Source organism: Salvelinus alpinus, chromosome 26 (assembly GCF_045679555.1).
Source record: "Salvelinus alpinus chromosome 26, SLU_Salpinus.1, whole genome shotgun sequence".
In the NCBI taxonomy this organism is placed as follows: Eukaryota; Metazoa; Chordata; class Actinopteri; order Salmoniformes; family Salmonidae; genus Salvelinus; species Salvelinus alpinus.
In genome coordinates, this window is record NC_092111.1 from 33698321 (window position 1) to 33770409 (window position 72089).

Below are 72089 nucleotides of genomic sequence, written 5' to 3' on the forward strand. Positions count from 1 at the left end.
CTCATTGGGCTGAAGCGGAAGCATAGGTCAGCCAACTCTCATTGGGCTGAAGCGGAAGCATAGGTCAGCCAACTCGCATTGGGCTGAAGAGGAAGCATAGGTCAGCCAACTCTCATTGGGCTGAAGCGGAAGCATAGGTCAGCCAACTCTCATTGGGCTGAAGCGGAAGCATAGGTCAGCCAACTCTCATTGGGCTGAAGCGGAAGCATAGGTCAGCCAACTCTCATTGGGCTGAAGCGGAAGCATAGGTCAGCCAACTCTCAGTGGGCTGAAGAGGAAGCATAGGTCAGCCAACTCTCATTGGGCTGAAGAGGAAGCATAGGTCAGCCAACTCTCATTGGGCTGAAGCACAGTGGTGGAAAAAGTACTCAACACTACTTGAGTAAAAGTTTTAAAGTATTTATTTTTAAATATACTTAAGTATCAAAAGTAAAAGTATAAATCAGTTGAACTTCCTTATATTAAGCAAACCAGATGGCACAATTTTTTTTTTGCCAGAGGCACACTCCAACACTCAGACATAATTTACAAACAAAGCATTTGTGTTTAGTGAGTCTGCCAGATCAGAGGCAGTAGGGATGACCAGGGATGTTCTCTTGATAAGTGTGTGAATTGGACCATTTTCCTGTCAAAATGTAACAAGTACTTTTGGGTGTCAGGGAAAATGTATGGAGTAAAAATTACATTATTTTCTTTAGGAATGTAGTGAAGTAAAAGTAAAAGTTGGCAAAAATAGAAATAGTACAGCACAGATACTTCAAAAAACATCTTAAGTAATACTTTAAAGTATTTTTACTTAAGTACTTTACACCACTGCTGAAGCATAGGTCAGTCAACTCTCATTGGGCTGAAGCATAGCACATCCTATACTTAAGGCAAGGTGGTAGTCAACATGGTTGTTATTACTAGGGCCATGTGTGCAATCATGTGACATACCTGGATTTTAACATTGATTTAAAGCTTTTTCATTTAACAGTCCCCTTTTCTTTTTCTGTCGGACGGACAATTGCTTACATAGTCACCCGAATCTCTTCACCACATGCAGTTTGATAACGCAGCTACAAACACATGCAAAACAAGCCGCCTTGCCTCAGGTGCAGTTTTTGATTGACATTTTTATGATGCACAGCTTCACACTGAATTTCACTATTGTGTTAAAACTAAAATTAGTAGCAGATGCATGATGAATGGTTTATCACCGGGACACTAGGTGAAATGTGTTCAGTCCTGGTGTTATCCTCTGGTAGTGGATAGTGACAATGTTTACTGGGCCGGAGAAGAGGACAAGGTGTGTGTGCTCTGAGGGGTAATGTCAGTGTCTGTCTGTGTGCTCTGAGGGGTAATGTCAGTATCTATCTGTGTGCTCTGAGGGGTAATGTACTATGAGGGGTAAGGTTGATGTGGGAAAAAACACCTCTCAGATCACCTCAGAGCATCGCTCTCGTCAGTTTACCTGGCTTTACACATGTCCACAATACACCAATGCATTGCTTTGGTTTAGTACAAAGAGGTTTTTCCATAGTATGTAGACCAGCAGTCAGCTACACTTGGTCAGGAGTGAGAACTCCCTGTGTTGGAGAGTGTGAGCTGTCTGTGCTAAAGTGACTGTGGATCTGAGACATAACCACCTTTCACATAAATCCGTTTCCTTAACACATTTTCCACACCAAAGGCAATGTAGAAAACTTCAATAGGCCTATGTCATTTAATAGCAAAGGCCGTTAATTCCAGACATTTAAAAATACATCATTGTCTTCCTGAACTGAACATCTGTGAACCAGACGAGTATTCAACCACACACGTTTCATTTAATTCCTATAGGCTAGATTCTTAACTTTGAGGGGAAATTCAACTCACCTTGGTGGTCATATGAAAACATCATAAACTACTTCTGCCTTCTTTAGAGAATGTAGGACTATCCCTCCCTAGTCATACAGCTACACGTAATAATTCCTGTTTGTTTACCAATGCTATTGAACAATCTACAGCTCAGTGGCATAGCTGGGATGCACATTGCTCAGTTCATGGCCAGTTCGTCGGGGGGGGGGCTTGTCCAACTTAAAGTGTCATAAAAAAAATACACTCCCCTCTCCAACGTTAAAAATATTTTCACATGACCCTCCCCTTTTACTGAAAAGAACATTGTACACCCTCCCCCGCATACAATCAACTCACAATATTGTTCCATGAACAGGTTTCTGTGCCAATGCACCACAACCAGTAAGCAAAGCATACCGATTTCGTGCACTTCAACATTATGGTATGCGTCAACATTATTTTAGGAAGACTTGAAGAAGAATGATGATCCGCAACAGATAGCGCATCTCAGTATCAGAACTTAAAATACAGACAGACTGGCCAGCTACTGGGCCTTTCTAGACATTATAAACTGTCCAGAGTAGACCCACAACTGGTCCAAATGGAATGAATGGAATTAAATATTCACATCACAGGGCTTTTGGGTCGTTATTCAAATGAGATTTTCACTGCAGTTTACAACCTAGAGTAGAATTTTGTACTCACTTGAAAACAATTATGCAATTTTTCATTTCATTGTGGTGTTGTAGGCTAGTCTAGGTAGGATAATAATATGGTCCCTAAACAAGCTCAATAAGGGAGTTTTTTGAACTGTGTGTCTCATGTCTTCACTGTTCTTTCATGAGCAATGACATACCTGGCCTCTCCGCATTTATTGAAAATTAGTGCAGCTTTGAATGAATTTATGTGTGGTATGATTACTAGTTAGCATTTTGTAGATCTGGACAAACGATCCACCTACCACTATTGTCACTATGAATGGTGGATAGAGGGCAGTTAGACTGGTAGACTATATTGACTTGTGGTATAGTTAGCAAAAGGAAAAGCATAGTGCATAAGGGAAGTATCAAGACACCTTGACATAGGGGAGGCGCAAGCAGACGAAATGTGTCTTGGACGGAATAAATGATATAGTAAAACCTGCAAAAGGGCGAACGTAAAACCTAACCCTCTCCAAAGCAAAAAAAAAGTTTGACAATCCTCCCCTATTTTGGAAAAACACCACCCTTCCCCTAATAAATGTTGAACTGTCCCTTATTGACAAGCCACCTCAACTTCATGAAAGGCTTTCGTGCCTGAGGAGCAGCGGGTGAGAGTGGAGGAGAGGGAAAAGACAGAGCGCTATGCTAGAAAAATGCGGGGCTCGTCCTAAAACCTGACGTCAGCAGCACGAGCTTTAATAACATCTCCAGTCCCAGTCCGAGACAGTGGTCCTCGCGGAGGAGATGACAACTAGAAGAAGCAGAATGCCTGAGACTTGTGCAGTGCAAAATATTTTGTTTTTAGAAAAGGAGTAATTCTGGGTTCAATGAATTTAAAATTCCTAACCAGTGATGAGCTGGCTCCTGGTGTGGATTCTTATAGCAGCTGGGATTCAAAAGGTGAGAAAGTGTCATAATAATTTTTATTAACACATGGTTGAAACTTTATTTTGCAAATATATTTCTTTCTGAAGTACCAGACCCGACTCTTATGATTTATTTAGATTATTAGGCCTAAATCATTTGTGTAAATTTCCAGTGGTGGAAAAAGTACCCAATTGTCATATTTGAGTAAAAGTAAAGATACCTTAATAGAAAATGTCTCAAGTAAAAGTGAAAGTCACCCAGTAAAATACAACTTGAGTAAAAGTCTAAAAGAATTAGGTTTTAAATATACTTCAGTATCAAAAGTAAATGTAATTGCTCAAATATACTTATGTATTAAAAGTAAAAGTATAAATCATGTCAAATTCCTTATATTAAGCAAACCAGACACCACTTTTTTTGACTTATAGCCAGGGGCACACTCCAACACTCAGACATCATTTACAAACGAAAATTGTGTTTAGTGAGTCCACCAGATCAGAGGCAGTAGGGATGACCAGGGATGTTCTCTTGATAATTGTGTGAGTTGGACTATTTTCATGTCCTGCTAAGCATTCAAAATGTAACAACTACTTTTTTGTGTCAGGGAAAATGTATGGAGTTCTTTGGGAATGTAGTGGAGTAAAAATACAAGTAATCAGAAATATAAATATTAAAGTCCAGATATGCAAAAAAAAAAAAAACTACTTAGGTAGCACTTTAAAGTATTTTTCACTTAAGTACTTTCCACCACTGCTAATTTCCAATTAAGATATAAACATAGTCGCTAACGATGAAAAAGCTATATTGAATATTGAATGGCCTACCAATATGTGATTCCTTAGTCACCTTTAGGCTTCAGAATCAGAGAAGATAATTATGCAAAATTGACTCCTCTGGCATTGGATCTACTGTGACATTTCGAGTAAAATCACCCGGCATTCCTTTTACACATCCCATTCTTAGTCATACTTTACTGCCACCTTGTGGTTGTGTGGAGTCAGGTTTTGTATTTTACTCCAGATTCCACAAGTTATTGGAAAATACTATTATTTGCATGGCCTCAACAAACAGCAAAGTTTCAGTTTTTTTCTAGTTTAATTGTCCTCATGTAAGATTTTAAAGAACCTCAATAGATTTCAAAAGTTAAAACTGCTCACATCGTCTCTGATTTGCTGGGCTCAAACTTATGTTGTATCACACACCCTCCATCAAGATAATTGACAATTGATTGATCACTTTTTCAGTCTCAGCACTTTACAGCGTTTGATGATATATGTCTGTTTAAGGTCACAAGGTCACACAAAGGGTCAAAAGGTTATAACCTTGAACACATCATGGTATTCGGGTTCATCTCAACTCCAATTTCAGCTGTCTAGATATGATGGGGGTTAGGAATGATGCAACTATGCAACAATGTACCTAAACCAACATGCACAAAGCTTGTCATCTCATTAGAAAGCCCAATTCAACTTCCTGTTATGCCATATGTATATGGATATTATGACATTATTGACTACACCTCTCTACTTTCTCTTCCTTTTTAGGTTAAAGAAGGGAAGCTACATGAAGACAACAAACTGTTAATGTCATGATCAGTTGTTGTTGTGGTCCGTGTGGGTTTCATTACCTTGAGAAACACCCATAAAACGCAATGTGAGGCATAAAGTGACATTTTGTGTATGTGTCCCAAATGGCACCCTATTCCCTATATAGTGAACTACTTTTAACCATGGCCCATATTTCTCTGCTCAAAAGTAGTGCACTATATAGGGAACATAGTACCATTTGGGACATATCCGTGTTCTCTAATGTTGTTGTGTAATTGACAGCCTGATGACAGCTGACTGGGCTTCAGCAGCAGAACCCCCTGGTTACTGGCTCTGTGCTACACCCGTGATTAAGCCTCATTGATCTGTATTAAGCCTCCTATGCACGTCATGAATTTACTATTTATTAACAGAAATCTATTAGAAAAACGTAAAGGAAGCTTAAGAGAAACAATATGAGAAACTTATAAGATGATTAAGGGGTCTTTTTTACAATTAATTAATTGGAGATGAATTGTGTGTGTATAATTTACCTGGATTAGAAGCTCTTTGGTTTCTATGATATTTAACATGTTGAGGCTGAAATGTAAGAGGTTAGAGAGGTTTAATTAAGCAATAAGGCACCGGGGGTATGGCCAATATACCATGGTTAAAGGTTGTTCTTAAAAAAATAAAGGAGAGCTCAGATGAAGAAATATTTATGTCCAACATTTCAACAGACATCAGGGTATAATGACAAACACTGCAGGGTGACTCATTTATATAGTGTCAAAAGACACACACAGGTGTCTGTAATCATGGCCGGGTGTGGCCTGATATCATTGGTTAATTCGCATATATTTAAACAGCATACAAAAAACTAATGGATGGCGTACGATCATAGATACAATTTACAATACAACATAAGCCTACAAACATTTACAATAGCAAAATCACAATAATCACAAGAATGGCTTCAGATCAAAGTCTATGTTGAGACCGAAGGGAGCAAGGGTCTTTAAATTAAAGATCCAGGCAGCCTCTCGTTTTAACAATAAATTGTCGAGGTCACCCCCTCTCCTAGGGAGGGTGACATGCTCGATGCCAATATAACATAGAGATGAAATCGAGTGGTTTTCTTCCAAAAAGTGGGCCGCAACTGGGTACGTCGAGTTTTTGCACCTAATGGTGCTTAATTCGCGCTTTGTTTTACCCACATCATTTTTACCACAAGGACAAGTTATAAAATAAATAACTGCCGTAGTGAAGCACAGATTGGGATCTGTTTCCCTGTTTGGAGGTGTTTGAAGGATCTACATTTATAAGTGCCATTGCATTGAGCGCAGCCATTACACTTCTAGTTTCCATCCAGTAGGGGCGCAAATATACGTTGTGCAGGGATATCTTGGGGTGGTAAATCAGAGTTTACCAATTGATCTCTGAGTTTTCTGCCCCGCGAGAATACGACCAAGGGAAGGTCCGAAAACACATTACCGATACCATCATCGGATCTTAGAATGTGCCATTGTTTGTGAACGATTCCCTTAATTTGTTCAGAGCACTTTGACTAGAGGGTAGTTAGAACACAAGAATGCCTAGGGTTGTTCTTAAACATGACGCAACACGGACTTCCTGGATACAGCCCTTAGCCTTGGTATATTGGCCAGATACTACAAAACCCCCAAAGTGCCGTATTGCTATTCTAAACTGGTTACCAACGTAATTAGAGAAGTAAAAATACATGTTTTGTCATACCTGTGGTATACGGTCTGATATCCCACGGCTGTCAACCAATCAACATTCAGGGCTAAAACCACCCAGTTTATAATAGAAAATTCTACCCTGCAGTAACCTGTATGGGAATCTCCAAGACAAGTTCGTTAAGCAGTGTTGGTCGGCCCATACTGGAGGCAGTGGTTGCTGTTATGACAGTAACAACAAGAGTTAATATTGTTTTCAATGGGCCGGTTTCCCGGACACAGATTAAGCCTGGTCCTGGACTAAAAAGTGATTTCGATAGAGAATCTCTATTGAGACAGGCCTAGGCTGGAAACCGGTCTGGGAAACCCGCCGAATATGTTCTGATTCTGAAGAAAGTTCCCCAAAAAGTGTCTGCTGTTGAATGTTCAGACATCAGAAATAAGAGTAGTCACAGCATTTTGGCCCGCAGATGGCATGCAAGGCACAGCCAAAATAGAGTGTATGACATTTTAAATTAGACCATTAGGCGATCTGGCTACTTGATCTGTAATAATGTGTTGTAGAACACTCTGTGTCCTGACTCATACAAGGAAGTCATGCTCTCTTCACACTCAGACAGTCTGGATCCTAGACTAAGAATCATGTTTGTAGCCAGTCTGAGCCAGCGGACGGGCCAGTTTCCTCAGAAGAGACCCATACACTCTGGATCCTAGACTAAAAATCATCTTTATAGCCAGTCTGAACCAGTGGACGGGCCAGTTCCCTATGAAGGGACTCATACAGTCTGGATCCAAGACCAACCGCCAATTGTTTGGTTGTAAAACTCTCCCTGGTGGCTTGTTCAGACAGCATCTGTTTATGAGTGCTTTAAAAAATGTTCTGTTACTGATTTTGGCATGAATATATAGTTTGTACAGGCAATATTCATGAGGTAAAATGTTGGACACCTTTTATTGAACTTGTTTTGTCAGCTATGAACATACTTTATATTTTCAAAGAAACAATATGAGAAATAGGCAGAATAATATACAGCCAGAATATTATGTAGACAGGAATCAAGTATTACCTAGACTAACCAGTATCATATTGATGAAATCATTTTTTCAAATGTAGCCTTGGCCATGGGACAGGACTACTAACTCAAGACCTGTGGAACAGCAGGTAGCCTAGCGGTTAAGAGTGTTGGGCCAGAAACTGAGAGATTGAATCCCCAAGCTAACTAGGTGTGCTTTTGGGCAAGCAACTTAACTCTAATTGCTCCTGTATGTCGCTCTGGGTAAGCACGTCGCCTAAAGGACTAAAATGTAATTGTCTCTCCGTTACCCTGTAATTCAACATTGCTATAAAGAAGGACTGCAAACCAGACCTTTAAGCCCATTCGGGAGGTGCAACATTTATCCAGCCCAATAAGGGGATTTGGGTCTATTACGTCGTTGGCCGAACGAGAGGGAGTTAGTTAGGACAGGTTGGAAATGAAAAGATTAAGTAGATGAAGTTAATTATGACTTTATTCCTTGGGGTGAATTAATACTGCTTATGTAACAGACTATTATTCTCCTGTACTGTTGCTACTTCAACCGAGTGCTGAGAAGTGTTTTAAATTGTCCCAGATATGGTAGCCTACTCAGAAAAAATACATATGTGATGCCTTAGGGATGTCTGTTCTCTACTTACATGGTTTATTGTGTTACAAGGTCATAGCGTTTGACCATACCAAACTAAAATATGTATTATGCATATCGAGAGCGCATAACCCTAACTCCTCCTTGTCCCTCTCATCTAGGCCTACTCCCAGACCCAGAATTCCACTGCCATGCTGCCCCTAACAGAACCCACAGACCTGGAGCCATACAACCGGATCCAGTACTGCCACTGGCCCTGTGAGTGCCCCCCGGTCCTCCCCCCCTGCCCCGCAGGAGTGAGCCTGCTCATGGACGGCTGTGACTGCTGCAAGGTCTGCGCCAGGCAGGTGGGGGAGGAGTGCAACGAGGCAGACACCTGTGACTACCATAAGGGACTGTACTGCGACTACAGCGCGGACAAGCCGAGGTACGAAAAAGGAGTGTGTGCATGTAAGTGTCATTCTAACCTACTAAAGACCGTTGTCTTACGTCAAATCGCGTCACTTCTACACCACGCTCGTCCCTCAACCGAGTGTAGGTGGAATCAACTCGCTATCTGACGTAAGACAACGACTAAAGACACCAATCATAAGTCACAGTAACACTGCTATCATCATGTCCCAACACACTGCATTGCACATCTAGTAACATAATCCTTGAAGAAAATGAGAAATGTAATGACAAATTAACAATTAAAAAGTGAACATGTTTCATAATCATATTACCCGATGTCATGACATGTTTGTTTTTGTTCAGATACCACTAAAAACAAAAGCTGCTACATTACCTTGTCATCATTACCACTGTGTGTCTCTCTGTGATGTAAGACTTCTGTCCTGACCTTCTTTGCCAGATATGGTTGGCACGGGCTGCGAGCATGACGGTGTGATCTACCGGAACGGGCAGAGCTTCAAGCCCAGCTGTAAATACCAGTGTCTGTGTGTGAACGGGGCCATCGGGTGCGTGACCCTGTGTACGGACTCCCAGCCTCCCCGGGTGTGGTGCCAGAACCCGAGGAGGGTCAAGATCCCCGGACGCTGCTGTGAACAGTGGATCTGTGACGAGCCCAAGAAGGGGAGGAAGACTGCTCCAAGACATGCAGTGGAGGGTAGGACACAGATCCAACAATCAATCAATCAATTAAGGTTAAGGTCATGTTTTATTATGCCATTTGTAAGTATCAGAATACATACATTGGGATGTCTTTTGTAAGAGCTCTCAACAATCATTAATTTAATCAGTCAATCAATGGTGGCTGGTGTCACTTAAAATGTGAGGACATGCTCATACTAATAGCTGGAATGGAATGAATGGAACAGTATGATACCATTCCAGTCATTGCTATAAGCTGTCCTCCCGTCACCAGCCTCCACTGCAGTATGTTACAGTTGATATGTATCTATTGAGAATCTTAAAACACTAATAACACAGGTGCATATTGGGTATTCCTTTGTGAATTGTGAAGCAAAATAGTTTGAGGACAGTGCTTCAGTGTAGCTCACAGGTTGTGCTGCTGTTGCAGCAATATGTTGTGTGGGTTCTTGGAACAGTACCTGTGGTGGACTAGGGTGTGGGCGTAGGTTGTTACTCCAGGGAGGAGCAGAGGTGCAGCTGTGTAAGAGAAGACCAGACGCTTTTCCTGTACACTCTCACTCTCTCTGTGTCTCAGTGTTATTTTTGGGTAGTTCAAGTGCTCAGCGATCCTGGCCAGTAGTGTGCAAAGCCAAAAGAGAACTTGGATTTACTAGAGAATGTTTGTTTTGGTTAAAAATACAAAATAGCAACGAGAACTGTCACCCTTGCACAACTATCAATCTTGAAGGTAAAAGCACTTCTCATGGCAACAAGCTATTAGGTCCAGTTTTGATGAATAATTATATCACTGCCCGTATTCAATTGTTATTATTCTCTGTCTCTCGCTCTTTATCTATGTCTCTCTCTCTGTATGTCTCTTTCTCTATGTATCTCTCTCTCTCGCTCTCTTTGTATGTCTCTTTCTCTATGTATCTCTCTCTCTCGCTCTCTTTGTATCTCTCTTTCTCTATCTATCTCTCTCTCTCGCTCTCTTTGTATCTCTCTTTCTCTATCTATCTCTCTCTCTCGCTCTCTTTGTATCTCTCTTTCTCTATGTATCTCTCTCTCTCTCTCTCTTTGTATCTCTCTTTCTCTATGTATATCTCTCTCTCTCTCTCGCTCTCTTTGTATCTCTCTTTATCTATGTATCTCTCTCTCTCGCTCTCTTTGTATCTCTCTTTCTCTATGTATCTCTCTCTCTCTCTTTGTATCTCTCTTTATCTATGTATCTCTCTCTCTCTCTCTCTCTCTCTCTCTCTCTCTCTGTATGTCTCTTTCTCTATGTATCTCTCTCTCGCTCTCTTTGTATATCTCTTTCTCTATGTATCTCTCTCTCTCGCTCTCTTTGTATCTCTCTTTCTCTATGTATCTCTCTCTCTCTCGCTCACTTTGTATCTCTCTTTCTCTATGTATCTCTCTCTCTCGCTCTCTTTGTATCTCTCTTTCTCTATGTATCTTTCTCTCTCTCTCTCTCTGTATCTCTCTTTCTCTATGTATCTTTCTCTCTCTCTCTCTGTATGTCTCTTTCTCTATGTATCTCTCTCTCTCGCTCTCTTTGTATGTCTCTTTCTCTATGTATCTCTCTCTCTCTCTCTCTCTCTCTCTCTCTGTATGTCTCTTTCTCTATGTATCTCTCTCTCTCTGTATGTCTCTTTCTCTATGTATCTCTCTCTCTCGCTCTCTTTGTATCTCTCTTTGTATCTCTCTTTCTCCATTTATCTTTCTCCATTTATCTCTCTCTATCTATGTATCTCTCTCTCACTATCATGTGTATCTCTCTCTATCTATGCATCTCTCTCTCTCTCTCGCTCTATGTATCTCTCTCTCTATGTATCTCTCTCTCTCCATGTATCTCTCTCTATTGCTCTCTCTATCTAGCTACGTATCTCTCTCTCAATTCAATTCAATTTGCTTTATTGGCATGACATAAGCTTACTTTTGAGATTTCCAATATTAACATAATTAAATAATACTAACCAATATTGTCAACAATAATCAAGGGTAAAAATGACCATACATTGAACAATAACAATGGCATAGGGGACATGTGCAGGTTGGTTGGTCTGTCAGACACTGTCCCTCCTCTCTCTCAATTCAATTTCAATTTAAGGCCTTTATTGGCATTGGAAACATATGGTAACATTGACAAAACAAGTGAAGTAGATAATAAACAAAAGTGAAATAAACAATACAAATTTACAGTAAACATTACACTCACAAAAGTGTCTGTCTGTCTGTCTGTCTGTCTGTCTGTCTGTCTGTGTGCCTGTCTGTGTGTGTTGACATAGCTCTTCCTGCTGAGGCTCAGGGCTGGAGCAGGAACTGTGTGATCCAGACCACCTCCTGGAGTATCTGTTCTAAGACGTGTGGTCGAGGTCTGTCACTGCGCGTCTCCAACGCCAACGAGAGGTGTGAGATGGTGAAAGAGTCCCGCCTCTGCAACATACGGCCCTGTGGGGTGGACATCACCAAGCACATCAAGGTACATGTACTGACGTGCACAGACACACTTCCACGCTCAAATATGCACGCACACGTGGACACAGACACACATGTGCATGCATGCATAGACGCACATGCATTGCATAGAGGTCAAATGTTTGTTCATGATATCTATATTGAAGAGTTCACCTAAAAAAATACAACATTCCCAATATTATAGGAACATTACAAAGCATTGATTCAATCATTCGACTTGTCCTCTTTCTCTTTCGCTCTCTCATCGCTCTCAGCCAGGGAAGAAGTGTCTGAACATCTACAGAGAAGAACAGCCAAAAAACTTCACAATCTCGGGCTGTGTGAGTAAGCAGCCTTACTGGCCTAAATACTGTGGGGTGTGTGTGGCCACGGACCATCGCTGCTGCATTCCCTACAAGTCCAAGACCATCGACGTGGAGTTTATGTGTCCCAACGGGGCCGTGTTCACATGGCAGGTCATGTGGATCAACGCCTGCTTCTGTAACCTCAGCTGCAGGAACCCCAACGACATCTTCGCCGAGCTGGAGAATTACTATGGTTACCCTGAGATCGTGAACTGAGACATTTCAATAATTAGCCGTAAGCTTATTAAGGGCTCTATTCAGTCTGGATCGCTGAAGCGTTACAGATTGCACAATATAAATTTAAAGGTAATTTCTGATTGACCCAACATATGCAGTGTTTACCGTGAATGCAGCCGTCGCTAACACGAGAACATTGCCTTTAAATTTTAATCACGCTGTAACACTAAACTTTGGTGATACGGAGTAGAGCCCTAAACTTCCATCTACCTACATTTTGATCTTCTTTTCCCTTCCTCAAACGTTTTTTGTCAGAACTTCCTTAAAAAAAATGATTTGATGTTTGTATACATAAAGGCAGGTATTCAATCCGAGGCGCGTTATAGTGCACAGCACCATGCAACAGACAGTCCGCCGTTTGAAGGCATTTTCCCGGTGTCTGCGGAGATGGCATTCATGGTAAATGCTCTGATTGTCAGCTCAAGCCTAAATTACCTTTACAAGTCTGTTATAGTGTGCTGCTCTATATCTTGCATTGGATTGAATCAATTAGATTGAATCCCACCCAAAGTATTTTTCTTATAAGGGGATATTTAAACTTGAGGATTTTTTTCAGCATATCTTTATGCTCTGTATAGGGTTGCTTTGGGAATGAGTGTGAAATATTTTAGTTTTAATTTATTCAATACTAAATGATTGAATTTTTTTTGCCATACAGGTATTTTTTGAAAGTCACAGAAACAAGTTTCACGAAATCTCGTCCACACTCATGTAAAGATTGGTTTGATCACGTGGCTCTGAATTGAATAATGAGTAAGAGACGGCGTGAGATGCTACTATAGAATGCATGTACTATATATGGGTAAATATCCATCTGTGGAAGTGTGGTGTCATTCTTACAACGTCACATTCTTCTTATGATCATTGAAGTAATCACAACACCAGGACAAAAAGTTATAGGTTTTTATTTATTAAATAAATACAAAACTGTTATGCCATATTTAATGCTTCTCATCTACAGCATTAGGCAGTTGTGCATCTTTACAAAGCGATGTAGGCCTGTGTTGCTGTAGTGCAAGTAAGAGTGGGAGGGTTTTTGATACGTTCTATGGATAACTATCCTCACATTACATTATGTGGATCTATCGGCTTGACTCTCTCAAATCCATCACAACAAAATAACTTTAATAAATCAGAGAAGGTTTCCATGGCACATCTTTGTTCTGCCGTGCTTGATTGCATAGAAAACATTTACATACACACACAAAAAAATATCCAAAATAAAAACTTTTGTCTGAAGCCATGATCTGTTAATAAAGCAATAGGATGCTTTAGCTGGTCGATTTAGTGTTTTGTGTTTGATTAATGAAAAGAATAGCGTATTTTGGAATGTTCTAGAATAGAACAGTTACAATTGTTTGATTCCACAGAGTTGACAGATACAGAACATCCAGGACTTAACTCAAAATGAATGGACAACATCATAAAACAGAGGAATGGTTACAGGAATGTGTTGTATGCACATGATACATTTCCGATTCCCTTCTTCCCACGGTTTCAAAGACGAATATCAATTTGAGCAAAGAAACTATCCACTTGCCTCCCTATTCTTTCTCCACATCTAGGCCTAACACTGTCTATCCTATATCACACAGAACATGAATTATAACACTGAAAAGTTAATGAACAATAACAATGAGAACAGAAAGAAGCACTCATTTACAGTCAGGTACGTATTTAAGAAAACTGTGTCAGATGTGATAAAACACTACAAACAAACAAAAAAATCCTAATGAGAGATTTAAAAGAAAAATGTACAAACTGGTGTACTAGGTACTCGCTCTGCAGCAACAGCTTTCTCCCACATTCTCCGTTGCGGTGTCACTATTCAGCCACAGCTATCTCCCACATTCTCTGTTGCAGTGTCGCTCAGCTGCGTTGCCCCTAACACCTAGATATTCCACCGGACTCTGCAGATGGGAAGGGATCAGTTTATTTCAGTTTATTTTTTTTCCCTCTACAGAATTTCCTTTATTATGCAGTAGTATATACTTGCATATCTTTACAAAAACAACTCTTTGCATAGAGAAAACATTCTCCAATTGGGGGCATCCCAATTGCATTGAATGGAATCCTGTGTGTGTGTGTGTGTGTGTGTGTGTGTGTGTGTGTGTGTGTGTGTGTGTGTGTGTGTGTGTGTGTGTGTGTGTGTGTGTGTGTGTGTGTGTGTGTGTGTGTGTGTGAGAGAGAGAGTGGTTAGTGGCAGAGCAGCAGGAACCAGGGGGCTGGAGGTTAAAGGTCGAGGGTAAGGGTCGTCTAGCAGGACACTTCGGTGGACTTGAGAGCGGCGCTGCGGTTTGCTGTGCCTTCCATACTGTCTGTGTGGGAGCGGCCACGCTTCTCGTTGGTGTGTGACCGGCTTCGGTTTCCCTCATTGGTGTGAGACCGGCTCCTGTTGCCTTCCATGGAGTGGATGCTGGATCCGGACGCCGTGCGAGAGCGGACCAGTCTGGTCATGCTGGCAGCAGGCACTGAGGGAAGGAGGAAGAGGAGAGAAGGGGGAGGAAAAGGAGGCAGGTGGAACAGGAGGAGGTTAATGATCCATTCACACTCCTGTGTCCATGGTCAGCTGAATTCCTATTGAAGGCATTATGTAATATATTATATTTAATCATTACAGAACAGGTAACAGACTTCCTGTTGTCTAAATGTGTAATCTGAAGGTAAGTTACTCATCTCATCTCCTAGTTCTAGACAATGTCATTCTTACAGGTTGTCGTGAAGATCCATATTATTAGTTGGCAGCAACACTAATAGGGTAACAGGCTTTTATATTTCTACATACCTAATGTTAATATAATTACTGGTCAGCGTTGGTTACACAGAGAGAGTGTGTACTTACTGTAGCCCATTCCCTGAATGAAGTACTTGAAGGCCTCTGTCAGCTTTGCAGGCTGTCGAGAGAGCAAATGATAAAGTTAGGCACTTTTTCCCCCTGTTATTATCCACATAATGACATATCAACTGACAGATTCATGGCGTATCCTACAGACTCTGTGATAATGAGAGGCATATGTATGACAGCTGTTGTAGCAGATGGTGCTGAGCTGGGTATAAACTCTCCAGCCTGACGTCCGTGCCTCATTGCTACTGTCACTAATGCTCTTAAGTGAAGCTGCCCTGTATTAGCCCCTTAACTGTTATCCCTTGGCCACCCCAATCCGCCCGGCCTCCGTGAACGTGTTACCAAGCTAGAAACACACCTGGTCAACCATGGGCAGGCCTCCACAATCAGCCATCTGGATGGAGGAGGGGAGAAAAGAAAGAGGCTATGAGTGGAGTCAGTTAACACCTCACGGGGTGCGTCATTTAAGAGAGCAGAGTTAAGGTAGCACGTCATCAGCGGGACAACATTAGTCACCCGCCATAACTCTTCATTACACAAAACAACCTCCCATTTAATATTTAACACTGTCTCAGCAAACAACAAGGTCCATTAACATCACGTGTCCATTAACATTAACATCACGTGTCCATTAACATCACGTGTCCATTAACATCACGTGTCCATTAACATTAACAACACGTGTCCATTAACATTAACATCACGTGTCCATTAACATTAACATTAACATCACGTGTCCATTAACAACACGTGTCCATTAACATTAACAACACGTGTCCATTAACATTAACATCACGTGTCCATTAACATTAACATTAACATCACGTGTCCATTAACAACACGTGTCCATTAACATTAACAACACGTGTCCATTAACATCACGTGTCCATTAACATTAACAACACGTGTCCATTAACATTAACATCACGTGTCCATTAACATTAACATCACGTGTCCATTAACATCACGTGTCCATTAACATCACGTGTCCATTAACATTAACAACACGTGTCCATTAACAACACGTGTCCATTTCCCTTAGCCTCTGGACAGTTAACAGTTAACGTTGGTAAAACGTGCCCATTTGGTCACAGCCGGGGGCATGCATTTCATAGGTAAGCCTAAGTAGTAGGTCAAACAGGAAGAATTGTGATATGGGTCATGTTCATCAGGAATCGAACAGAGGTAAACAAACTCAAACAGGGAGGCCTCTAGCTGGACTTCGTGCAATAAATAATGCAAGTTTTTGTTTTCCGTTGCGAAACGTTTTATATTACATGCCTAATGAACAGGACCCTGGAGGCTGGGTACAGCAGCAGTAGCCTCGGCCTGTGGCAAGGCTAGCAAATCAATCACCAGGTCATTACTGAGCTACTGGAAGCTTATCAGTGATCGTCTTTCCATGATCAGATCTGTTATGAGCAGCAGGAGGGAGATTGTTGGAGGCCACTCACCTTCAGCAGTGTGGTCTTTGTCGGGTCCAGCTTAGTATTGCACTCCACCTGTGGACGCAAAGTACAGAGTCTAATTTAGCGACTAAATATCATTCATTTACCATAGTAGAGAAATAAATAGGTAGTCAAATTAAAGGAATTGGGGGAGTAATATTTAATTGCTAGAATTGTTTTAGTTGTGTTTGACTTCTTTCCCTATTTTGTCCCATGTTTGAATCATAAACTACATTTTTAACCTTCCATTGTTAATCTTTAAAAATCTCCTGTTAACTTAGGTGAATGTTCAACGCATCAACACATGTTCCTAGGGACCGGGAATGAGGACAAGAGGCATTATCGTTAATGATTTGTTTATGACATTTAGGATTACAGAGTGTGTACTTAAACTTACCACAGCGTCAACGGCCGGAGAGCTGTCTCCTACCACCAACAGAGAAGGACACCTGAGAGCAATAACAGGAATTGGAACAAATTTCAACCTGTTGGGTTAGAGGATTACAGGGCCAAGTGTTTCCTCGACTATGTGACCTATTGACCAGGCTATAACTAGGGCCCAGAGTTTCCAGGTCAGGGAAAACTCAGGGCTCTAGCAATATGCCATGTGAGGTGATTGAGGTATGGTGAAAGTCAGAAGGTTTGGAACTCACGTCAGGGTTCTGACGGTGACTTTTCCACCAGGAATGGGCCTCTCAATCTCCAGATCCCGCCGGCTGGGATGGGAAAAGGTGGGATATCAGTGAGGCACAAAATTAACATACATATATTACAAATATAATAAATATACTATTAAACACATGAGACATTGAATATATTAGAAATACATAGGTCATATATATGTTCATAGGCAGTGTTCAGTGTACTCTGGAAGACTTTGAAGACTTGAGTATGTATATAAAATATACACTGAACAAAAATATAAAAGGCAACATGTAAAGTGTTGATCCCATGTTTAATGAGCTGTCACACAACACAATGCCACAGATGTCTCAAGTTGAGGGAGTGTGCAATTGGCATGCTGACTGCAGGAATGTCCACCAGAGCTGTTGCCAGAGAATTTTTATGTTAATTTCTCTAACATAAAACATTGTTTTAGAGAATTTGGCAGTACGTCCAATCTTCCTCACAAACGCAGACCACGTGTAACCACACTAGCCCAGGACCTCCACATCCAGCTTCTTCACCTGCAGGATAGTCTGAAACCAGCCACCCATACAGCTGATCAAACGTTGCACAACTGAAGAATTTCTGCACAAACTGTCAGAAACCTTCAAGGAAGCGCATCTGCTTGCTTGTTGTCCTCACCAGGGTCTTGACCTGAATGCAGTTCGGCGTCATAACCGACTTCAGAGGGCAAATGCTCACCTTTGATGGCCACTGGTACACTGGAGAAGTGCACTCTTCACGGATAAATCCCAGTTTCAACTATACTGGGCAGATGGCAGACATGGTGTATGGCGGCATGTGGGTGAGTGCATGTGGGTGAGTGGTTTGATGATGTCAACGTTGTGAACAGAGTGCCCCATGGTGGTGGTGGGGTTATGGTATGGGCAGGCATAAGCTACGAACAACAAACACAATTGCATTTTATTGATGGCCATTTGAATGGACATAGTCACCGTGACGAGATCCTGAGGCCCATTGTCATGCCATTCATTGGCCGCCATATCCTCATGTTTCAGCATGATAATGCACGGCCCCATGTCGCAAGAATTTGTACATAATTCTTGGAGCTGAAAATGTCCCAGTTCTTCCATGGCCTGCATACTCACCAGACATGTCACCCATTGAGCATGTTTGGGATGCCCTGGTTCGAAGTGTACGACACTGTGTTCCACTTCCCGTCAACATCCAGCAACATCCCACAGCCATTTAAGAGAAGTGGGACATCATTCCACAATCAACAGCCCAATCAACTAACTCTATGTGAAGGAGATGTGTCACACTGCATGAGGCAAATGGTGGTCACACCAGATACTGACTGGTTTTCTGATCCACACCCCTACTTTTTCTTTAAGTTATCTGTGACCAACATATCTGTATTCCCAGTCATGTGAAATCAATTGATTAGGCCTAAAACATTTATTTCAATTGACTGACTTCCTTATATGAACTGTAACTCAGTAAAATCTTTGTAATTGGTGCCTTTTGCTTTTCTATTATGTTGATGAGTAGTCAACGTATGCCCATGGTATTCCTAAGCAATAAGGCTTGAGGAGGTGTGGTATATGGCCAATATACCACGGCTAAGGCCTGTTCATCGCACGACGCAACGCTGAGTGCCTGGACACAGCCCTTAGCCGTGGTATATTGGCAATATACCACAGACCCCAGAGGTGCATTATTGTTATTATAAACTGGTTTACAAAATAATTAGAGCAGTAAAAATAAATGTTTTGTAATTTATTTACCTGTTGTAAGCTTTAACAAAGTGTTGAAGGTTGTACTGGTTCATGTCATTCATGATGTGATGGCGGTAGGTGGCGATAAGGTCATGGTTGTTGGAGATTTCCTCCTACAGAGACAAGAATAAACACCTCCTCAGACTCTGTGATCTAGTGACACAGTACTGAACATTCTAAGCCAGCTGTGAACTGTCTTATATCTATGTAGCCGACAATTAGAATAGATTCAGTGGGATTATGTTGAAGTGATTTGCAGTTTCAATCACTGTCTCTATCTGGGGGCTCACTGCTTACCTTTCCAAAGAGATGGCCGATGAGCATGTCAGGCAAAGGAGTGACCTGAAAAGAGATTCAAAAGCAGATTTATATCACAGCAATGATCAATCATATGCTGTATACACATACATAGTTATGTGATGCTTTGTTGAAATGGGTAGAGAATGCCCCAAGCTGATTGGGCGGGTGGGACTTTTGTGATTTTGTGAAAACTGTTGACAATGTAAAAACGGCTTTATAAAATCAAAGTTGATTGATTGTTGTGGATCTGTGGACTTTAGGAGATGTATAATACCTTGTTTGCAGCCCAGTCCATCCACCCTTCAGCACAGGGGTTGATATTAATCAGAACCAGGCCTTCCACCAACGTGGGGTAGTCCAGCTAAAAACAGAAACAAACATTCGGTCACTGACTTCTTAATGGTGAAAATATTGTTAAAAGTACTCGTTGAAACTTCAAAGGGGTCGATTTTATTCACTATACTCATTGAAACCTCAACGTTTCATTACAGAGAGAGGTCAGATGTGGGTCAGTTAGGAGTTAAAACGTTCTTTGTGTTCCTCCATTGCTGGGTATCAGCACAGTGAGACCCCACAGAGCCGGGTGTTTTGGTGCAGAGCCAGTCTAGAACATTCCACAGACTCTCAGCAAGCAGCAGGCTAAAGCAATAAGCAGGAGTGAACTGCCAAAATCAGCACAGCATCACTGGAAACATTGATCTCGGTTCTAATCCCGGTTTGATTAAAACTCTTCATAATGAAGCAAACTTAAGCATGATTGAGAGGGGAAATAAGGAAGGAGGGAGAAGGACATCAAACTCACAGCGAATCTTGCAAGGATGTAGGCTCCAGCTCCGACGGCCATTCCAATGACGCTCTTCAGACTGTGGTTAACAACAAACAAAGAGAATATCATCAGAATCTCTTTTTTGATCCAAAATGGATGCAGGTCTAATACACCATGGTCTGTATTCATAAAGCATCTCAGAGTAGGAGTGCAGATCTAGGATCAGTCTTAGTCATCATGATCTACAGGGCAAAACAGCAGCTCTAATCTGAGACGCTTTTTTATGTATATGAATCCTGAACGGTCAGCAGTGTAAACCCTATGGACTGGGTTCAAATGTATGAGGAGAAATATCAATTTCAAAATCGTATAAAGTCCTTCTTTGGACTTACCCAAAATGCTTGAGGACCAGGGGGAGAGACTCAGACAGCAGATCCATGGAGGGGTACTCGTACCTGGAGAGAAAACAACAACCGTCAGGGGTAAAGTACTTCAATTATCAACACTTTACAATGTATCTTATCACAGCCCTCCATCTCTCTATTCCATCAATGGCCTTATACTGGATTCTGATATCTGTTTTTCACTTTGAATATCTCTCCTATTCAAGTGAAGTGTCAAAGCATTCAGGTAAAAACAAGCAGTGTAAACCAAGTTAATGATTTATCAAGAGAGTGTAAATGTGTCACAAAAATAATCTAGATCAACAATAAAGAACTTTGATGGGGGCCACAAATAATCTGAACTCATCATACGGGGCTGCAGTTGCTCGCAGGTCTGTGTCATTTTTTAAAACATTTTAGAGTTAATGTTGTGCAATTCACATTTTTCCATGGTGCGTAGAGAAAATGTTGCTGTTTTAAAGCAACTTGCTGCTATTCTACACATTTTAGCATGGGGCGGAGACAAGATTTTGCAATATTATAACTAATTTCATGCAATTCTAAAAATGAGAGAAATGTTTGCAGTTGTTGATATATCTGACTGAAACTGTATAAGAAAATCAAATGTGTACTCTACTATTCTAACTCACAACAGTAAGACCCCGACTGAGTAAAAAAATACATATAGTAATAATTGATCTGGGGATCTTCAAAAGGAAGCATGGAGCCACCAGTTGCCCTTCCCTGATCTAGATTCTCTGGCAAACAGACGGACAAGCTGGCACAGACAGGCAGGCTGACCTACATTTGGTGCTAAGGCGAGGTGTGGCGTGGCCTAGGGTGGTTTAACGGTGGGTTCGATTCCGGTCCATTCTCTCCTCTATATTTCCCCTCAGATTTATTTGTTGATTGGATAGTACTGTGAGATGATACTAGGCGACTGGACTCACCCGGTAGAGAAGGTGTTGGCCCCCTCGTGCTGTCCAGGGGCATCGACATGGCACACAGCAAAGTGCTGCATGATCTCCTGCATGTCCTCATGTTGGAACATGGAGTCAAAGCACGTCTTGTCTGAAACAACATGGAGGGCAGGTACAAGATGTTAGTGATGAGGTCTCACATGATTTGTAGATGTCAGATTTCGAACACGGTGACCTTTGAGTGTTTCTTCTCAACGTTAGATAATGCTAAGGAATAGATACATCTATTCCATTTACCATTATTTAGCCAATAAAGAGAACCAATTCTCTTTTACAACAATTGACTCAAGCTAAGTAAATTAACTGTCGTTGACCAGCCGTTACAATCAACAAACAGACGTTCTCATTCACAATGAAGGCAGTAAAACCAAAGTGCATGGGAGCTTTAGACTCACATTGGGGGTGACATTAAATCCATTAAATATTATGAGATGAATTAAGCGTTTGAGGCTTACGGTTCAGTCCAATGTCATGGAAGGTGAGGATGACGGGGCGGTCTCCTTTGGGCACCCCCTTCATGGTGCAGTGGATCCTTCCATGGGGAGTCTCTACATCGTGCTCCTAAAGATGGAATAAACCACTGTTAGCAAATAGGGGTACCACAGAACTCAGTCAACTTTCTAAGAAAATATTATCCATAGCAAAAATAAACATTATTGAAGAACTCTACCCGACCTGGACAAGGTAAACCCTAAGCGAAACTGAGTTGAACTGCACCAAGGTATCCATGCTTAGCAGAGAATGGTTTTCCAGAACACTGTTCAAACGCACCAATACAGCCTATAGCTCATGTGGTGAGCCCTGAAGATGGCAGTGTAGAGAAAACTTTATTTAATTTTTTTACTTTGATCTGTATGTGTTTTTTCTCCAATACTCAAAACATTGTAATCAGAATACATCCACTGACTTTAAGTCCTTCTGAATAAGAGCAAATGCTAAATGACCAAAATGTAAATGCTTCATCAGTAAGAGCCATTCAAAACAAAACACATGTATCCAACCTTCTGTGAATCAGACCATTGGCTCATGCAAAATAAGTTAGCCTTTCTGCATCTAGTTCTTTCAGTATGTTCCGTTTCTCGAGGAGTCGTCAGCCAGAGCATCTGGCTATAATGCTTCAAATAATCAACTATATTTAATCCAACATCATGATTTCTGACTGTGATGCATATTACTTCAAAGGGACCATTAATCCACAATATTTATCACAGTCTGAGATTTTCTCTTCATTTCAATCCCACAAAGGTATAAACAGACAAAAAGCTACAGAAGGTAAACAAGCCCAAGACTATCCATCAAAGCACACTATCAACTATAGACAGAGAGACCCAATAGTACTCACAGAGGTTTCAATCTCAGCCATAACACACTCCATGTCCGAATCCCCCTCAAGAACCATGTTTCCTAGTGCCTTTTTGGTCACTCGTAGGGAGTAGTGAACTGTGAACGGATGTAGTGTTCTGAGCTATAGATCGAATTGGTGGTAAGCTTCTGTAAAGGTGCTTATGAGGGGACTTGCCTGTGGGTTGTGTTTTATACCCCTGGTACTTACTACTCTGCATAAGACCTGGCCTCCCATGGTGCTTTGCACGGTGGTCAAAACAAGCTAATTCTAGCTGAAGAGATCCTTAAATTGGATCAGCACAATGTCAGACAGTGGGGCAGCATGGGATATTTAGTGAAGAGTAGTGCAAAGTGAAGAGCAAGCAAGCAATCAGATCAATGGGAATATACAAGAGCAATAATTAACCTTTAACCCCGTTTGTCAAAATATCCTAATCCTAACACATCAGGCGGTCAAGAAAGTGACAAAATAGCACTGGCAACACTAGCAATATAATCAATTATTACTTTTCATAAGCATGTCTGAAGCCTTTATAGTGTATAAAGTCATAGTATGTTAAGTCTGTCTATGTGGTAATGTTTCAATAGATTGAAAATGACTAACTCAGGATCGTTATGAGATACATATCTTGTCTTAATGGTCTATTTCACAATAATCTGGGATAGCAATCCACCATTATCAACGAGGGAGAACCATTTTTATACTACTACTCCAGAAGATCAGAGACAATTGGCCCCTAGGGGGAATTTTGTTTGAGGCATTGTGTAAAGGTTCAACTTCATAGGTGGCCGGTAGCCTAGTGGTTAAGAATGGTGGGGCCAGTGACCGAAAGGTCTCTGGTTTGAATCCCTGAGCCAACTAGGTGAAAGATCTGTGCCATCAAGCAAGGCACTTAACCCTAATTGCTCCTGAAAGTCACTCTGGATAAATTACTTTATGTCATAAACCCCATACACTGACCAAAACTCTTACAAGAAAGGTAGTTAGATCCAGTTTGAGACCCTTGGGAGGGAGGTTAGGTGTAGTATAGAAGGTCAGGGGCAAAGTCAAAACCCTAATGGCACCCCTATTGCACAGCTTTTGACAAGATTTCTAGGGCCCTGGTCCAAAGTAATACACCACATCAGGAATAGGGTGTCATTTGGAATGTAATAAGAGTCAATTACATAACTGAATCCAGTTCAACCAAGGCTTCCCTCCAGTAAGAACATTCACATAACCTGTTTACATGACTGGAGGTAAACAACTGACGGCAGTGCCACCTAGGTAGCCAGGGCTAAATTAGCGGCCGTTTGATGCAGACACATGCTGAGCTAATCCCAGACGAGGCCGGGGGAGAGGAGGAAGGAGGAGGAGGGATACGTGTGGACCTAGTTTGTCTGAAGGCAGCCTCGGAACGGGACAGATGGATGAAGTGTCCCTCTACCTACGTCACTAGGGCTCCAAGACACAAAGCGATTTTGAACGTTGCCCTGGAAACCTGAGTTGACTAATCCTAGCCGTCGTGAGGGTCGGTTAGCACGAGATGGTTAGCTGCAGGGATCATACCTCTACTGGCCTCGTTGATAACACTCTAGAAGGAAAAGCTGTTTGACTCTCAGGTTGAGAGGTATAAATCAGATATATTGGGACGTGGATAGGCTTTTTGTAAAGGCACTTCAACAAGTTAAGCATGATTGTTAGGTAGTGGTTTCCATGTGGTGCTATCCAAGGTTCTGAATGTACGTAGTTGGTACAGTATGCTGTACAGTTGAAGTTGGAAGTTCACATACACCTTAGCCAAATACATTAAAACTCAGTTTTTCACAATTCCTAACATTTAATCCTAGCAACAATTCCCTGTCTTAGGTAAGTTAGGATCACCACTTTATTTTAAGAATGTGAAATGTCAGAATAATAGTAGATAGAATGATTCTATTTCAGCTTTTCTTTCTTTCATCACATTCCCAGTGGGTCAGAAGTTTACATACACTCAATTAGTATTTGGTAGCATTGCCTTTAAATTGTTTAACTTGGGTCAAACATTTCAGGTAGCCTTCCACAAGCTTCCTACAATAAGTTGTGGGAATATTGGCCCATTCCTCCTGACAGAGCTGGTGTAACTGAGTCAGGTTTGTAGGCCTCCTTGCTCTCACACGCTTTTTCAGTTCTGCCCATATATTTTCTATAGGATTGAGGTCAGGGCTTTGTGATGGCCACTCCAATACCTTGACTTTGTTGTCCTTAAGCCATTTTGCCACAACTTTGGAAGTAGGCTTGGGTCCATTTGGAAGACCCATTTGTGACCAAGCTTTAACATCCTGACTGATGTCTTGAGATGTTGCTTCAATATATCCACATCATTTTCTTTCCTCATGATGCCATCTATTTTGTGAAGTGCACCAGTCCCTCCTGCAGCAAAGCACCCCCACAACCTGATGCTGCCACCCCCGTGCTTCACGGTTGGGATGGTGTTCTTCGGGCTTGCAAGCCTCCCCCTTTTTCCTCCAAACGTAACGATGGTCATTATGGCCAAACAATTCTATTTTTGTTTCATCAGACGATCAGTACGATCTTGGTCCCCATGTGCAGTTGCAAACCATAGTCTGGGATTTTATGGCGGTTTTGGAGCAGTGGCTTCTTCCTTGATGAGCGGCCTTTCAGGTAATGTCGATATAGGACTCGTTTTACTGTGGATATAGATACTTTTGTACCTGTTTCCTCCAGCATCTTCACAAGGTCCTTTGCTTTTGTTCTGGGATTGATTTGCACTTTTTGCACCAAAGTACATTCATCTCTAGGAGACCGAACTCGTCTCCTTCCTGAGCGGTATGACGGCTGCGTGGTCCCATGGTGTTTATACTTGCGTACTATTGTTTGTACAGAGGAACGTGGTACCTTCAGGCGTTTGGAAATTACTCCCAAGGATGAACCAGACTTGGAGGTCTACACTTTTTTTTCTGAGGTCTTGGCTGATTTTTTTTTGATTTCCCATGATGTCAAGCAAAGAGGCACTGAGTTTGAAGGTAGGCCTTGAAATACATCCACAGGTACACCTCCAATTGACTCAAATTATGTCAATTAGCCTATCAGAAGCTTCTAAAGCCACAATTTTCTGGAATTTCCAAGCTGTTTAAAGGCACAGTCAACTTAGTGTATGTAAACTTCTGACCCACTGGACTTGCGATACAGTGAATTATAAGTGAAATAATCTGTCTGTAAACAATTGTTGGAAAAATTACTTGTATCATGCACAAAGTAGATGTCCTAACCGACTTGCCAAAACTATAGTTTGTTAACAAGACATTTGTGGAGTGGTTGAAAAACTATTTTTAATGACACCAACTTAAGTGTATGTAAACTTCCGACTTCAACTGTATGTCAAGTCAACAGATGGTCACACAAACTAATATTACAGCAGGCCATACTTTTTCCACTTCAGATTACACAAAGGGTGTGGTCATCTCTTAGTATCAAAGAGCCCAAAATGTGGGCAAATCTTCCACCACAAAAGGCTAAGGGGCACCAAGTGCTGAAAGATGATATATAAATCATTGCCCACCAGATGGGGCTAAATAATACTGAAATATCATAACCTAATCCACATGGAAACTCATCTGAGAGTAGGCGCTACACTGAAACAAGTGGATCATGTGTGAATTTTTATGGATATCTAAGTGTGGACCATAGGGACATACCTTTATCACAAGTTGTGCTACAGCCTCTCTCAACCCCTAGAAATGACAGAAACAGAACGGTTATATAAGGTTGAAGGGATACTTCAGGATTTGGTGAATGAAGCTCTTTATCTACTTCCCAAGTCAGATCAACTTGTGAATACCATTTTTATGTCTCTGTGTGCAGTTTGAAGGAAGTTGCTAACTAGTGTTAGCACAATTGCTAACTAGGGTTAGCACAATGACTGGAAGTCTATGGTAACTGCTAGCATGCGAGTAGATACCATAGACTTCCAGTCATTGTGCTAGTTAGCATTGCCTTGCAAACTACCTCTAACTTCCTTCATACTGCAAAAATCCCAAAGTATCCCTTTAAATTAAGCAATTAAGATATGATAACAAAGCCAATAATTGTCCTTTGGGCTGAATTATGTTTTAAATATAAAGAAAGTTAAAAATGTATTTATGTATCCATAAGGACCAGTTTCATTGTACTGTGTACATATTTCAGACAATTCCTGACATGCTAAACAGACCTAATTCATCTATGGAGTTCAGCTGTCATATAACAACAAAGTGTGAGCTACATGGTACTACTGGGCAAGGTATAGAAAGAGTGACAGGTAGAGCCTCTAGGATTAGTGCAGATGTCCCCTTCTGCAGCTGCTCTGTGGCTGCATCCTGTATGTAGTATCCTGGACTGTAGTGTACTGTACAGTGTAAAGTGCTGTGGTGTTAGCGCCAACCACAGCCCGTGTCAGGTAGGGAGGGGCTTTGGGATGCCAGTTCAGTGGGGGAAAAGGCCAGGGGGCAGTGGGTTGTTGTTGACATGTTATAAAAAATCAAATATTTGCACTTGTCTTTTCCTACTAGCACTGACTTTGCTGATAAATACTTTGTTGAGGAAATGTATACTTGATATGATGCGTTCTTGTCTCACATAGCTATCTTAAGATGAATGCACGAACTGTAAGTCGCTCTGGATAACAGCATCTGCTAATGACTAAAATGTACATTTTTCACAGACAAGTAAACCGCAGGCTATACATTCAAAGCAAATCATGTGTCTACTTACTGGCAATTCCCTGTCAACGAGCAGGGGAGCTTTTGACGCAACCTGGATATCATCCATGTCTTTCAATTGAGGAAACCTGGAGGGAGAGAGGGATGGGGGGAGAGAGAAAGAGAAAGAGAGAAAGAGGAGAGGGAGAAAGAGAGACTTATTTAGACCCATGCGGACTGGTTCAGCCAGTGGTGGAGCGTTCCTTCATGTTTGGAACCTTTCAATGAAAGGAATTTTCATATTACACACATGCCTTTCTGATCCTGAGACGTTTTTTGAGATCATGTTATTAGGATAATAACTTACCACTGGGAAAAACACTGATACAATCTCGTTAAACAGGTTCCAATGTGGATTTTATATGTACAGATGTAGGATCTTAATTTGAGCCAGTTTGATACAGCAGGAAAATAGTCATGCAGCAACAGGAAATGTGAATTATTATGTGGATTATAATGAAGAGACATTTTTTTGTAGGGGTTGATACAATTTTTTGTTACGGCAAATCAAGTCTGACATTTTTAAGTGGAACCTACAAACTTTAGAAGCGCTTTTAAACCTTGAATACACAACATGTTTGCTGAGAAAATTCTCAGCTAAAAAGTGTGATAAAATTAAGATCCTACATCTGTACACACCCCAACCAACCAAAAGGGAGAAAAGGCCTTTTCATTTCCATGACAACAGACTGTACAATTAGAATAAATTCTTATTTAAAAGGACGGCCTACACCATCCAAATTTGGACGATTCTGGGACACCCAATCACAGCCGGTTGTGATACAGCCTGTAGCAACCAATACAAGTTAATAACAAGTTTATTACCGTTTTGTTTTACAAGTTTATTACACGTTATTACTAAAAAAGGCGTTACAAAGCCAAAGTCGCCTTTCACCGCGCTACATTTCCTATACTTACATTTAACTGTATAGCAGTACACCAGGCCCTATAGCTACAACTACAGTTTCCAATGCATTCTAAACCAAAATGAACTCAAATGAACTCTTGTGAGAGTCGCTCCGGCTGCTTGCTATTTCGACAGAGGCGAGGGAGAAACGAAATCAAGTTGCTGTCTGCAGTTCATGCTGTTGTGGATCGTGATGCCATTTTGGTAGGAGTGGGAGCTCTGCTGTGCATGCTAATCAAATCAGATGGTAAACAGACGGGGGCTTTGTGTCCGGCAGGCCAAGGCAGGACAGGCAGGCAGGCCGAGGCAGGACAGGCCAGGAGTCAGGCTCTTCCTCTGTGGTGTGGTGGGCTAACTGGGCTTGGCCGGCTCACAGGAAGCTACTGACAAGTCACAGCTTCCATAGCTCCCTTCACACACATTCTCTGTGACTAATCCTCTCTCATACCCTCTCAGTAAATCTCTCCCTCTTCCTGCCTCACTCTTTCTTGCTGTCGCTCTCTCCCCCTCTGTCTCTTCCGCTCTCAGCTATAACAATATATTTTGCATCTGATCTACCTACAGGTTTCAGATGAGCCTCTACAGGTTTCAGATGCGCCTCTACAGGTTTCAGATGCGCCTCTACAGGAAGTGATTCATTTTCGGGCATCTGGCCAGCTTTTCAACAAAACAGCTTCCTGACTCTAGGGCTTTGTCCCAAATAACACCCTATTCCCTATGCACTGCTGGTCAAAAGTAGTGTACTACATAGGTAGTAATTTGGGATGCACTTCAGCCAGGCCTCACAATAGTGCAGAGAGGAAGAGGAGTATAAAAAAATATATATATTTTTTTAAACTGGGAAATATTTATTCTGTGGTTTTTAGGAAAAACCTTCTACTGCAAATCAGATGCGCCTCTACAGGGTAATCTTTACCTTGTAGAGTGCGCTAAACATTATTGGTAGTCTTAAACAAATTTACTTTGAAACAAAAGTATGCACCTCACACACATGGTCATGGGCAAAACAAGAAGACACCTGTACCATGTCAGATATAAAGTTGAAATGTATTACATTTTGAGTCTGCATCCCAATATTACACTTTATATACATCAGAGGAGACTGAAATATAACAAAACTGTGACATACTGTGTGTCAATTTTTTTAAACGCAATAATCTTTATTAATTATGAAATTATGAAAAATATTAATAACATTCCACTCATGAGGCTAAAAGGGGCACTTTTGGTCACTGACTGCATGAAAGGGCTACAGGAAGTGATTCATTTTCGGGCATCTGGCCAGCTTTTCAACAAAACAGCTTCCTGACTCTAGGGCTTTGTCCTAAATAACACACTATTCCCTATGTAGTGCTGGTCAAAAGTAGTGTACTACATAGGTAGTCATTTGGGATGCACTTCAGCCAGGCCTCACAATAGTGCAGAGAGGAAAAGGAGTATAAAAAAAAATATATATATATTTTTTTAAACTGGGAAATATTTCTTCTGTGGTTTTTAGGAAAAACTTCTACTGCAAATCCTTTGTTGGAGAAACTGTCCGCCAGCTCCCACTGACATTCCAACATTCAATTCAACTGAAATCATGTGAGAGAAGTTACGTAACCATAAATAATCTGGAAATTCAGATAATAGAAAATAAAGTCATTTGTATTTACAGCAACACGGTTAATCCTACTTAACATAGACAAGTAACATTAAACCCAAACCAGTTTCCAGACCTGTAAATAGGCTAAGTGCTGAGCAAGTAGTTTGAGGCCACTAGGCAAACCTATATTTACAAGATAAGATTCCCTTCTGACACCCCTAAACTAATCTTTTACCTGGCAGTATCAAACACCTCTCAGGACATCAGTAATGTCTCATTGAGATCCACATGGGGCACCTCACAAGTACAGAATTCTCTCCCAATTCAATTAAAATGGCTTTATTGGCTTGGGAAACCAAAATCCCTCTCCGTCTTTCACTGCCCCCCTCTCTCTCTCCGTCTTTCACTGCCCCCCTCTCTCTCCGTCTTTCACTGCCCCCCTCTCTCTCCGTCTTTCACTGCCCCCCTCTCTATCCGTCTTTCACTGCCCCCCTCTCTCTCTCCGTCTTTCACTGCCCCCCTCTCTCTCTCCGTCTTTCACTGCCCCCCTCTCTCTCTCCGTCTTTCACTGCCCCCCTCTCTCTCCGTCTTTCACTGCCCCCCTCTCTCTCTCCGTCTTTCACTGCCCCCCTCTCTCTCCGTCTTTCACTGCCCCCCTCTCTCTCCGTCTTTCACTGCCCCCCTCTCTCTCTCCGTCTTTCACTGCCCCCCTCTCTCTCTCCGTCTTTCACTGCCCCCCTCTCTCTCTCCGTCTTTCTCTGCCCCCCTCTCTCTCCGTCTTTCACTGCCCCCCTCTCTCCGTCTTTCTCTGCCCCTCTCTCTCTCCATCTTTCTCTGCCCCTCTCTCTCTCTCTCAATTTAATTCAATTCAAAGGGCTTTATTGGCATGGGAAACACGTTTACATTGCCAAAGTAATTGAAACAGATAATAAACAAAAGTGAAATAAACAATATAAAATTAACAGTAAACATTACACTCACAAAAGTTCCAAAGAAATAGAGACATTTCAAATGTCGTATTATGGCTATATACAGTGTTGTAACAATGTGCAAATAGTTAAAGTACAAAACTGAAAATAAATAAACATAAATATGGGTTGTATTTACAATGTTGTTTGTTCTTCACTGGTTGCCCTTTTCTTGTGGCAACACAGGTCACAAATATTTCTGCTGTGATGGCACACTGTGGTATTTCACCCAGTAGATATGAGAGTTTATCAACAGTTGATTTGTTTTCGAATTCTTTGTGGATCTGTGTAATCTGAGGAAAATATGTGTCCCTAATATGGTCATACATTTGGCAGGAGGTTAGGAAGTGCAGCTCAATTTCTACCTCATTGTGTGGGCAGTGTGCACATTGTCTTCTCTCCATTTAGGGCCAAATGGCATTCTAGTTTGGAAAGAATTAACAAAAAAACTGAGCAATGTGTCAAGTAATTATCTTTTTGTTTTCTCGTGATTTGGTTGGGTCTAATGGTGTTGCTGTCTTGGGGCTCTGTGGTTTGTTTGTGAACAGAGCTCCAGGACCAGCTTGCTTAGTGGACTCTTATCCAGGCCATCTCTCTGTAGGTAATGGCTTTGTTATGGAAGGTTTGGGAATCACTTCCTTTTAGCTGGTTGGAGAATTGAACCACACTTTTCTGGATTTTGATCATTAGCGGGCATCTGCCCAATTCTGCTCTGCATGCATTATTTTGTGTTGTACAAGGAGGACATTTTTGCAGAATTCTGCATGCTGAGTCTCAATTTGCTGTTTGTCCCATTTTGTGAATTATTGGTTGGTGAGCAGACCCCAGACCTCACAACCATAAGGGTCAATGGGTTCTATAACTGATTCAAGCAATTAGCCAGATCCTAATTGGTATGTCAAATTTCATGTTAATTTTGATTGCGTAGAAGGCCCTCAGATTGTTTACAGCTTTGAGGAAGTTACCTGTTGCACTGATGTTTAGGCCGAGGTATGTATAGTTTTGTTAGTTACTCTCCAACTGTGTGGGAATATGACAATGACAGTATTGCCACAGATACAGCTGTGTGGTGGTCAGCTACGTATCAGATCCTAAGCTTCCTGAGTTCCTTTCACTCTTCTACAATTTGTGCGTAGACATGGACAACAGACAATTCACTAAAATAATCTTGGCCTGCAGAAGTGAGACTGCCTTATGCAATCATCCAAAACAGGAAATATTGGAAGGATAAAGTGTCTGCGTTACAAATATTCAACACTTTCTGACTGAGAAGGCCTTACATGATGAGATCGACTGCTTAAAACCAGATAATGTAAGTTATATGTTACAAAACACCAAATCTCCTCTACTTTGTTCACAAAACCCATTTGTGGCTTACTGATTGGAATTGGGAAGCAAAGTCTCCCTTTTAGATAGCTAGAATTAAGGCCACTGCCACTCTGCCTTTCCCTTCATATGGGTTAAATCCAGAAACCAATCCAGCTACATCTACACAAACAATGATTACTTCCCTAATCTTTCGTCGCCCATTTAATCTGTCAAATCCCCTTATTCTGAAATATTAGCAGCAGGGCAGGCTGCTGCTAGCTAAATTAAGCTCTTACAGACATACATTTTGAAATGGTAAAAGATATCAAAATGTATGTGCGTGGCTCATACTCGGGGGATGATACACATCCGAGTTATTTTTGTCTCTATGCACACTAACAGGACCCCCCCTACACACTTACCCACACTGACACTCCAACACACACTCACTCCATCATTTGCTCTCACACACACACACACACACAATATGCACATACATTTACACCCACTCACATACAATCATCATATATGCTGCTGCTACTTTGTTAATCATATATCCTGTTGCCTAGTCATCTTACCTCTATACATATCTACCTCTATCGATCCAGTATCCCTGCACATGTAAATATGGTGTTGTAACTGACCCTGTATATAGTATGCTTGCTTACTTAATCATATTCTTCTTATTTTTATATCTTCTGTGTTTTGTTTCTATTTTTAGTATTATATTGTTATTGATTACTGCAAAGGCATTTCACTGTACTTGAGCATGTGACATTAAAACATGATATAGTTGATCTGTGGGTACCACAAAAACATACACTAATAAGGCAAAAGGTTGAACCAATTCAAATGAGAGGGGATCTCTTGCGATGCTACAGAAAATGAAGGATGGGTATTTCACTACTAGATGTTCACTGCATAGGCCATCTTACTTTGGTGATAGCTGCCAAGCATACTTGTGAAAACAAAAATCATGTATCATAATTGAAAAAATATCCTCTCAATCCTGAAAGACCCTGTCCTTGTTATATCTCTTAAAAAACACATGAATAAGAAACTGGAAAATGTATCTTGAAATAGTCAGAACACTGACATTACTTCCTAATGAAAGAGACAAATATTGTCACATTGTCATGCCATCTTAATGTCACACTTCTGCATCTTCTGCCCATGCTGTCACATCCACAATTGCTTGCTTGACTGTAGGCAACCACCCCTGGGTATTTTGACTACACATTCTAATAAAAACACAAACGCAAGCTTGTGCATCCACTATTACACAAACAAAAGCAGAAGGTATACGGTTGTTTAGTTATGAGGTAGAGGCGTCCACAGAATCCGGTCACGCAGCCACTCCATTGTTGAAAATGTAAACAAACAATCTTCCTGTGTGGCTTAGCGGTGCTCGTGGCACGTGCACATCAGCATGTAATATGTTTAGACGCAATAGCAGCTACACTGGCACGAGCATCTGGACAGTTTTAAAATGACCTATATATTTAGGACCTGCATTTAATGTGGAATGCGTTGTAATATCCTGAGATCTACCAATTTAAAAAAAAAATACATTTCGACTTTCAAATATCTGACTGAGTGGAAGTTATAACATCAAAATAAATACTATAAAAGGAATACAAAATGTGAAAAATATCGATATCACTGTAGTCAATGAAAGTATGATTTTATACAAACCAGAAACCAAAATAAAATGCAGACTTACAAAGTGTAAAGATGTCTAGAAATTACAACGTCATAATAATTATGATAACCATACTCATCGTTCTATTGTATGCAAAATAACTTACCTGTAAAGCTTGATTGTCCACTGGTGATCACCCACAACAAGTCCTTAAACACTCTTTAAATGCTTTGCAAATCGCCTCAGTACTATTTCTTCACTATAACAAAGATTTGGTTATTTACTACGTGCAATTGAAGCGCGGATGTATCGGACGTTTATAAAGACCTCAGACCAGCCTCTTTTCCCTTCTCCACTTGCTATTGGGCAATATCACTGCATTTGGTAAAACAGCTACACTGTTTACAGCGGTTGCACGACAAAATGGGATGACACAGAGACTGCTGATTAAAGTGTGTCAATAGCACAGTTGTAGTGAAGTATTAGTACATTCACTTCTCACCTCTTAACTACATGTATATCTCCGGACATTTGTGCATTTATGTAGTGCAGTTATTGCATTTACTCATTTTGCAACGCGTTTAGAATCAGAGAGGGATCACTTTGATGTGAGTTTTTTTTCGGGGAAGTTTGTTAATTTGTCAACAGTCCATGTTTTGTGGTTAGGTGATAATTGCTGGGATATTACTTGGGTACACTTTCACTAAACAGTGGCTGGGTGTGTACTGGAATCTTGGCAACCCTGTCGTATTTATATGAGACCATGCCAAACTAATTAATCTGCTTTGAGTTTTAAGGGGAAAGGGAGTCTGGGATGTATTTCTCACTCCCTCTGTATGACTTTGTCAACTGGCAAAGTGCAACTTTTAAGCTTTGGAAGAGGAGGAGGAGCAGGAGAATGCCTGCAACCTTGGGTTTGTATTCTCCAGGGAGTAGCTCTGGTCCAGGTCAATGATGCACGTTCCTTCACTAAGGATCACACACTCACGCCCTGGACCAGAGCTACCCAGAGATAAGTCTGTATGAAGGGAAGCCATACCCCTTCCCTCAGCATTTCCGGATGGGATATTGGGGATCCTGTGCAGATAGTGTTTTCTATCTCTGTGTTGTTCAATCAATACTAGAACCAATACTAACTCCAGTTTGACCTCTGGTCAAAAGTAGTCCACTACATAGGGAATAGGGTGCTGATTGGGACGCAAGCATGATCTAGGGAGAGGTGCGCTTGTACTTTTGTACTCTACTTGACTGATTTACACTGTATGTGGTCAATAACATTTGTAGCTTCTTTGTCCTGATAGATCCTGTGTATACGATCATCCACACTTATTTGACAAATAACACAAATGTGGTTTCATCCATAAACTGTTGAATTGGAATGACTGTGTCTGTGTGTAAAGTCTCTGGGGCAATACAATGCCTTCACTGTGGTTTTGTAAATGTGAGGCCCTCAATAGGAACACGTGGAATACAATGGACGCGTTGGATAGAAAATATAACCATTATGCTAATCACTAAGTCACGAAGTACTAGACCAATAAACTGAATAAGAGCCAATGACGATAGATTCCTAACAACATTGTAGTTCCCTCGGCCACATTCAAGTCATACTACACAGAAAACATTCTTGCACTTCAGCAAGTCAAGTTTCACTGCATGAAGTTATGATTAGCAGCGTTTTACATACTTACAAAGAGACAGGGCCATATTGAAAAGAGAAGTCTGCAGCATAAATGATGTACTACAAATATAACTTCAGTGTTGAATGATGCTGATTCTCAATAGATTTCAGTTTTGAGCTAATAGAGGTTTTAGGACTCTGTATTTGGGTCAAAGTGTCTCAACACTTGATAAGAATGGTGGACTTTTACCTGGCTGATTACAGTGTTTGTGAGAGCATTCAGAAGACCTGTGTGTGTGTGTGTGTGTGTGTGTGTGTGTGTGTGTGTGTGTGTGTGTGTGTGTGTGTGTGTGTGTGTGTGTGTGTGTGTGTGTGTGTGTGTGTGTGTGTGTGTGTGTGTGTGTTGCATGTATGCATATGCAGCTGAAAGAGGGCCATGGACATGCCCTCGAAACCCACATACACTATCTGGTGTGTGACATGTACCAACAGTTACATGTCAGTGTGATATGTTAACCAGAGTCTGGGATAGTAGGACTTAGGTGATGTGGGGTGGTGTATATAACTTTCTGAACAGTCATTTATTTGATGTATTTATTAATTATTTTATTCATCATCATCATATTGTAGCGTATGGCGGGAAGGGAAAACCTGATCGCTGCGTGAAAGGCAAACACCCTAGGTTCATAGAGTATCAGTCTGTTTGAACTGTGAACACGGGGCGGCAGGGTAGCCTAGTGGTTAGAGCGTTGGACTAGTAACCAAAAGGTTGCAAGTTCAAATCCCCGAGCTGACAAGGTACAAATCTGTCGTTCTGCCCCTGAACAGGCAGTTAACCCACTGTTCCTAGGCCGTCATTGAAAATAAGAATTTGTTCTTAACTGACTTGCCTAGTTAAATAAAGGTAAAAAAAAAAAAAAAAAAACACTGGGTTCATTTATTCCTCTACTGCCTTGATCTTCACTGCAAATGCCCTACATGTCCTCTTTGTCCCACCTCTCTCTGTAATGAGATTAAATATCTATTGGTTATGTAAGAGTGAACCTTTCTCCCCTCACCCCAGGTTCCTGGGAGATAAGGATACAGGTTAAACTTTCTCCCCTCACCCCGGGTTCCTGGGAGATAAGGAAACAGGTTAACCTTTCTCCCCTCACCCCGGGTTCCTGGGAGATAAGGAAACAGGTTAACCTTTCTCCCCTCACCCCAGGCTCCTGGGAGATAAGGAAACAGGTTAACCTTTCTCCCCTCACCCCAGGTTCCTGGGAGATAAGGAAACAGGTTAACCTTTCTCCCCTCACCCCAGGTTCCTGGGAGATAAGGAAACAGATTAACCTTTCTCCACTCACCCCAAGCTCCTGGGAGATAGGGAAACAGGTTTGAGTAGAGAGAACATGTAGGTCTTTAGTCTGTAGTACACTCTTAGAGAAAAAGTTGCTATCTAGAACCTAAAAGCGTTGTTTGGCTGTCCCCATAGGAGAACCCTTTAAATAACCCTTTTTTGTTCCAGGTAGAACCCTTTTGGTTCCAGGTAGAACCATGTTGAATTCTATGTAGAACCCTTTCCACACAGTTCTCCTATGGGGACAGTCGAGGAACCCTTTTGGAACCCTTTTTTCTAAGAGTGTACTCTTACGAGGAAGGAAGGATATTAATTCATAGACTTTTAGCAGACGTTTTTTATTCTTAAAGCATAAGCCTGTCGCAATGTCATCAGGATATCAGTTTAGCCTGGATCAAACCAGCCATCAGCATTAAGAGGTAGAGCGATGCAACTGGGGTGTTACAATGATGAGGGCTTGTGACTCAGACACTTGTGACATGACAGTTACAATAGATTGCATCGTAAAAGCTGGCAAGGCCAATGGTGATAAGATAACTAATTTAGTGAAACTCTTTCCATTGATGGTACTTAGCATTTCCACAAGAACACAGAGACATCCAACATAAACAACCAGAGAAGGTGATTTTAGGGATGATGACACAGCAGTCTCTATTATTGTGCCATAGAAAACACATTTCCCCTTCACCCTATGACCTTATAAATGATGAATAGTGCCTCATAGACAGTTCACTGTGCAGTATGATGTTCAACTGTAATCTCTACAGACGGATCAGCAGTTGTTGAGATTAAAAATGTGATGTGAGTATGTATGCATTCCAAATGGAACCATATTCCCTATGTAGTGCACTACTCTTCACCAGGGTCCATAGGGAATAGGGTGCCTGTAGTGCACTATGTAGGGAATAGGGTGCCAGTAGTGTACTATGTAGGGAATAGGGTGCCAGTAGTGTACTCCCCCACCTTTGGAAGATCTGTCTTGCCGAAAAAGGTTATAACCAGAAAGGTTAACATCAGTATTCAAAACACTCTTCCTTAACCACGTCTCAGTAATGACCAACACATCTGGATTGGAGCTGTGAACCCACACTTTCAATTGATCCATTTTAGGTAATAAGCTTCTAGTTTTAACGTGCAGAAAACCCAGGCTTTTACGAGAGCAGAAATCAGTGAAACAGATATCAGAGCACAAGTGAGAATTGGGGCTACCAACAGTAGATGGGCCAGGGTGTACATGCACATTTCCAGATATTATCAACAGTAATACAATCAAGGCATGGCAGAGGACAGGGAGAGCTCTGCAGTGTTGATTTATAACATTTGAATGTGCATTAGATGGCAACAATATCATATTATACAGCAATTTCATCAGGTAACAAAAGCCAGCAAGAGGTGGTTAGAATAGGATAGGAGGCTAAAAGTCTGTGTAACCAATAGAAAGTCAGAGTCCCGAGTGTGGGAACAAACATAGTCTGTCCCACGGTTGGGTAAACAAGAAAGTTCATAGTCAACAAAACATGCAGGAGGCATGAGGCAAATAGCAAAATGCACAATAATAAAAAATATACGTATATATATTTCAAATATATATAACAACTTGGGGCTAGCCATTGTAAGTTCAGAGTCACTCGCCCCAACAGTGCCTGTGTGCCGGAGGCGAGCGAAAGCTCGGGAGAGAGGGGGGCGTGTGGTGGGGGTAGCTGTACCAGACAGGGAGACAACCAGGGCAGATGGTGAACAGATCGCCAGGTGGAATTTGAGCAGCAGTGCAGCAGGCAACAGGAGTAGGTGTCATACCCACTTGGAAGAAGCTTATATTTCTGGAGGTAGAACTATGTAGGGAATAGGGTGCCAGTAGTGCACTATGTAGGGAATAGGGTGCCAGTAGTGCACTATGTAGGGAATAGGGTGCCAGTAGTGCACTATGTAGGGAATAGGGTGCCAGTAGGTAAGCAAACAGAGTATGCAATAGATTTGGCCAGATGTAGGTCACATTACATTTACATTTTAGTCATTTAGCAGACGCTCTTATCCAGAGCGACTTACAGTAGAGTGCATACATTTTATTACATTTTTACATACTGAGACAAGGATATCCCTACCGGCCAAGAGCAGACGCTCTTATCCAGAGCGACTTACAGTAGAGTGCATACATTTTATTACATTTATTATTATAAATTTATTTATTTATTATTATTTATTTATTTTTTAAATTTTACATACTGAGACAAGGATATCCCTACCGGCCAAACCCTCCCTACCCTCCCACATCTAACTAGTGTTGTAAATGATGTACCAGGCAAAGCGTGGCCAAAACCATGTCCTTTTGTCAAAGATCAGGACGTGTGAATCATGTATTGAGGCAAGTCTAAAATAACCTTTTGATTTGCGCAATATAGCCTAATCATTTCACTATAACCGTCCTACTGCTTTGTGAACAACTATGAGCAGGACATGAACTGTGTGTGCGGATGTAAACCAAACAAAATATATGAGGTAAATAGGTTGTCAGTGGTGGTCTAGTTGGCTATTACACGCATACCTAGACCACAGGTGGCTGGTGAGGGGAGGACAGCTCATAATAATGGCTGGAATGGAGTAAATGGAATGGTACCAAACACATGTAAACCATGTTCGATACCGTTCCACTTATATCTTTCCAGCCATTACTATGAGCCTATCCTCCCCATCCTGTGACCTAGACTGACCTGAATTTGACATTGATTTCTTGAATAAAGCTCTAGCTATGATTACAATGATAACGCTAGCTAGGCTAGAAGCCAATTCCCTATTTTCTGCTAGATTTATGCTCGTAAGTTACTGAATGGCTAACCTTGCTTGTTATTTTCAATCATGTACGACTGTAGTATCATTAAACCGTATCGAACTTTAAAAACCATGTTTTTCTAGATAGGGGTATCGTGTGTCAAAGATTGTGTGTCTAAAACACACACACATACCGCCTGCTGAAATGTATGTCTTGTTTAGTTGAGTATTGTCACCTCTTGTGTATCCTCTTTAACAGTTTGTTAACATGCAGAGGTCTGAGTAATTACATTTGAGATGAGATTTTCAGTTATCAATGAGACCTATTGTGAGATTCTGGTTTTGTGCCCAAGCACTGGTGTGTCAGCATCCCAAATGGCAACCTATTATTCCTTATATAGTGCACTAAATGGGCCCTTGTCAAAAGTAGTGCACTAAATAGGCAATAGAGTGCTATTTGGGACACATTATCACATTTCTAGATCAAAAATGCCAGTCTGGTGACATTCTGCAGCAAGTAGGACTGATGACTCAGTATGGTCAAAACAGTCCACCAACAAAGGCCCTTTCGTTACCCTTTCATCCAACAGAATCAGATCAATATGTTGGTATGAAACAGAGAGTTAGAACACATGGTCAAAAAGGAAGTAAACTAAAATCGAATAATATCCAGGATTTTATGGCTGGTTTCCCAGACTCTAGAATTAGGCTAGATTAAGCATGATTCTGTGGCATGCTCAATTTAGAATCTCCACTGAAATATAATATTTTTTTTCAGTGTCCGGGAAACTGTCCGTAAGGGGTTTCCAACCAATATATCGGTTCACCAATATTATTGGACGATATTGGCCTTTTACAAATACATCTGTATCACCAGATAGTTATCGATATTTGATAAATAGTATGAAATAGACACATTTATTCATTTTTTCCCCAACTTTATTATTACTGTTAGGAGGCTTAAACATGAGGTTACCACAGGATAGCGGGAAGTCGCTATCTCAGCAAAACCTCTCACAGACCTAGCCTGGTTCCAAATCGGCATGTGCTTCAGGGAAGAGAACAGAGCTGAAGTGAATCCTGAAAAACACTGAGAACTGAGTGGCAGGTGAGGATTTGTGGTTAGGAGGGGGTTTATATTACGCCAACTGAAATTGGCACTTTTCCAGTATTATGAAAAGATAATGTGTCAATATAGATACAGAGCTATGCTGGACTGTGCTAGTCTAGGATGGGCTGGGCAGAGCTATACTGGACTGTGCTAGTCTAGGCTGGGCTGGGCAAAGCTATACTGGACTGTGCTAGTCTAGGATGGGCTGGGCAGAGCTATACTGGACTGTGCTAGTCTAGGATGGGCAGAGCTATGCTATGCTGTGCTAGACTGTGCTAGTCTAGGATGGGCAGAGCTATGCTATGCTGTGCTAGACTGTGCTAGTCTAGGATGGGCAGAGCTATACTGGACTGCGCTGGACTGTGCTAGTCTAGGATGGGCGGAGCTATGCTATGCTGTGCTAGACTGCTAGTCTAGGATGGGCAGAGCTATGCTGTGCTGGACTGTGCTAGTCTAGGATGGGCAGAGCTATACTGGACTGCGCTGGACTGTGCTAGTCTGGGATGGGCGGAGCTATGCTATGCTGTGCTGGACTGTGCTAGTCTAGGATGGGGAGAGCTATGCTATGCTGTGCTAGACTGTGCTAGTCTAGGATGGGCGGAGCTATGCTATGCTGTGCTAGACTGCTAGTCTAGGATGGGCAGAGCTATGCTGTGCTGGACTGTGCTAGTCTAGGATGGGCTGGGCAGAGCTATAGTATGCTGTGCTGGACTGCTAGTCTTTGATGGGCTGGACAGAGCTATGCTGGACTGTGCTGGGCTAGGATGGGCAGAGCTATGCTGTGTTTAGGGCCCTCCCCGTCCTGTTTCAATTAAAGGGACAGGACCCATGTGACTCACAGTGGTTACACTAAGATAATAGGCCCCGCTGAGCCATGGGGTGGGATTCTGTTTTCTTCTCATCGCTCAAACTGGAAAATGACTATTGATCTGGGAAAAAAACTTGATATATAAACACTGGCTACAGCTGGGCAGAGTGCTCCTTGGTGGTCAGCGGGAACGAGCGGGACTGGCCGAAATACCCCCTTGAGACAGAGGGACACTGAGGGGGACAGATGGAGGGGATTGGGGGGGACAAAACAGGGACAGGGAGAGAGGGGATACAAGAGGACTGAACACAAGCCCCTCCTAAAAAATATATAATAACAACAACAACAAAAAAGAAAGGGGGCCCGTAAAGAATGAGAGGGTCATGCCATCTAAACTGGAGACGGGGGGTCGAGAGTACAGTAGGATGTTTTGGTAAACTGAAGCTGTAACCTGAGAGTCAAAGGTCAAATTAGGTGAATTTATTTAACTAGGCAAGTCAGTTAAGAACAAATTATTATTTACAATGACAGCCTACCGTGGCCAAACCCTCCCCTAACCCAGACGATGCTGAGCCAATTGTGCACCGCCCTATGGGACTCCCGATCACGGCCGGTTGTGATACAGCCCTGGATCGAACCAGGGTCTGTAGCGACGCCTACTAGCACTGACATGCAGTGCCTTAGACGGCTGTGCCACTCGGGAGCCATAAATGTGAATTAGATAACGACTCATTAATAGCCGTCAATTCTGATACTGAGCAATATAACATTACATTACACAAAACAATGGTAGCCTATTTTAATCTGGGCGATTCACTACAGCAGCCCTCGAGGACAAGAGAGTATATTGGTTTTCACTACAGCCCTTAAATCCTTGAAAATAACTATGTTTTTTTTTCATATTTGATACACTCTATGTTATTCAGTAGATATGGATACAGACAGCCCTAACTAGTTTGTGACGGTGTTAATGATTATAGTTTGGGGAGGAGTCGGTGGACACTTGGGTATTCGGCCTAGATATCAGAAGAGACCTGTTAATGATTTTATTAACCTATCCTAACCTTAGTCATGCGATGCTTTGAGGTGTTTTTCACTCCTCTGCACACACACACACGTACACAAAACAAGGTGACATTTATCACTGTGTTATAAACAAGTTGTAAATGTGAATAATACTGATATAAGCCAATGGTTTCTCATCTCAAAATGTGACCATGTGACTTCCTATAGACCTGCAGACACAACATGATGTTACCTAGTTCATGTTGTTGAAAGCAATTTTTGTCAAAGCCCAAACAAAAAGCCAATTCAAGTCAACAGAATTGTAATTATGCTACAGACAATGTCTCCTCATCTTTCAGCACTGAATATATTACTACGTCTCTAAGCAGCATTGGGCATTGACAAGTGTGAGCAACACGTTGGCCTACATTCGGTTTATGAAAACATACAGTATAGGTAGCCTAAGCAGAAGACAGAGTGCAGTAATTATAAGATTGTGATCATCACTGTTGGACTCTCTTCACCGCTTTTACGATGTTTCCTTTTATGGCCCGTGCAAATGCGCACGGCAGTGGGACAAGTTATAATCGATCTTGGAACAGATACGTGACATCATTGTAACTCGCTGTCTTATTACACTGGGCAGCAACTGCGAGTGATTCAGAATGAGGCGTTGTCCCGACGTGAAAGACGTGCGCAACGTGACTGCCTTCTGTGTAATACTATTATTGGGCGGGGCGCAAAGAAAGCGCGTGTTTGGTGTTTATCATCCTCCTGCGTGTGCAAGCATATGGCGCAACTCGAGGCAGTCGAATAGTACTTGCCCAGGTAATGGGTTTGGTTAATGTGTAATGTGTTGTATCAAATGTAACTCCTACATTCATAATAAATGGATAAAAGGCCACCATTGAGATCATACCCTTAGCAGCCAATTGATCATACTATACGGACATCTTTCACAGGAACAGGAAGTTGAGAACTATTGTGTTATCACATCAAGATAAAATGTTCATGCTTTCAAGAGTTTAATTATAATATTATTGAGTTCAATTAATCAATCACATTTATTTTATTAGGCCCTTTTTACAGAAAATACCTTTGGTTAATTGATTGATCTCAATAATAATATCATAATTGTATAGGCTACCCAGTATGGTAATAAACCTAATCCAGAGCCATCCAGTGTCATCCTATTCCAGTGTCATTCCAAGCAGCAGTATTGTTCCATAGCCTACTTCGGTAGCCTATGTATTGCTTGATTTGACCCAGTTTTCCCACAGTTCGCTAAAAGGACATGAGCAACAAATGTAGTGAAAATTGAAAAAAATTACAGGTTTACTGCCAAAATGAGAAGTATACTAGACCCTACTATACAACGGTAGCCTCTCCACTTGATGTTAACAAACTGAACCACAACAGCTGTCTTCAGATAAGCCAGAGTGGAACACAGACATGGGTCAGAGAGACACAAGCCAAAGCCATGGGTCTGGCCAGTCACAACCAGGTAATCAACTGACCAGTCATATAACAGATCAACATAGGCCCAGGCGTCAGGAACGTAACACAACACAGAGCCATCCATCCATCCCTCTCTCTCTCTCGCTCTCTCAGTCCTCGCTCTGTGAATCTGTCATTCTTTCTCACCCTCTCTCTCTCTCTCTCTCTCTCTCTCTCTCTCTCTCTCTCTCTCTCTCTCTCTCTCAGTCCTCGCTCTGTAAATCTGTAATTCTCTCTCACCCTCTGTCTCTCTCTGAGTTCAGTTTAGAGGCTGGCATTAACTGCTCAGTATAAAGTGCAGGCCAGGGAACCAGATTAATGGCTGAACCAGTTTACAGACAAACCTGTAACAGGCCCTATCATCCCTGAAGGAACAATAGGGGGAATTGTTTCCATTTACTGTGATTGTTCAATTACAGTTAATCCATTGGAATAACCATGGCGATTTTCCAATTGAATTAATCTGGATTGGATGTCTGTTTTGCTGAAACAAAGAGCTCAGAGGGCAAGACCCATCTGGAGAGAAACAAATCTCATTAATACGGGACAATGTCCAGTATTATATCAGCAAGACCATGGGCCCAGGGTCAAAAGTAGTGCACTATATAGGGAATAGGGTGCCAGCTCACAACATGGATGCATTATAAGGTGGGAGCACAAATGGTTTTAACCAGGCTTTTTGGCTAGGTAGGGGATATACTGTAATAATAGCGTGTGAAAAATACAGACCCAATAAAAATGTTGTGAGAGAGTGACAAAAGGGGGAGGGGGGGTGTAAGCGGAGAGAGGAAAGTAACAGAGAGATAGAGACAGAGAGAGAGAAAGACAGTGAGGGGGGGGGGAAGAGGGAGGAAGGCAGAAGGGCAGGGTGAAGAAGTTGGCGGTGTCAATCTAGGTCTGCCATCAGTAATCTCATAGAATGGAAGTATACCGTGGGCACAGAGTGCTGACTGACCGCACCATTTCTTCCTCTCCAGACTGCAGTCCCGTGACTAGCTCCCTCCACAGTCACACATTCACACGAAGCAGCTAAAACTATCAATAGTCTAATGTTATGCCCACAGATCTCTGTTCATTATAGGGACTGATGTGTGGGTAGTCTTCATTTCTTTTCAACTCACCCTTTCCCAGTCCCCTCCCACTCACAAGGCAGGCAATACGCTGACCTCATCTTTACTAGAGTCTGTTCGCCTACTAATCTCACTGTAACCCCCCATCCAGGTCTGTGATCACCAGGGGTTGGAACCGGTTCAGAGAACAGAACCAAAAACCAGAATATAACAAAAATGTTCTAGGAACAGGAACTGAACCCGGGAACGAAAGTGACCCATACTGTTCCGGAAAATAACCGTTATTTTAAAAGCATGGAAACTGGTTAATAACGTTAGTCTACGTTCCGGAATTGTTTTTCTAGTCCCACAAAAAAACGCTACAAACCGCCTATGCAAAGCCCTCACTCAGAAACGTATTCCAGCGTCTGCCTGCAAGCTGAAGATCTTTGCCAGAGTGTGTGCATGTTTAGGCTACCTGACCCTCCCCCCTCCGAAGCATAGTCTACAGTACTGACGTTACCATAGTCTACAGTACTGACGTTACCATAGTCTACTGTACTGACGTTACCATAGACTACTGTACTGACGTTACCATAGGCTACTGTACTGACGTTACCATAGACTACTGTACTGACGTTACCATAGACTACTGTACTGACGTTACCATAGTCTACAGTACTGACGTTACCATAGTCTACAGTACTGACGTTACCATAGACTACTGTACTGACGTTACCATAGACTACTGTACTGACGTTACCATAGGCTACTGTACTGACGTTACCATAGACTACTGTACTGACATTACCATATACTACTGTACTGACGTTACCATAGGCTACTGTACTGACGTTACCATAGACTACTGTACTGACGTTACCATAGACTACTGTACTGACGTTACCATAGACTACTGTACTGACGTTACCATAGACTACTCTACTGACGTTACCATAGACTACTGTACTGACTTTACCATAGACTACTGTACTAATGTTACCATAGGCTACTGTACTGACGTTACCATAGACTACTGTACTGACGTTACCATAGGCTACTGTACTGACGTTACCATAGACTACTGTACTGACATTACCATATACTACTGTACTGACGTTACCATAGGCTACTGTACTGACGTTACCATAGACTACTGTACTGACGTTACCATAGACTACTGTACTGACGTTACCATAGACTACTGTACTGACGTTACCATAGACTACTCTACTGACGTTACCATAGACTACTGTACTGACGTTACCATAGGCTACTGTACTGACGTTACCATAGACTACTGTACTGACATTATCATATACTACTGTACTGACGTTACCATAGGCTACTGTACTGACGGAAAATAACCGTTATTTTAAAAGCATGGAAACTGGTTAATAACGTTAGTCTACGTTCCGGAATTGTTTTTCTAGTCCCACAAAAAAACGCTACAAACCGCCTATGCAAAGCCCTCACTCAGAAACGTATTCCAGCGTCTGCCTGCAAGCTGAAGATCTTTGCCAGAGTGTGTGCATGTTTAGGCTACCTGACCCTCCCCCCTCCGAAGCATAGTCTACAGTACTGACGTTACCATAGACTACTGTACTGACGTTACCATAGACTACTGTACTGACGTTACCATAGACTACTGTACTGACGTTACCATAGGCTACTGTACTGACGTTACCATAGACTACTGTACTGACGTTACCATAGACTACTGTACTGACGTTACCATAGTCTACAGTACTGACGTTACCATAGTCTACAGTACTGACGTTACCATAGACTACTGTACTGACGTTACCATAGACTACTGTACTGACGTTACCATAGGCTACTGTACTGACGTTACCATAGACTACTGTACTGACATTACCATATACTACTGTACTGACGTTACCATAGGCTACTGTACTGACGTTACCATAGACTACTGTACTGACGTTACCATAGACTACTGTACTGACGTTACCATAGACTACTGTACTGACGTTACCATAGACTACTCTACTGACGTTACCATAGACTACTGTACTGACTTTACCATAGACTACTGTACTAATGTTACCATAGGCTACTGTACTGACGTTACCATAGACTACTGTACTGACGTTACCATAGGCTACTGTACTGACGTTACCATAGACTACTGTACTGACATTACCATATACTACTGTACTGACGTTACCATAGGCTACTGTACTGACGTTACCATAGACTACTGTACTGACGTTACCATAGACTACTGTACTGACGTTACCATAGACTACTGTACTGACGTTACCATAGACTACTCTACTGACGTTACCATAGACTACTGTACTGACTTTACCATAGACTACTGTACTAATGTTACCATAGGCTACTGTACTGACGTTACCATAGACTACTGTACTGACGTTACCATAGACTACTGTACTGACGTTACCATAGGCTACTGTACTGACGTTACCATAGGCTACTGTACTGACGTTACCATAGACTACTGTACTGACGTTACCATAGGCTACTGTACTGACGTTACCATAGGCTACTGTACTGACGTTACCATAGGCTACTGTACTGACGTTACCATAGACTACTGTACTGACGTTACCATAGGCTACTGTACTGACGTTACCATAGACTACTGTACTGATGTTACCATAGGCTACTGTACTGGCGTTACCATAGGCTACTGTACTGATGTTACCATAGGCTACTGTACTGACGTTATCGTAGGCTACTGTACTGACGTTACCGTAGGCTACTGTACTGACATTACCATAGGCTACCGTACTGACGTTACCATAGACTACTGTACTGATGGCTACTGTACTGACGTTACCATAGACTACTGTACTGACGTTACCATAGGCTACTGTACTGACGTTACCATAGGCTAGGATCGCTGCTCTTTCATGAGATGTATCAATCAATCAAACTTTATTTATATAATACATTACTTACAGAAAATGCAGTACAAAGTGCTGAACAAATAAAATAGTAAAAGGTGAGAAAGATAAAAACACAATACGTGTGATGAATCGTGAGCTGCAACCAACTAAGCCCCACCTGTGGACTGAGGCGAACAGCCAATGTACCAGTTAGCACAGATGCTGTTGTAATGTACACAAGGTAGCAAATACGTCTGACGCTGCTAAAGACTTTGTCCCATATGGCACCATATTCCCTATATAGTGCACTACTTTTGACCAGGGCCTGTGGGGTAATATTGTAGGGTGCCATTTGAGATTCAGCCAAAGTCTCAAATAAAGTCATAAAGATCAACGACATTCTTGATTGTGACTTTATAGCAGGACGTCGACGGACAGGGAAACTTTATGATACATCCCACCTGTCGCCTGTGCAACTTTATCTTCTGAACAGCGGATGAGTAGGTCTACTGTATTATCTGAACAGTGAGTGTCAGAACAACAAATACAGTAACTATGGGCCTACATGCCGTATTGGCATACACTAATGAAGAAAGGCACATGTTTCTACATTTGCATTGCTTGCTGTTTAGGGTTTTAGGTTTGGTTTCTGTATAGCACTTTGTGACATCTGCTGATGTAAAAAGGCTTTATAAATACATTTGATTGATTGATTTTGGGTTGTTTTAGTCATACATTTTAGTTCTTGACCTTTGGCCTTTGCCTCTTTTGGCTGAATTAACTCTTGCATTGACCCAGCAAAGTTTGGTGTCATTCAGGAAGTGGTTGCATATCAGGTCGGCCATCTTGGTGAGTTGAGTGGGCCACAGAATTAGCCAAACAGACTGCAGGCATAAAAGCACACACACGCACAGGTACAAAGGCACACTCACACACAAGCACAAAGCCCTTCTACCCTCTCCAAACTCATCTGGCCTACAGTCCATATGAGGTCAGTCGGGTGCAGTGCGGCAAGTTGCTGACTGACCATGTACACACTGCACAGACAATTCTAGATAGAACCGCAAATACAGATTTCACTCACTCCATATTTGCTAACCTTGATGGTGGTCAGGTGGTCAGTCAACTTTGAATTATAACATCCTTCAACAGTATTGATAACTGGAGCCAAAAGAGAACATTCATCAAGTAGAATGTTCAGAATTACGTTGCCCTAATATTCCAGGAGGTTGCTAGTCTGGTACCAGTCTGTTCAGCTATCGTTCCACTAGTCTGGTACCAGTCTGTTTAGCTATCGTTCCACTAGTCTGGTACCAGTCTGTTCAGCTATCGTTCCACTAGTCTGGTACCAGTCTGTTTAGCTATCGTTCCACTAGTCTGGTACCAGTCTGTTCAGCTATCGTTCCACTAGTCTGGTACCAGTCTGTTCAGCTATCGTTCCACTAGTCTGGTACCAGTCTGTTCAGCTATCGTTCCACTAGTCTGGTACCAGTCTGTTTAGGTATCGTTCCACTAGTCTGGTACCAGTCTCTTCAGCTATCGTTCCACTAGTCTGGTACCAGTCTGTTTAGGTATCGTTCCACTAGTCTGGTACCAGTCTGTTTAGGTATCGTTCCACTAATCTGGTACCTGTCTGTTTAGTTATCGTTCCACTAGTCTGTTACCAGTCTGTTCAGCTATCGTTCCACTAGTCTGGTACCAGTCTGTTCAGCTATCGTTCCACTAGTCTGGTACCAGTCTGTTTAGGTATCGTTCCACTAGTCTGGTACCAGTCTGTTTAGGTATCGTTCCACTAGTCTGGTACCAGTCTGTTTAGCTATCGTTCCACTAGTCTGGTACCAGTCTGTTTAGGTATCGTTCCACTAATCTGGTACCTGTCTGTTCAGCTATCGTTCCACTAGTCTGGTACCAGTCTGTTCAGCTATCGTTCCACTAGTCTGGTACCAGTCTGTTCAGCTATCGTTCCACTAGTCTGGTACCAGTCTGTTCAGCTATCGTTCCACTAGTCTGGTACCAGTCTGTTCAGCTATCGTTCCACTAGTCTGGTACCAGTCTGTTCAGCTATCGTTCCACTAGTCTGTTACCAGTCTGTTCAGCTATCGTTCCACTAGTCTGGTACCAGTCTGTTCAGCTATCGTTCCACTAGTCTGGTACCAGTCTGTTTAGGTATCGTTCCACTAGTCTGGTACCAGTCTGTTCAGCTATCGTTCCACTAGTCTGGTACCAGTCTGTTTAGGTATCGTTCCACTAGTCTGGTACCAGTCTGTTTAGGTATCGTTCCACTAATCTGGTACCTGTCTGTTTAGTTATCGTTCCACTAGTCTGTTACCAGTCTGTTCAGCTATCGTTCCACTAGTCTGGTACCAGTCTGTTCAGCTATCGTTCCACTAGTCTGGTACCAGTCTGTTTAGGTATCGTTCCACTAATCTGGTACCTGTCTGTTCAGCTATCGTTCCACTAGTCTGGTACCAGTCTGTTCAGCTATCGTTCCACTAGTCTGGTACCAGTCTGTTCAGCTATCGTTCCACTAGTCTGGTACCAGTCTGTTCAGCTATCGTTCCACTAGTCTGGTACCAGTCTGTTCAGCTATCGTTCCACTAGTCTGGTACCAGTCTGTTCAGCTATCGTTCCACTAGTCTGTTACCAGTCTGTTCAGCTATCGTTCCACTAGTCTGGTACCAGTCTGTTTAGGTATCGTTCCACTAATCTGGTACCTGTCTGTTTAGCTATCGTTCCACTAGTCTGTTACCAGTCTGTTTAGCTATCGTTCCACTAGTCTGGTACCAGTCTGTTTAGGTATCGTTCCACTAATCTGGTACCTGTCTGTTTAGCTATCGTTCCACTAGTCTGGTACCTGTCTGTTTAGTTATCGTTCCACTAGTCTGGTACCACTCTGTTTAGCTATCGTTCCACTAGTCTGGTACCAGTCTGTTTAGGTATCGTTCCACTAGTCTGGTACCAGTCTGTTTAGGTATCGTTCCACTAATCTGGTACCTGTCTGTTTAGCTATCGTTCCACTAGTCTGGTACCTGTCTGTTTAGTTATCGTTCCACTAGTCTGGTACCACTCTGTTTAGCTATCGTTCCACTAGTCTGGTACCAGTCTGTTTAGGTATCGTTCCACTAGTCTGGTACCAGTCTGTTTAGGTATCGTTCCACTAGTCTGGTACCAGTCTGTTTAGCTATCGTTCCACTAGTCTGGTACCAGTCTGTTTAGCTATCGTTCCACTAGTCTGGTACCAGTCTGTTTAGCTATCGTTCCACTAGTCTGGTACCAGTCTGTTTAGCTATCGTTCCACTAGTCTGGTACCAGTCTGTTCAGCTATCGTTCCACTAGTCTGGTACCAGTCTGTTTAGGTATCGTTCCACTAGTCTGGTACCAGTCTGTTCAGCTATCGTTCCACTAGTCTGGTACCAGTCTGTTTAGGTATCGTTCCACTAGTCTGGTACCAGTCTGTTTAGGTATCGTTCCACTAATCTGGTACCTGTCTGTTTAGTTATCGTTCCACTAGTCTGTTACCAGTCTGTTCAGCTATCGTTCCACTAGTCTGGTACCAGTCTGTTCAGCTATCGTTCCACTAGTCTGGTACCAGTCTGTTTAGGTATCGTTCCACTAGTCTGGTACCAGTCTGTTTAGGTATCGTTCCACTAGTCTGGTACCAGTCTGTTTAGCTATCGTTCCACTAGTCTGGTACCAGTCTGTTTAGGTATCGTTCCACTAATCTGGTACCTGTCTGTTCAGCTATCGTTCCACTAGTCTGGTACCAGTCTGTTCAGCTATCGTTCCACTAGTCTGGTACCAGTCTGTTCAGCTATCGTTCCACTAGTCTGGTACCAGTCTGTTCAGCTATCGTTCCACTAGTCTGGTACCAGTCTGTTCAGCTATCGTTCCACTAGTCTGGTACCAGTCTGTTCAGCTATCGTTCCACTAGTCTGTTACCAGTCTGTTCAGCTATCGTTCCACTAGTCTGGTACCAGTCTGTTTAGGTATCGTTCCACTAGTCTGGTACCAGTCTGTTCAGCTATCGTTCCACTAGTCTGGTACCTGTCTGTTTAGGTATCGTTCCACTAGTCTGTTACCAGTCTGTTTAGTTATCGTTCCACTAGTCTGGTACCAGTCTGTTTAGCTATCGTTCCACTAGTCTGGTACCAGTCTGTTTAGGTATCGTTCCACTAGTCTGGTACCAGTCTGTTTAGGCATCGTTCCACTAGTCTGGTACCAGTCTGTTTAGCTATCGTTCCACTAGTCTGGTACCAGTCTGTTTAGCTATCGTTCCACTAGTCTGTTACCAGTCTGTTTAGGCATCGTTCCACTAGTCTGGTACCTGACTGTTTAGCTATCGTTCCACTAGTCTGGTACCAGTCTGTTTAGCTATCGTTCCACTAGTCTGTTACCAGTCTGTTTAGGCATCGTTCCACTAGTCTGGTACCTGTCTGTTTAGCTATCGTTCCACTAGTCTGTTACCAGTCTGTTTAGATATTGTTCCACTAGTCTGGTACCAGTCTGTTTAGCTATCGTTCCACTAGTCTGGTACCAGTCTGTTTAGTTATCATTCTACTCCTGTTATGCTAAACATATGACACGGAGCACAAGGAGTGAATTTTAGCGAAACAGACTGGTACCTAGGCTAGTGGAATGTTAGCTTAATAGACTGGTACCCAATTCATATAGGCGTACGTTGTTTATTGAAAATCATGGGAATAATAATATTAGCTGAACAAGCTACTTCATCGAGTAGCTTTCATATACAATGCTGTTCTTTCTTTAAGGCAAAGGAGTTGCTTTATGTTATGACTGAACTAACTTAAAAAATATATAGCATACTCTGCCAGGGCTTTGCTGAAGGTTGTGGTAAAGTGTTCAAGTAGGCTTACTACTGTCATCTAGTGGTTAATCATATTACATGCAGTTACAGTGTAGGTAAATAGGCCAGGCATATTACACATGACAAGACAGAATAGGCCTACTGAAATAGTATTCTCAACCATAGAACATGTTAGCATGGGGAATTGGTGTTGGCAAACTAACTTGAACAACATTGTATAGGCCTTGTGATTAAATCAAGACTTAATCTATGGGTTGACTTTAATTTGTCCTACCCCATTTATCGGTTCAATTGTCCAGTTACAACAGGCTTAGTGATTATGCTACCTGTGTGATTTACATGCAGTAAATATGTAAATGTTTTTCACAGGGCTATAATATTGGAACATTTGGAATTTACAGTTTTGGCCACACCCACCTTTTAACTAAATGGACTTGAGTGGACAAATTACTGGGACAAAGATGAATAAAATTCTTGTCATGGGACCAGTTTTTCCAAAACATTTAATTCAAATCAAAGTGATAATGTGCTGTTCAATTCTGCTCCCCTACCCTCCTTGTTTTTGGATGCAGTTTTACAAACCTGAACCAAATCTTTCACATACAACATGCTAACTACAACAAATATCATGTTAGAATAGAAGGACATATTTAAAATACTGTATTCTCTTTCTAAAATGAAGCTGAGAGAACACACGATCATTTTGATACGGATTAAATGTATTGAAAAACTGGTCCCTGGTGATGACCAACCAACTAATTCATACACAGGGAGGAGTCCAACTTTAACCTAGAAAATACTGTCGTTTTTTGGTGTTGGACAAAATTGTATTAACCAATCAAAACACAGCTATAGCAGAACCTTATATTTTCAAAGTAAACTTTGAGAAAACAGGTTTAAAGTGCATAATATGAAGTGAAAAAGTGTTTACAATCTTTACAATGGTGATCATCATAAGCATATGTAGGTAGGCACAGGGTACTTCACATAACAGATACGTGGAGGGTCGGCAAAACGAGGAGCGACGCTGGGTCTGGAGTAGATCAGGTAGGAGGGCTCAGCACACATGCGCATCTTCTTGATGGGTTTTCCACCGTCATCACCAATGAGTCCATATGGACTGTGACTCCCCCTGTCCAGTAGATGGGATAACCGACACCTTCTTGGGGAACAAGGTGCACCTGGATGGATTCGATAGAGAATGAATATGTAAAATTCATCTCACTTCTCTTTTTGATATGAGGGCTGGTGAAGGTTGGTGTTAGTAGCACGAAGCACTCTGATATCCTGTCTGCCTCTCTCCAGGAACAGGGGAACGAGTAAAGGGGAACAGGTCTAGTATGCCCTAGAGGTGGCATTACGCAGTCTTCACTGTAATTCGAAGCTCATCGACTTTCCTGAAGTTTGTTTTGCATTTTGGCATATAGAGATTGACTGGAAACTGAAACAGATAAGCAAACTGTCACGATCGTTATAAAAATGAGACCAAGGCGCAGCTTGAGTAGAGTTCCACATAATTTTAATCAACCGAAACTCACCTAACAAAACAACCGAACGAAACGCTATACGAATAGTGCAGACAGGCAACTAAACATAGAACAAGATCCCACAACACAAACGAGGAAAATGGATACCTAAATATGATCCCCAATCAGAGACAATGATAAACAGCTGTCTGATTGGGAACCATATCAGGCCAACATAGACATACAAAAAACCCTCGACATACAAAAACCCCTAGACATACAAAAACTAGCGTACCCACCCTAGTCACACCCTGACCTAACCAAAATATATAGAAAAACAGATATCTAAGGTCAGGGCGTGACACAAACATAAATAATGTCTGAAATAACCATTGTGGACATGTACTGAACATACCTTGAGAAAACAGTCGTTGGATGATAAGCAGATCCTGATGCTGTTCTCTACAAATTTTGTGACTCCCGAGAACAATGGTCCCAACTTCTCAATCAACTGCAAAATAAATATACAGTTGAATTCGGAAGTTTACATACACCTTAGCCAAATACATTTAAACTCAGTTTCACAATTCCTGACATTTAATCCTAGTAAAAATTCCCTGTTTTAGGTCAGGTAGGATCACCACTTTATTTTAAGAATGTGAAATGTCAGAATAATAGTAGAGATAATTATTTATTTCAGCTTTAATTTCTTTCATCACATTCCCAGTGGGTCAGAAGTTCACATACACTCAATTAGTATTTGGTAGCATTGCCTATAAATTGTTTAACTTGGGTCAAACATTTCGTGTAGCCTTCCACAAGCTTCCCACAATAAGTTGGGTGAATTTTGGCCCATTCCTCCTGACAGAGCTGGTGTAACCGGGTCAGGTTTGTAGGCAGCCTTGCTCGCACATGGTTTTTCAGTTCTGCCCACAAATGTTCTATAGGATTGAGGTCAGGGCTTTGTGATGGCCACTCCAATACCTTGACTTTGTGTTGTCCTCAAGCCATTTTGCCACAACTTCGGAAGTATGTTTGGGGTCATTGTCCATTTGGAAGACCCATTTGCAACCAAGCTTTGACATCCTGACTGATGTTTTGAGATGTTGCTTCAATATATCCACATCATTTTCCTGCCTCAATATGCCATCTATTTTGTGAAGTGCACCAGTCCCTCCTGCAGCAAAGCACCCCCATAACATGATGCTGCCACCCCCGTGCTTCACAGTTGGGATGGTGTTTTTCGGGCTTGCAAGCCTCCCCCTTTTTCCTCCAAACGTAACGATGGTCATTATGGCCAAACAGTTCTATTTTTGTTTCATCAGACCAGAGGACATTTCTCCAAAAAGTACGATCTTTGTCCCCATGTGCAGTTGCAAACCGTAGTCTGATTTTTTTATGGCGGTTTTGGAGCAGTGGCTTCTTCCTTGCTGAACGGCCTTTCAGGTTATGTCGATATAGGACTCGTTTTACTGTGGATATAGATACTTTTGTAACAATTTTCTCCAGCATCTTCACAAGGTCCTTTGCTGTTGTTCTGGGATTGATTTGCACTTTTCGCACCAAAGTGCGTTCATCTCCAGGAGACAGAACGCGTCTCTTTCCTGAGCGGTATGACGGCTGCGTGGTCCCATGGTGTTTATACTTACGTACTATTGTTTGTACAGATGAACGTGGTACCTTCAGGCATTTTGAAATTGCTCCCAAGGATGAACCAGACTTGTAGAGGTCTACAATTCTTTTTCTGAGGTTTTGGCTGATTTCTTTTGATTTTCCCATGATGTCAAGCAAAGATGCACTGAGTTTGAAGGTAGGCCTTGAAATACATCCACAGGTACACCTCCAATTGACTCAAATTATGTCAATTAGCCTATCAGAAGCTTCTCACGCCATGACATCATTTTCTGCAATTTTCCAAGCTGTTTAAAGGCACAGTCAACTTAATCTGTCTGTAACAATTGTTGTAAAAATTACTTTGGTCATGCACAAAGTAGATGTCCTAACCGACTTGCCAAAACTATAGTTTGTGAACAAGACATTTGTGGAGTGGTTGAAAAACGAGTGTTTTATGACTCCAACCTAAATTTATATAAACCTCTGACTTATTCATCACTTTTCCATTTTAGATTTTTATAATTTTTTTGAAACTAGCTATTTTTTAAATTTTACTTCACCAATTTGGACTATTTTGTGTATGTCCATTACATGAAATCCAAATAAAAATCTATTTAAATTACAGGTTGTAATAAAACAAAATAGGAAAAACGCCAAGGGGGATGAATACTTTTGCAAGGCACTGTATACATGGATGGAGCCTGGAAGGTTCCCATGATGTTATTGTCATGTTTTGCATCTTGTTCGTTGTAGAGTTCTTCTCACACCAAGTCACACACAGAGCACTGATGTCAGAACCTTCTTCAGTGTAACTGTGGACCTGGAATTGATGCATCCTAGACCTCAGGATATACAGTATGTCATGCTAGAACAATAGGGCAACAGAAGGTGTGCATTCCAGGTTAACTACGACCTTTTCATACCGGAAGAAGGTGTTAAACGATGGGGCGGGGTCCCGAGGGGGGACACATGTCGCGTAGACTTTCTTAATTAAACTGGACATGTTGTTGTTTTTCATTGATTCATTGTATGGTTATTTTAAATAATAAATAAATGCAAGATCTGAGGTTCAGGGCATCTTTGTAAATGCATGTCTTTTGATAAACACCTCATGTGATAAAACAGTCCATATTGTTTTGTGATCATATCAGATTTTCATCTCAAATAGGCAACCCAATACGGAAGTTCAGTCAAGGGGCTAGATGAGCCACCCTCTGTTTCTAAAGAAACACAAAATTAATAATTTGACCAAATATTTAGGAAGAGGTCATCAATTCATGGAGTCTGTGAACATGGAGCCTGTGTCGGATGTGGCAGGGCTTGCAAACTATCACAGATTACAAAGGGAAACCCAGCAACGAGCTGCCCAGTGACATGAGTCTACCAGACAAGCTAAATGCCTTCTATGCTTGCTTCGAGGCAAGCAACACTGAACCATGCGTGAGACTACCAACTGTTCCGGATGACTGTGTGATCACGCTCTCCATAGCTGATGTCAGCAAGACCTTTAACATTCCCAACGCGTACTCAGAGCATGCACTGACCAGCTTGCAAGTGTCTTCACTGACATTTTCAACCTCTCCCTGACCCAATCTGTAATACCTACATGTTTCAAGCAGACCATAGTCCCTGCGCCCAAGAACACCAAGGTAACCTGTCTAAATGACTACCGACCTGTAGCACTCACATCTGTAGCTATGAAATGCTTTGAAAGGCTGGTCATGGCTCACATCAACACCATCATCCCAGACACCCTGGACCCACTGCAATTCGCATACCGCCCCAACAGATCCACAGATGACTCAATCTCTATTGCACTCCGCACTGCCCTTTCCCACCTGGACAAAATGAACATCTATGTGAGAATGCTGTTCATTGACTACAGCTGAGCGTTCAACACCATAGTGCCCTCAAAGCTCATCACTAAGCTAAGGTCCCTGGGACTGAACAACTCCCTCTGCAACTGGATCCTGGACTTCCTGAAGGGCCGCCCCCAGGTGGTGAGGGTAGGCAACAACACATCTGCAATGCTGATCCTCAACACGGGGCCCCTAAGGGGTGCGTGCTTAGTCCCCTCCTGTCCTCCTTGTTCACCCACGACTGCCTGGCCACGCACGACTCCAACACCATCATTAAGTTTGCAGACGACATCACGGTGGTAGGCCTGATCTCAGACGATATTGAGACAGCCTATAGCTGTCATGGGCTCTTAAGTCTTGTGCTCCTGAGTGGGACAGCGGTCTAAGGCACTGCATCTCAGTGCTGGAGATGCCACTACAGACACCCTGGTTCAAATCCAGGCTGTATCACAACCGGCCGTGATTGGGAGTCCCATAGAGCGGCGCACAATTGGCCCAGTGTCGTCCGGGTTTGGCTGGGGTAGGCCGTCATTGTAAATATGAATTTGTTCTTAACTGACTTGCCTAGTTAAATAAATGTTTAATAAAAAAATATAAAAAAAATAGGGAGGAGGTCAGAGACCTGGCATTGTGGTGCCAGGACAAAAACCTCTCCCTCAATGCCAGTAAGACAAAGGAGCTGATTGTGGACTACAGGAAACGGATGGCCGAGCACGCCCCGATTCACATCGACTGCGCTGCAGTGGAGCGGGTCGAGAGCTTCAAGTTCCTCAGTGTCCACATCACTAAGAATCTATCATGCTCCAAACACACCAACACAGTTGTGAAGACGGCACGACAACACCTCTTACCCCTCAGGAGGCTGAAAAGATTTGGCACGGGCCTTCAGATCCTCAAAAGGTTCTACAGCTGCACCATCGAAAGTATCTTGACTGGCTGCATCACCGCTTGCTATGCTGATTCAGAGGGGTTGGGTTAAATGCAGAAGACACGTTTCAGTTGAATTCATTCAGTAGTACAATTGACTAGGTCTTTCCCTTTCCCTATGCAACTGCTTAGCATCTGACCGCAAGGCGCTACAGAGGGCAGTGCGTACGCACCAGTACATCACTGGGGCCGAGCTCCCTGCCATCCAGGACCTCTATACCAAGCGGTGTCAGAGAAAGGCCCCAGTGATGTACTGTTCTCTCTGCTACCAAGTCTGGAACCAACAGGACCCTGAACAGTTTCTACCCCCAAGCCATAAGACTTCTAAACAAGACTGCTAAATAGCTAATCAAATGGCTACCCCGGACTACCTCCATTGACCCTTTTTTGCACTAACTCTCTTCCACTGACTCTATGCACACACTCACACATACTTACACTGACACCCCAACACACAGATACACACACACACACAGATACACACACGCACGCACGCACGCACGCACGCACACACGCACACACACACACACACACACACACACACACACACACACACACACACACACACACACACACACACACACACACACACACACACACACACACACACACACACACACACACACACGCATACTTACACTGATACCCCAACACACAGATACACACACACACACATACTTACACTGACACCCCAACACGTTACTACTCAAATTTTTGGTGATTTTAATATTCACATGGAAAAGTCCACACTCCAAAAGGCTTTCGGAGCCATCATCGACTCAGTGGGTTTTGTCCAACAGGTCTCCGGACCTACTCACTGCCACAGTCATACTCTGGACCTAGTTTTGTCCCGTGGAATAAATGTTTTTCCTCATGATCCTGGACTATCAGACCACCATTATATTACGTTTGCAATCGCAACAAATAATCTGCTCAGACCCAAACCAAGGATCATCAAAAGTTGTGCAATAAATTCTCGGACAACCCAAAGATTCCTAGATGCCCTTCCAGACTCCCTCCGCCTACCCAAGGACGTCAAAGTACAAAAATCAGTTAACCACCTAACTGAGGAACTCAATTTAACCTTGCGCAATACCCTAGATGCAGTCGCACCCCTAAAAACAAAAAACATTTATCATAAGAAACTAGCTCCCTGGTATACAGAAAATACACAAGTTCTGAAGCAAGCTTCCAGAAAATTGGACCTGAAATGGCGCCACACCAAACCGGAAGTCTTCCGACTAGCTTGGAAAGACAGTAGCGTGCAGTATCGAAGAGCCCTCACTGCTGCTCGATCATCTTATTTTTCCAACTTAATTGAGGACAATAAGAACAATCCAAAATGTATTTTTGAAATGTATTTTTGATAAAAAGCAGTATTCCCCAAGAGAGGATGGCTTTCACTTCAGCAGTGATAAATTCATGAACTTCTTTGAGGAAAAGATCATGATCATTAGAAAGCAAATTACGGACTCCTCTTTAAATCTGTGTATTCCTCCAAAGCTCAGTTGTCCTGAGTCTGCACAACTCTGCTAGGATCAAGGGAGACACTCAAGTGTTTTAGTACTATATCTCTTGACACAATGATGAAAATAATCATGGCCTCTAAACCATCAAGCTGCATACTGGACCCTATTCCAACTAAACTACTGAAAGAACTGCTTCCTGTGATTGGCCCTCCTATGTTGAACATAATAAACAGCTCTCTATCCACCAGATGTGTACCAAACTCACTAAAAGTGGCAGTAATAAAGCTTCTCTTGAAAAAGCCAAACCTTGACCAAGAAAATATAAAGAACTATCGGCCTATATCGAATCTCCCATTCCTCTCAAAAAAAAAAGCTGTTGCCCAGCAACTCACTGCCTTCCTGAAAACAAACAATGTATACGAAACACTTCAGTCTGGTTTTAGACCCCATCATAGCACTGAGACTGCACTTGTGAAGATGGCAAATGACCTTTTAATGGCGTCAGACCGAGGCTATGCATCTGTCCTTGTGCTCTGCATCTGTCCTCATGCTCCTAGACCTTAGTGCTGCTTTTGATACCATCGATCACCACATTCTTTTGGAGAGATTGAAAACCCAAATTGGTCTACACGGAAAAGTTCTGGCCTGGTTTAGATCTTATCTGTCGGAAAGATATCAGTTTGTCTCTGTGAATGGTTTGTCCTCTGACAAATCAACTGTAAATTTCGGTGTTCCTCAAGGTTCCGTTTTAGGACCGCTATTCATTTCACTATATATTTTACCTCTTGGTGATGTCATTCGGAAACATAATGTTAACTTTCACTGCTATGCGGATGACACACAGCTGTACATTTCGATGAAACATGGTGAAGCCCCAAAATTGCCCTCGCTGGAAGCCTGTGTTTCAGACATAAGGAATGTTCTACTTTTAAACTCGGACAAAACAGAGATGCTTATTGTAGGTCCCAAGAAACAAAGAGATTATCTGTTAATTATTCTTGATAGTTGTAAAGTCGTCTCAAATAAAACTGTGAAGGACCTCGGCGTTACTCTGGACCCTGATCTCTCTTTTGACGAACATATCAAGACTGTTTCAAGGACAGCTTTTTTCCATCTACGTAATATTGCAAAAATCTGAAACTTTCTGTCCAAAAATGATGCAGAAAAATTAATCCAAGTTTTTGTCACTTCTAGGTTAGACTACTGCAATGCTCTACTTTCCGGCTACCCGGATAAAGCACTAAATAAACTTCAGTTAGTGCTAAACACGGCTGCTAGAATCCTGACTAGAACCCCCAAAAATTATCATATTACTCCAGTGCTAGCTTCTCTACACTGGCTTCCTGTTAAGGCAAGGGCTGATTTCAAGGTTTTACTTCTAACCTACAAAGCATTACATGGGATTACTCCTACCTATCTTTCTGATTTTGTCCTGCCATACATACCTACACGTACGCTACGGTCACAAGACGCAGGCCTCTAGAATTTCTAAACAAACAACTGGAGGCAGGGCTTTCTCCTATAGAGCTAAATTTTTATGGAATGGTCTGCCTACCCATGTGAGAGACGTAGACTCGGTCTACACCTTTAAGTCTTAATTGAAGACTCATCTCTTCAGTAGGTCCTATGATTGAGTGTAGTCTGGCCCAGGAGTGTGAAGGTGAACGTAAAGCAACGAACTGCCCTTGCTGTCTCTGCCTGGCCGGTTCCCCTCTCTCCACTGGGATTCTCTGCCTCTAACACTGTTACAGGGGCTGAGTCACTGGCTTACTGGTGCTCTTCCAAGCCATCCCTAGGAGGGGTGCGTCACTTGAGTGGGTTGAGTCATTGACGTGATCTTCCTGTCTGGGTTGGCGCCCCCCCTTGGGTTGTGCCGTGGCGGAGATCTTTGTGGGCTATACTCGGCCTTGTCTCAGGATGGTAAGTTGGTGATTGAAGATATCCCTCTAGTGGTGTGGGGGCTGTGCTTTGGCAAAGTGGGTGGGGTTATATCCTGCCTGTTTAGCCCTGTCCGGTGGTATCGTCGGATGGGGCCACAGTGTCTCCCGACCACTCCTGTCTCAGCCTTCAGTATTTATGCTGCAGTAGTTTATGTGCCGCGGGGCTATGGTCAGTCTGTTATATCTGGAGTATTTCTCCTGTCTTATCCGGTGTCCTGTGTGAATTTAAGTATGCTCTCTCTAACACTCTCTCTCTCTCTTTCTCTCTTTCTTTCTTTCTTTCTCTCTCTCTCGGAGGACCTGAGCCCTAGGACCATGCCTCAGGACTATCTGGCCTGATGACTCCTTGCTGTCCCCAGTCCACCTGGCCGTGCTGCTGCTCCAGTTTCAACTGTTCTGCCTGCGGCTATGGAATCCTGACCTGTTCACCGGACGTGCTACCTGTCCCAGACCTGCTGTTTTCAACTCTCTAGAGACAGCAGGAGCGGTAGAGATACTCTGAATGATTGGCTATGAAAAGCCAACTGACATTTACTCCTGATGTGCTGACCTGTTGCACCCTCGACATCCACTGTGATTATTATTATTTGACCCTGCTGGTCACCTATGAACATTTAAACATCTTGACCATGTTCTGTTATAATCTCCACCTGGCACAGCCAGAAGAGGACTGGCCACCCCTCATAGCCTGGTTCCTCTCTAGGTTTCTTCCCAGGTTCTGGCATTTATAGGGAGTTTTTCCTAGCGACCGTGCTTCTACACCTGCATTGCTTGCTGTTTGTGGTTTTAGGCTAGGTTTCTGTACAGCACTTTGAGATATCAGCTGATGTAAGAAGGGCTTTACAAATACATTTGATTTGATTTGAACACGCACACACTACATACGCCCATACACACATAAAATGCACACATATGCATACTGATGCCACACACACACACACACAAACACTTTCATACGCTTCTGCTTATGTGTATTATCTAACCTGTTGCCTAGTCACTTTACCCCTACCTATACAGTTGAAGTCGGAAGTTTACATACACTTACATTGAAGTCATTAAAACTCGTTTTTCAGCAACTCCACAAATGTCTTGTTCACAAACTATAGTTTTGGCAAGTCGGTTAGGAGATCGACTTTGTGCATGTCACAAGTCATTTTTCCAACAATTGTTTACAGACAGATTATTTCACATATAATTCATTGTATCACAATTCCAGTGGATCAGAAGTTTACATACACTAAGTTGACTGTGCCTTTAAACAGCTTGGAAAATTGCAGAAAATGATGTCATGACTTTAGAAGCTTCTGATAAGCTAATTGACATCATTTGAGTCATTTGGAGGTGTACCTGTGGATGTATTTCAAGGCCTACCTTCAAACTCAGTGCCTCTGCTTGACATCATGGGAAAATCAAAAGAAATCAGCCAAGACCTCAGAAAAAAAATTGTAGACCTCCACAAGTCTGGTTCATCCTTGGGAGCAATTTCCAAACGCCTGAAGGTACAACGTTCATCTGTAAAAACAATAGTACGCAAGTATAAACACCATGGGACCACGCAGCCGTCATACCGCTCAGGAAAGAGACGCGTTCTGTCTCCTGGAGATGAATGCACTTTGGTGCGAAAAGTGCAAATCAATCCCAGAACAACAGCAAAGGACCTTGTGAAGATGCTGGAGGAAACAGGTACAAAAGTATCTATATCCACAGTAAAACGAGTCCTATATCGACACAACCTGAAAGGCCGCTCAGCAAGGAAGAAGCCACTGTCCAAAACCGCCATAAAAAAGCCAGACTACGGTTTGCAACTGCACATGGGGACAAAGATTGTACTTGTTGGAGAAATGTCCTCTGGTCTGATGAAACAAAAATAGAACTGTTTGGCCATAATGACCATCATTACGTTTGGAGGAAAAAGGGGGAGGCTTGCAAGCCGAAGAACACCATCCCAACCATGAAGCAAGGGGGTGGCAGCATCATGTTGTGGGGGTGCTTTGCTGCAGGAGAGACTGGTGCACTTCACAAAATAGATGGCATCATGAGGCAGGAAAAGTATGTGGATATATTGAAGCAACATCTCAAGACAACAGTCAGTTTGGTCGCAAATGGGTCTTCGAAATGGACAATGACCCCAAACATACTTCCAAAGTTGTGGCAAAATGGCTTAAGGACAACAAAGTCAAGGTATTGGAGTGGCCACAAGGCCCTGACTTCAATCCTATAGAAAATGTATGGGCAGAACTGAAAAACCATGTGCGAGCACGGAGGCCTACAAACCTGACTCAGTTACACCAGCTCTGTCAGGAGGAATGGGCCAAAATTCACCCAATTTATTGTGGGAAGCTTGTGGAAGGCTACCCGACATGCTTGACCCAAGTTAAACAATTTAGAGGCAATGCTACCAAATACTAATTGAGTGTATGTAAACCTCTGACCCACTGGGAATGTGATGAAAGAAATAAAAGCTGAAATAAATTATTCTGTCTACTATTATTCTGACATTTCACATTCTTAAAATAAATTGGTGATCCTACCTGACCTAAGACAGGGAGTTTTTACTAGGGTTAAATGTCAGGAATTGTGAAAAACTGAGTTGTAAATGTATTTGGCTAAGGTGTATGTAAACTTCCAACTTCAACTGTAGCCATGTTATTATCTACTCCCTATATATAGCCATGTTATTTTCTACTCTTTATTTTTATAAATTATTCACTGCGTATTTATTGCTTGTGTCACTATTTACATGTTTTATTACTTTATCTTATCCTAAACTCTGCCATGTTGGAAAAGGACGCGTAAGTAAGCATTTCTATCATGTTTCAGGTAAGACCCAGATGCAGACCATGTCGAATTAACAAACGTGTATTACTAATACAGGGGCAGGCAAAACAACAGGCAGAGGTCAGTAATCCAGATAGGGTTCAAAAAGTCCAGAACGGCAGGCAGTCTCAGGGTCAGAGCAGGCAGGGGTCAATAATCCAGTGTGGTGTGGCAAGGTACAGAATGGCAGGCAGCCTCAGGGTCAGGGCAGGCAGAAAGGTCAAAACTAGAAAACAGGAACTAGAACAGGCAGGCAAGGGGAAAACTGCTAGTAGGTTTCTCGAAACAAAACAAACTGGCAAAAGACAAACAGAGAACACAGGTATAAATACACTGGGGATAATGGGAAAGATTGGCGACACCTGGAGGGGAGTGGAGACAAGCACAAAGACAGGTGAAACAGATCAGGGTGTGACACATTTCATTGTTAGTCTACTCCTGTTGTGTACGAAGCATGTGACTAATAAAATGGGATTTGATTTGAAGGAAGAAACCACATGGAAGAAGTGGTAAGCAATTTAGGTTAAAAAAATTGTTTCAACAAGTCAAATGAATTTATTGTGTTAGAGGTTTCATGATGCTTGTATCTAATCCAAAGTAGATCATTTTAAGATTGTTCTATAAATCAATTGGGGTCTCTATAAGCTTTAATGTGAGGTCCTAAACCTAGCATAAAAGTGCCTTGTAATTATCTGTGTGGGCTAATATACTCAAAATGTTTGCCTTAGGTTACATTGAGCCAATGGCAAGTTGAGCAAATTGAAGTGTTTTCTTCCCAGGCAAAATGCAAGGCATTATCGCTGACATATGAGGTAAGACCAGGGCCTGGCCTGTGTTAAAAGTGTTTTAAAAATTACAAGCTTCAAGTTTTATTAGTTGCATGTACAGGATACGCATGGTAAGCATCGCCCAACGAAATGCTTACTTGCAGGTTCCTTATCGACAATGCAACAACAATATGAACTACTAAAAAATAAGAATACGAACATAAAGTAACTGGCTCAGTAGAATAGAATAATAAAGTGTTTGTTAAGTGTTAAGCCTGTATTAAAATATGATTAAAAGTGATTGTGTTGATTTGTGTTTGGCAAATAAAGATAGACATTGTTTTAAAAAGGTAGTGGTCATATTTAATTCAGTACAGAAATTGGTAGGCATGGGGTAAACTGTGCCAAGAGACCACTTTTTCAAAAAGCTATGTTTTCAAAACTTTAATGTTTACATTTATTCAGATTATAAATTCATGAAGCTTTGACTACAGTAGATTTTCTGAGGTTGCTCATCACCAGCTGCAACTTGCAGCCATAGCCTGCATTGTGGTAGGCGCTGTCAACCAATCATTATTGTTTTTGTTTGGTCCACGTGAACAAGACCAAAGACATGACTGAAACAGGAAGCAACTTTGCCGCGATTAATATGTATACAGTGGATATGTGCAAATGAATGTGATATTTGAGGCTCTCTCGCCAATTGATAGTACAATGTAGGCTTATACACATACACTTAGTATACAAAACATTTAAAACACCTGCTCTTTCCATGACATAGACTGGCCATTTGAAAGCTATGATTCCTTATTGATGTGACTTGTTAAATCCACTTCAATCAGTGTAGATGAAGGGGCGGAGACTGGTTAAAGAAGATTTTTAAGCCTTGAGACAATTGAGACATGGATTGTGTATGTGTGCCATTCAGAGGGTGAATGGGCAAGACACAACATGTAAGTGCATTTGAATGGGGTATGGTAGTAGGTGCCAGGCGCACCGGCTTGTATCAAGAACTTCACGCTCAATAGTTTCCCATGTGTATCAAGAATGGTCCACTACCCAAAGGACATCCAGCCAACTTGACACAACATGGGCCAGTATCCATGTGGAACACTTACGACAACTTGTAGAGTCCATGCCCTGTCGAGTTGAGGCTGATCTGAGGGCAAAAAAGGTGGTGGTGGGGGAGGGGTGGAAGGTGTTCCTAATGGCTGGTATACTCAGTGTATTTTTCCAGTTTGTGAATGTGTGATATGCGGTTGGGAGACATTACAAAGTAAAACTTTTATAAACAATGGGAACACTACCATGTTGCACTGAGCGTTGCTGTTGGAAAACCACATCAGTGTCCGACTTTAGGCTTTCGCAGATGCACCACCCTTCACTCTTCAACTTTGGTCTGCGGTCGGTTGCTTCAACCCAATGTCATCACTTTTTCTGCTTTGCTGCAAGATTTATTACTCTTGGTCAGGTCATTAATGTAGAATAGAATGGCCGTGTACGAGAACATTAAAACGACTGCAGGCGACTGCCGACTGACTGATCTACAAATCTTCTTGCATCATAAATAACAATTAATTATTATTTGTATCGGTCAGTCACTTACAATTTACCCATGATACACTGCGGTTTTGATCCTCTCGAACATGGCCCATGACTTGTCTGCTTAAATAAAGGCAAATAAATACAGAATTTATAGAGTTATGAGATGAAGTATGCTGATGTTTAATGTCCCCTTTTTGGCATTTAGGCCTAGAAATTGATCCCAAATTAGTGGTAGTAGTGTAAAATAGTATATGAGTCTATATTTATACCAATACAGCCTCCTCAAATCCCAGGGATGATGTGATTTGGGTAGGCTATTTTCCACAAACTAAGTTGTTTGTTAATGTAGCCTAAAGGTCCTACCCACATTCCAATGATTCTCACCCCATTTATCAGTTCCATTTTTCCAGGAGAAAAAAAAACAGGACACTTTTTTTCAATTTTTGTCTGAAATGACATACCCAAATCTAACTGCCTGTAGCTCAGAACCTGAAGCAAGGATATGTATATTTTTGATACCATTAGAAGGAAACACTATGAAGTTTGTGGAAATGTTAATGTAGGTGAATATAACACATTATATCTGGTAAAAGATAATACAAAGAAGAAAACATGCGTTTTCCATCATTGAAATGCAAGAGAAAGGCCATTATATCACTTAAGAGTCTAGGCGCAATTTAGATTTTGGCCACTAAATGGCAGCAGTGTATGTGCAAAGTTTTAGACTGATCCAATGAACCATTACATTACTGTTCAAAATGCTGTATCAAGTCTGCCCAAATGTGCCGAATTGGTCAATTGATACATTTAAGTTTACACACTCCCAGGAATGATGGATAATTAGCTTCCCTACAGAAAATGCACTAACCTTCACACATCTAGATGGGGCAGGCGGGGGGGGGGGGGGGGGGGGGTCGGGATGACAAATCAGAGCAAGATTACTGAATGTAAGTACATTATTTACCTTCAGAGGTGAATTTACAAAACCAGTTGCTGTGATGAAAGTTTTTTGTTGTGCACTCTCCTCAAACATTAGCATGGTATTTTTTCACTGTAATAGCTACTGTAAATTGGACAGTGCAGTTAGATTAACAAGAATTTAAGTTTTCTGCCCATATAAGACATGTCTATGTCCTGGGAAATATTCTTTGCTTACAACGTCATGCTAATTACATTAACGCACGTTATCTCATGGAATGTTTGGAATTCACAGCTTGGCCTAAATCTAAACCAACCAGATTAATTACAGGTTTTTCTTTAGTATTTAGGGACAATTATCGAAATAAGACGTTTGATAATACTACAAACTAAATGTAGGCTATAATATCTTAACAGCCCAATTGAATGACAACAGGTCGTTACACACTTAGGCCTTATTGTCTTTTTTTTTTTTTTTTGCACATGATTATCACACGCAGACATTCTGTATCACTGAGGTCAGTATCCTCATAAGACATTTGAGTTCATAAATTCAATCAGACAAAATGTCCCCATTGCGCTGGGAAATGTCCGTTGCACCTGTTGAAAATGGAAGAACCAACCAGGGGTGTGTTTGGCTCACCTCAGTTTCCTACGTGTCTTGACTCTTTGTACTAAACTACACGTTTACCCAAAACAGTGTGCACCGTTTTTCAACATGCTTTGAGGTACGTTTTCTCCCGTTTGGCGGGTGTGTGGTGAGGTGTGGTCTGATCAATATGGGTGTGACCATCTGAAATCGTAAAACTCATGCAACACACCATATGTTAATTGCCCTAATCACAAAATGTTTTCAACTGGTGGTTCAGTACAGTACCGTTTCTGTATTAGCAGTTAGTTTAGTAAAATAAACATACATTTTGAGAGGACAAGTACTGATTACTAAACAACATGGAAACTCATTCCCACATGATGTGCCTAGTGAAAGCAATTACAGCTGTGAATCATTGTGAATAAGATTCTACCAACTTTGCACATCTCTTATAGGGAAAAATGTATCCAATGTATCCAAAAATGTATCCATTGCTTTTGTCAAAATTGCTCAAGCTCAGTACATTTGGTTGGAAATCATTGATGGACAGCAATATTCAAACCATGTATATGATTTTCAAGCAGATTTCAGTCAGGACTGAGAGTGGACTGCTCAGGAACACTCAAAACCTCTTGGAACACTTATCCATAACATGACGCTGCCACCACAATACTTGAAAATATAGTGTTTCACTCTGTGTTGTGTTGGATTTGAACCAAGCCTTGTAGTTTTTAATTAAAAAGATATCAGTCTTCTGAATACCTAACCCTGGGATAGAGAACCCAGCAGGACAAGTACACAAATGTGAATGCCAAAGACATACCAGAATGGCTTTCCAATAGGTGTTGAGTGATCCCGATCCCGAGGCCTGACTTAAATCTGCTTGAGAAAAAAAAATGCCCTCCGATAGATCTCACATTCAACTTTTAAAAAATGTCACTTTTGCAGGCCTACCCAAATTAGACTAAATGTGGGGTGGGCAGACTATAAACGGCCCCATACACTATATTTTCATATTTGAATATGTGAATTACACTGTTATACATTCTAATATTTTGGGGGGGAGGGTGGTATTAAATCTCTATAGCTGTGTAGGTATCACCAGGGTAAGAAAAAAAGCATTGGGATACAAAATGTTTGATAGACTTTATATATCTTGGACAGGCTTAGGAAAAGTTCATACAAAACGTAAGAACCAAGTACCAAGTAAGAACCAAGTACTCTCCTAAAATGACATACTCAAATCTAACTGCCTGTAACTGCCTGTACATATGCTTATGATGATCACCATTTTAGATTGTAAAAAGTACCTTTCACTTTTAGATTGTAAAAAGTACCTTTCACTTTTAGATTGTAAAAAGTACCTTTCACTTATTATTGTGCACTTTTAACTTGTTAATATGTTTTCAATAAGGTTTACATAAAAAATAATATAGCCTAGGCCTACGGTTTTATAAGAACACAAGAAGTATTTATAAATCAAATCAATTATTATTCACATTCACATATTTAGCAGATGTTATTGCCATTGTAGCGAAATACTTGTAATATGTATTCATCCTCTCAAAATGTGTTTATTTTCTTCCATTCTAGAAAAATAACTGGAAATGTTTATCAAATGGATGATATAATTTGGTGCGTCTGCTAATTTCCATAAAGTAAAAAAATTAAATAAAAAAGTGGTGCACATTCTAACAATTTTCACCTCACTCATCTTTGCCATTGTCCCAGGTAATTTGCTCTTTAGCTACAACAAGGGCTTCTTTGGCATTTGCATCCACTACACTTCACCCTGGCTGGACACTCATTCATACTTGAATCCCTTAGTAGAAGGTCTAAATACAATTACAGCAATTACAGTTTTATAAATGCTTAGTTTCTTGCCTGGATAGTTTAGACAATCCTGACCCATATAGTTTTCTCCATTCTGACTTTTCTATTGGGTGTGACACGAGATAGAAATGTAGGAAAGGACAGGAGATGAACTAATCAGCCAAAATGAACCTAAATTCTAGACCTATACTGAGATGTTTTATAGGCTGATTGAAAGGCCAACTCTGCAGTGACGTCCAGTCTATAACTCATTAACGTTATTTATTGATTCATTTTTCAAGACTATGAAGATTGTGTTTTGGAAAGCTCTAGGAAAAAATGTATGGTCTTGAACCGGCTTGAACCCATCACATTAGTAGGCTATATGTACAGATACAGATACTGTAAATATCCATTGTCCGCTTCGAGTCTTATCTGGCCCACAGAATACGGTTTGTATAGTCCAGTCCAACCAGCCATTCGAATTCCAGCTCAAGCGACTTCATGCTTTTCCCATTTTCAGACATTAGTGTCATGTTGCACTCTCTACAACTACTGTGATTATTATTTCACCCTGCTGTTCATCTATGAATGTTTAAACATCTTGAAGAACAATCTGGCCTTAATGTCCATGTACTCGTATAATCTCCACCCGGCACAGCCAGAAGACTGGTTCACCCCTCAAAGCCTGGTTCCTCTCTAGGGAGTTTTTCCTAGCCACTGTGCTTCTACATCTGCATTGCTTGCTGTTTGGGGTTTTAGGCTGGGTTTCTGTATAGCACTTTGTGACATCTGCTGATGTAAAAAGAGCTTTATAAATACATTTGATTTGATTGACAGGCCATTGCCTAGGGCGACCAAACATTTTTTTTAGGAACTAAGTCAGGTCTCAACCAATGACATATATATACACTAGATGACAGACAGGGGGCGCTGTTTTGAAGACACCCTGCCTGCATCTTGTAGTGCTGAGCGATTAACTGAAATGTTGGTTATTTTTTAGTTTTTAAACAAGTAATTGACCAACTTCGGTTCAATTATTTGAATTCCATTTCGTTTTTTCTTCTTCTGTGAGCTCAACAAGATAAATCTAGAGATAAATCAGATCCAGACTGAACTGTGCGATGTAGTAGGGAGTTATAGATTACAATATTCTACATAGTTTAGTGCAAAAAACGTGATAATTAACTACAATGATCATAATCCATTGCGCATCCACTTGTCCGGCCTGTGTTTCTTTTACACCTGCTACAGGAGAGACAGAAGAATGCGCGATGGTGAGGGTATATACAGTGCCTTCGGAAAATATTCAGATATTCAGACTTTCCACATTTTGTTAGATTATAGCCTTGTTCTAAACTTGATTCAATTGTTTTTTCTCTCATCAATCTACACACAATATCCCATAATGACAAAGAAAAACAGGCTTTGACATTACATTTACATAAGTATTCAGACCCTTACTCAGTACTTTGTTGAAGCACCTTTGGCAGCG

At 41.8% G+C, this 72089-nt stretch overlaps 2 protein-coding genes across 4 annotated transcripts; one reads left to right on the forward strand and one right to left on the reverse strand.

Annotated features, from left to right (window-relative positions):
- Positions 1 to 3228: 3228 nt before the first annotated feature.
- LOC139555218 (CCN family member 4-like) lies at positions 3229 to 13646 on the forward strand. 2 transcript variants are annotated; one of them, XM_071368832.1, is made up of 6 exons: positions 3229 to 3419; positions 4931 to 5039; positions 8397 to 8685; positions 9089 to 9343; positions 11598 to 11791; positions 12042 to 13646. In XM_071368832.1, exons 3-6 carry the CDS (start codon positions 8427 to 8429, stop codon positions 12345 to 12347), a joined length of 1014 nt encoding a protein of 337 aa, XP_071224933.1. In that variant the 5' UTR covers positions 3229 to 3419; positions 4931 to 5039; positions 8397 to 8426; the 3' UTR covers positions 12348 to 13646. The 2 variants fall into 2 exon arrangements, with proteins under 2 accessions (XP_071224933.1, XP_071224932.1); XM_071368831.1 differs by lacking the exon at positions 4931 to 5039 and having other exon boundaries at positions 3239 to 3419.
- On the reverse strand, positions 13258 to 34272 carry LOC139555216 (protein NDRG1-like). Of its 2 annotated transcripts, XM_071368829.1 has the most exons (16): positions 34135 to 34272; positions 27572 to 27647; positions 26518 to 26553; positions 21951 to 22056; positions 21466 to 21586; positions 20525 to 20587; positions 20169 to 20229; positions 19641 to 19727; positions 19364 to 19408; positions 19076 to 19179; positions 17315 to 17377; positions 17059 to 17110; positions 16668 to 16715; positions 15572 to 15607; positions 15211 to 15262; positions 13258 to 14839 (listed from the first exon to the last, which is right to left on the reverse strand). In XM_071368829.1, exons 2-16 carry the CDS (start codon positions 27626 to 27628, stop codon positions 14625 to 14627), a joined length of 1146 nt encoding a protein of 381 aa, XP_071224930.1. In that variant the 5' UTR covers positions 27629 to 27647; positions 34135 to 34272; the 3' UTR covers positions 13258 to 14624. The 2 variants fall into 2 exon arrangements, with proteins under 2 accessions (XP_071224930.1, XP_071224931.1); XM_071368830.1 differs by lacking the exons at positions 26518 to 26553; positions 27572 to 27647; positions 34135 to 34272 and adding an exon at positions 22838 to 22981.
- Positions 34273 to 72089: the final 37817 nt, after the last annotated feature.

Coding starts and splice junctions, on each gene's coding strand:
- LOC139555216 (XM_071368829.1), bottom strand. CDS start 27,628: ATGGATGATATCCAGGTTGCGTCAAAAGCTCCCCTGCTCGTTGACAGG. Junction 17,378..19,075: donor TTTGTTAAAGCTTACAACAG/GTAAATAAATTA, acceptor TTCCCATCCCAG/CCGGCGGGATCTGGAGATTG. Junction 17,111..17,314: donor GTCACCGTCAGAACCCTGAC/GTGAGTTCCAAA, acceptor TATTGCTCTCAG/GTGTCCTTCTCTGTTGGTGG.
- LOC139555218 (XM_071368831.1), top strand. CDS start 3,372: ATGAGCTGGCTCCTGGTGTGGATTCTTATAGCAGCTGGGATTCAAAAG. Junction 3,420..8,396: donor TAGCAGCTGGGATTCAAAAG/GTGAGAAAGTGT, acceptor CCTCTCATCTAG/GCCTACTCCCAGACCCAGAA. Junction 8,686..9,088: donor CGAAAAAGGAGTGTGTGCAT/GTAAGTGTCATT, acceptor CTTCTTTGCCAG/ATATGGTTGGCACGGGCTGC.